The following is a 60948-nucleotide window of genomic DNA, read 5'->3' as shown; positions in this document are numbered from 1 at the left end:
GATCCAGCTCTCTGCTATGGCCTGGGAAAGCAGTGGAAGATGACTCAAGTCCTTGGGCTCCTGCACACCCACATGGGAGACCCAGAAGAAGCTCCTGGCTCCTGGCCTCGGATCGACACAGCTCCGGCCATTGCAGCCAATTGGGGAGTGAACCAGCAGATAAGACCTCCCCCCCCCCCCCGCCATCTCTCTCTCTGCCTCTCTGTAACTCTGCCTTTCAAATAAATATTTTTTTAAAAGGACACAAATACAAGTATTCATGAAGGGAAAATGGAAAAAAAAACATAAATAAAAAAGATTCAGAAGCAACTTTTTACATGGCTCCTAACAACAGTTTTGTATGTGGATCAGATGACTTTTTAAAAATAACGTCTTTGTTCTGTTTGGGATGGGGGCATAAATCCTAAATAGAGTGCATGTACAAATGAATCCCACTTTGTCCTGAGGTTGGGGAACAGTAATAATGATCACTTGTAGCTTCAGAAATGGGTATTCAAAGTATGGAAGCCCTAGGAGTCTCTGGGAAAGACTTTGAAGAAATATGTGAAATTGGAACTCCTTTCATAATAATATTAAGAATTTGCTTGCATTTAAAAATATAGGAGGAGGAGGTGGGATGGGAGGGCGGGTGTGGTGGGAAGCATCACTAAGTTGTACTTATGAAATCTGTACTTATGAAATAAAAGACTTCTTTGGAAATAAAATATATGTTCAAGTGGCAGAGAGTGAGAATCAGAGCCAGAGAAAAGCAGAGAGCGCCCATCTGCAGGTTCCCTCCCCAAACGCCTGCACTGGCTCAGTGTTGGGCAAGCCGAAGCCAGCAACCAGGAGCTCAATCCACGCGGGTGGCAGAGATCCAACTACTTGAACCATTTATCTGTTGCCTCCCATGGTTTGCATTAGCAGGCATCTGTTAAAAAAAGAGACAGAAACAGGACTGAAACCCAGGCACCCTGACACAGCACGTGGGTGTCCTAATTATCCTAAATGGTGGCTTATTGCGGTACAAACACCCTCTGCCATTTGTCTTTTTATTTATCTATTTGAAAATCAGAATTACACACACATACACACACACACACGGGGGGGGGATAAAGATATATATATATATATATATATATATAGAGAGAGAGAGAGAGAGAGAGAGAGAGAGTCTTCCATCTGCTGGTTCACTCCCCAGTTGGCTGCAATGGCCGGAGCTATGATGATCTGAAGCCAGGAGCCAGGAGCTTCTTCCTGGTCTTCCACATGGGTGCAGGGGCCCAAGGACTTGGGTCATCTTCTACTACTTTCCTAGGCCATAGCAGAGAGCTGGGTCAGAAGTGGAGCAGCTGGGACTCGAACTGGTGCCCATATGAATGCTAGCACTGCAGGTGGCAGCTTTACCCGCTACGCCACAGTGCCAGTCCTTGCCATTATGTCTTTTTGAACTCTTATTCTTTCACTCATGTCTGGTGGACTTTTGCAGAGATGACATGATGTGTTATATGGTAAAAGCAGATATGAGAGTAAAAGCAGATCTGAGAGTCCACTGTCCAGTGCATCGTCTATGAAGCCAGACATTAAAGAAATTTCCAGACAGAATAAGGCCACTTTCCTTAATGAGTCTGTTTTAAAGAACATAGCCATTTTTTTATAAAATGTATGATATCTATGTTTTTTTAAAAAAGATTTATGTTTATTTATTTGACATCCCATATGGAATGTTTCAGGCCAGAGCTTTAACCCACCTCACCACAGCACCGGCCCCAATATCTATGTTAACATGTAAGGAGTTTACAGTTGTTAGTTGAACTGGAAATAAATGCTTAAAAACCCCTTCTTATTTCTGATATAGTGATATTGACAGACTACTCTATGTAGACAAAAGCACCTTGGAATCCTCCATACTTTTTAAGAGTGTAAACAATGCACACACCACTGGCCTTCAGCCTGTCACAGGAGCCTTTGCTTTTTTTTTTTTTTTTTAAGATTTTATTTATTTGAGAGGCAGAGTTACAGACAGTGAGAGGGAGAGACAGAGAGAAAGGTCTTCCATCTGCTGGTTCACTCCCCAAATGGCCGTAATGGACAGAGCTATGCAGATCCGAAGCCAGGAACCAGCAGCCTCCTCCGGGTCTCCCACATGGGTGCAGGGGCCCAAGGACTTGGGCCATCTTCCACTGCTTTCCCAGGCCATAGCAGAGAGCTGGATCGAAAGTGGAGCAACCGGGACTTGAACCAGCACCCATATAGGATGCCAGCGCCGCAGGCAGAGGATTAACTTACTGTGCATGGCGCCAGCCCTGAGCCTTTGCTATTAACACAATGACTGCTCCAATGCATGCTTTTGTCTCACTGTGTCTAACACCACCAAGTCTACCTTGAACACTTAGTTGGCCAATGATGTGTGGAATGGTGATTATGATGTGGTACCTTAATTTTCATTCCAAGATCTTGTGCCTCACAGAGACCAGAATTCTAAACAGAAGCACACAAGTAGGGACAGGATTTATTTAACAGTGAGAGAGAAAAACGTACAATCACTGGGGCCGGCACTGTGGTGCAGTGGGTTAACGCCCTGGCCTGAAGCACTGGCATCCTATATGGGTGCTGGTTCGAGACCTAGCTGCTCCACTTCTGATCCAGCTCTCTGCTGTGGCCTGGGAAAGCAGTGGAAGATGGCTCAAGTCCTTGGGCCCCTGCACCCGCGTGAGAGACCCGGAAGAAGCTCCTAGCTCCTGGCTTCTGGTCGGCGCAGCTCCGGCAGTTGCAGCCAATTGGGGAGTGAACCATCGGATGGAAGACCTCTCTCTCTGTCTGCCTCTTCTCTCTCTGTGTAACTCTGACTTTCAAATAAATAAATAAATAAATCTTAAAAAAAAAGAAAAAGAAAATGTGCAATCAACACACATGAGGGTGAACCACGCCACATGGAGAAATACCCATCCCAAATGGATGAGCGGGTTGCTTTAAGAGATAGGGAGGAAAAGGAAAAACCCTGAACAGCACCCCCAACTATGGTCAGGGGACAAAATGAGGGCTCTCCCCAGTTGTGAGTTTTTTTTTTTTGTTTTTTTTTTGTTTTTTTTTTTTTTTTTTATGAGGCAGGGGGTTGTGCCTTAGCGTGGGTGAAGCCATCTGGGAATCTTAAGTCATCTCTAGGTGGAGTTTATTATCCATGTGGTCATCAGAGCATGTCCCCCTTCTTGGTCCCTATGAGACACACACAGATGCATCCTGGCCAAGTGGGCGTTTTCGATTGACAAGTAAAGAGGTAACATTATATTCAGGTCACTTGGGTCTATCTAGCTGCCTGTCATTCACAACCCCAGGAATGATACTTTACATTTCTTCCTAAATCACAGTGCCCTGGTGTGTGTGTGTGTGTGTGTGTGTCTGAGGTGTCTCCAGTGGCCAGGGTGACAAGTTCCTGTTGATACGGTGCTGTTGAGAAGTTTTAGGCGGGAACGTCTTAAGGCACAGGATTGGCAAGGAACCCTTGCTGTCTGCATTAGATGTTAAGGCGTGTGACGCAGGAGGCAGATTAAGAACATTCCACAGAAACCATCTGGGGTGGCTTCCACTTCCAGCAACTTCAGTATGGACCAAAGCAGGGCATGTTGCAACTTCTCACACGGGATCTGGCAAGAACGAACAATTCACTTACAGGGATAACGTGGAGCAGATTTAGGCACACATTCCTGGTGACGAAGAACTCATTGGCTGTCCCAGTATCAGGCCAAAAGACTTTCCGCCCACTTCCTACTGAGATGCCACCCTCCTTCCTACGGGGAAGGTCTGCGCCGCCCATGCTGGCCAGGAGGGACCCAGGCGTGGGGATGCCGGCCGCAGCCTCTGGTCCTCAGGGTTTTCCACTCCGCAGGTGAACCTGCGCGCTCCAATGCCGCGGGCAGACAGACATCAGCGCTGGGGAGTCCGCAGCTGAGCCCAGCGCGGCTGAGGTCCTGAAGGTAGGAAAGGCGTGGGAGATCGAGGTGACAGGAGATCGGGACCGGCTGGGCGACCTGGAGGCCGGCTGTGTCCCTGGGCGGAGGCGGCCAGCGCGCGTCTACCGTGCAGCCCCATAGTGCTCGATTTTCCTCCCTTCGGTCCTGAGGCTCTTTGCCCGGTGCAGGCGCACCCAAGCCGACCTCTGCAGGGGTGAGCTGAGTTTGGGGTTTCCGTTTTGTCTGCCAGGCACCGCCAGATCCCAGCCCAGGGAGGCTGCGCGCACCGAACTAGGCGGGACCCCGGGGCGCGCAGGGCTGGGGCCGCCACTGGGGCTCCTGGATCCTCCGTGCCGTGCCGCGCGGGACACCCAAGCCGCCTCGCTGCCAGTAGGCAGAGGGGATGCCACCGGGGCGCCACGAGCTACCCTCCGCCACCTGCGGACACCATCCGCAGGTGGGGCTGAGCTCCCCGTGTGCTAAAAGTAGGGCATGGAGAGTAAGCGTGGGAAGGAAACTGCTCAGACTTGAGAGGTTGGGAGGGGTGTGAGGCTGAAGGTGGAGGGCTCCCCAGGTCAGTGGCCTGGGTGGGGGGGGTCTCAGAATCCAAAGTGGGAGGAGCGGGCGCCCCGGGCCAGGGCCAGGGCGCGCCCAGCCCCGCTGTTCCCCTACCCCTCGCAGCCTCTTTTTTTTCTTCCTTGTAGCCCAGCATGGGGATGCGGTGCCTGCTGGTCTGCGGGGTGTCCATCGCGCTTCCACTTTTTGTCGGAGCAGGTACGTGGGAGGGAACTCCCTGGGCCCGGGCGGCTAGCCAGCCGGGCGTGCGTGCGCGCTCCTGACACCTCGCTCGCCATGCGGGCATGGCTGGTTCCTTGGGCACGGCTGGTTCCTTGGCCCCGGCTGGCAGGGCGGAATGGGCGCGGTGGGAAGGCAGCCGGTTTCGCTTCCTAATGCTCGGGCAGCCCTGAGATGACTTTGCCGGGAGAACCTAGGCGAATGTGCAAGTCAAGACTGACGTTAGAAGGCTCCCATGGGTCCGCCATTGTCTCTTGCATGTCACTGCGGCTTATTTTATCACCCAGGGTCGAAACAAACCACCCACAGCACACATCTCTTCTGAGAAAAACGAAGTAACTTGGTATAAGTCAACTTTAAAAGTGATTTTTTTTAACCTTCCATTCTGGGGTGAGATGCGTTGTATCCATGTAGAGTGGGTTAACTGCATGACAGCGTAGAAAGAAAACAGCCAGGATGTACAGAACGCAGGGGCCGAGAGGACCGGGAAAGGGGAGAAATCCTTCCAGACGGCACAGGTTGAGGAGGAAGCCAAGTGACTTTTGCCCTATGTGAAGACCTTGGAAATACGTTTTTTTTTTTTTTTAAGATTTATTTATTTATTTGAAAGTCAGAGTAACACAGAGAAGGAGAGGCAGAGAGAGAGAGAGAGAGAGATCCGAAGCCAGGAGCCAGGAGCTTCTTCCGGGTCTCCCACGTGGGTGCAGGGGCCCAAGGACTTGGGCCATCTTCTACTGCTTTCCCAGGCCATAGCTGAGAGCTGGATCGGAAATGGAGCAGCCGCTCCACTTGAACTGGCGCCCATATGGGATGCCAGCACTGAAGGTGGCGGCTTTTCCCGCTATGCCACAGCACCAGAATTATGTTTTGTAACCAGCAGGCTACTTTTAAGAAACTCTCAAATAACATTTCCAGTTGGCTGGAAAATTCGAGTCATTTGTTAAAACTAGCGATAAACATGACAGGAGTTTGCTTTTGTGGTTGCTTATTCTGTTTTTTTTTTTTTTTTCTTCCTGTCCCTAGATGTGTGCAAGGAGATTGGTATGCAGAACGAGACACCTTCTGTGGGCCAGCCTTTTGCTTTTAATTGCACTTTCCCTCCCATAACATTTGGGAAAGTAAATGTGCTGTGGTATAAAAATTCTAGGAAAATCCCTGTGTCCCAAAATGTACATTCTCGAATTCACCAGGACCACACCTGGATTCTGTTTCTCCCCTTGGCATGGGAGGACTCAGGCATCTACAAATGTGTCATAGAGTAAGTTCTTCAATTAAAATAAAGCAACTCACATATAGTGCAATATATAGCTCAAATGGGTAACTCGTGTGTATATATATATATATACACATAATATATATATACATACGTGTATGTATATATACACACACAATTCTTTTTATACATAGATTATTTTAGGAAAGTTCTTATTAAATATAGAGAACTCAAAGAAGAGAATGATATTATATAGTACATTAGTTCTGAGACAATGGCTAGTGAACACATTTTAAAACAGAACAGATCTGTTAATGGATTTCGAAACCGAAAGTGCATCATTTCCTATCGAAATGATGCCTCAGGCCAGAGCAGCTCACGGAGTGTGTGTATTCCAACATTACTGCTGCCATCTTTCTTGGGGTGGCAGACGTTTCTGTGACCAGTGGTGCATCCAGGTATTAGTGAGCGTCCTTCAAGTCCTTTTGCTAAGGTATACTTCTGGGGGCGGCAGGGGAGTCTGGAAATGTGTGTGTGTGTGTGTGTGTGAGAGAGAGAGAGAGAGAGGGAGAGAGAGGGAGGGAGAAGGAGGGAGAGAGAGAGAGTTTTCAATTTGTACGCTTGTGGGCCCTGAATAGGTAGGACCCATCTGTGGGCCAAATTTGGTATGAAGCCACACTTTCATGACTTTGTCCTACTATCTTGCAAGACCTTAGCAAATTATTTGATCTATCTAAGTCTTGGCTCCTTATCTGGAAAACAGAGATCATACTGGCGAGTAGGGTTCAGATGGAAATTAACTGAACCCCCGTGCAAAGTTAATACTGCCAGCCCCTTTCCAAGTGAAAGGCAACTCTGAAAAATTACCCACCGTGTGGGTCACTGGGGGAAGTGGCCGTTAACCTCTGTTTGCTGGTCTTAGCTCAAATAGATCAACTGTGGAGGGCGTGTGGAGCTCTGTTCTCCTGCTTCAGGTTAAGCTGTGGATTATGAACCGGGGTTGACAATCATTCATCATGTACTTTCATCTGAGTGTCAGAGCTGCGCTTAAAATATTTGAATCTGGGAGGGCCGGCGCCACGGCTCACTAGGCTAATCCTCCGCCTTGCGGCGCCGGCACACCGGGTTCTAGTCCCGGTTGGGGCGCCGGATTCTGTCCCGGTTGCCCCTCTTCCAGGCCAGCTCTCTGCTGTGGCCCGGGAGTGCAGTGGAGGATGGCCCAGGTGCTTGGGCCCTGCACACCATGGGAGACCAGGAAAAGCACCTGGCTCCTGGCTCCTGCCATCGGATCAGCGCAGTGCGCCGGCCGCAGCGCGCCGGCCGTGGTGGCCATTGGAGGGTGAACCAATGGCATAGGAAGACCTTTCTCTCTCTGTCTCTCTCTCTCACTGTCCACTCTGCCTGTCCAAAAAAAAAAAAAAAAAAAAAAAAAAAAAAAAAAAAAAAATTAAATCTGGGATCTGCAAAATGGAGAAAAATCATCTTTATTACCAATTAGATGAAGATATTGCCTGTTATAGAAGAAAGTAACCATGAATTTTCCTAGATTTTTGACATCCAGATGCATGATGTATTTAGCAAACTTTATATGTTTTTCTTTTATTTTGTAAAAGAACAGTATATAGAACTACTATGTGCCATTTATCTAGTTTCATTTTTATTTTATTTTAAAATTTACTTCGTTTATTTGAAAGGTAGAGTTACAGAGAGAGAGGGAGGGAGAGAGAGAGAGAGAGAGAGAGAAAGAAAGAGAATCTTCCATTCACTGGTTCACCTCCCAAATGGCCCTAATGGCCAGGGCTGGACCAGCCCTGGAACTCCATCTGGGTCTCACATGAGGGTAGCAGGGCCCAAGCACTTGGACCATCTTCTGCTTTCTGAGGTACATTAGTAGGAAGCTGATCAGAAGCAGAATAGCTGGGATCGGAAGTGGCACTCCAGCGTGGGACACCATCGTCCCAAATAGCAGCTTAACCCTCTGTGCCACAACGAAGGCCCCGACTTTTTCACAGTTAGTTTTAAGCTGTGCCTTTTGGGCTGGAATGCTAGCTAAGTGCTTTGTGTCCTCTTCAGAGTTCTCAAAGGCACCTGCTAGCCATTTGCCCCAAGTGTGTGATGCTCCTTCCTCTCACTTGTCAAGGTATTGTCGGGTTTCTCTCCTGGGTAAATTTCACTTGCCCTTTTATAATGAGTGATTTGTGGAATGCTTATTTTATGTTTTTTTGGTTTGTTTTTGTTTTTGTTTGTTTTGTTTTGTTTTTGCTGCGGCACATTGGCCATGGGTCTTGAAAATGATTTGGAGAGATTTTGAAAATATGCTAAATCATTTGATTTTATGATTGCTTGAGTTGACATGGTTTCAATCTGCTGTTTCCTTATAGGGAGACAGACCACTGTTACAGAATACACATAAACCTGACTGTTGCTAAAAGATCTTGGTGTGACAATTCCGGAACGAGTGTGTCTACTTTGTCAGACGAGTACAAACAAATATTACATGTTGGACAGGATGACAGTCTGATGTGTCACTTGCACTTTCCGAAGAGCTGTGTTTTGGATTCAATAAAGTGGTATAAGGTAAAAAAAAAATTCCTATTGACGTAGTTTTCTTATTTTTTCCAGGCTATTGCAGATCTTTTAAGGCAGCTTTGGTAAAGAGATTTGTGTCTAATGTAAGCCTGATTGGTAATGTTACCCTAATTGTTTGTTAAACTTACGGTTTTTATAACTTTGTGATATTTTATTACTTCAATCCTCCATTCCATCAATTATCCTTATTTTTCAGGCTGTCCTTGGGTATTCTTTTTCCTCTAACATTACTTAGTCTGCTTGAATGGTTTCTCTATACATGTGGTTCAATTATCACAAATGATATAATGACCCCTGGCAAACCTTTTCCTGACTCCTGTTTCCTATTTCTCTGGGTCCAACACACCTTCCCCAACTCCTGACTGCCATTATGAGTTCATTGTATAAGCATTATCTTGAACAATGCTACACAAGTCAATAAAATACCCATCCTACTCTTTTTATTTTTTCTAAGATTAATTTATTTATTTGGAAGTCAGAGTTACACAGAGAGAGAAGGAGAGGCAGAGAGAGAGAGAGAGGTCTTCCATTCACTGGTTCATTGGCCGCAATGTCCGGAGCTGTGCTGATCCAAAGCCAGGATCCAGGAGCTTCCTCTGGGTCTTCCCATAGGAGTGCAGGGGCCCGAGGACTTGCCATTTAAAAAAAAAATATTCTTGTTATATTCTTGCTGACTTATGGGAGATTTTACACCTTTATATATCCTTGGTACCAATGTTTGGCATGAACTTAAAAAATCTTTTCATTTAAATATAATATATGAGGTACTTACAAGATAAGATTATTTTGATGTCAAACATTTTGGAAGCTTAGGGCCAGCACTGAGATGCAGTGAGCTAAGCTGCTACCTGCAATACCAGCTTCCTATATTGGAGCACCAGAGTCCTGGCTATGCTGCTTCCAATCCAGCTCCCTGTTAATGTGCCTGGGAAGGAAGTGGAGGGTAGCCCAAGTTCGTGGGCCCCTGCCACTTATATAAGAGACCCGTGCGGAGCTCTGGTCACCTAGCTTTGGCCTGGCTAGCCCTGGCCATTGCTGACATTTGGGAAGTGAATTGGCAGAGGGAAGACCAATTTCTCTCTCTCTTTCTCTTTCTCTTACTCTTTCAGATAAATGCGTCTTTAAAATAAAAAGAATTTTGGAACCCATGCATACAAGAGGTCTTCAAAGGCATTAATGGAAATGTGTGTGATGGAAAACTATGTGTGGACTTCAAAATTTGAATTATTAAGAAATGCATGAATGATAAGTGGTTGAGCTTGCTGATTTATCAGAAAGTGAAGACACTTTTTTTTAAAGATTTATTTATTTATTTATTTGAAATACAGAGTTACACAGAGAGAGGAGAGGCAGAGAGAGAGAGAGAGAGGTCTTCCATCCACTGGTTCACCCCCCAATTGGCTGCAATGGCTGGAGCAGCACAGATCTGAAGCCAGGAGCCAGGAGCTTCTTCCACATCTCCCACGTGGGTGCAGGGGCCCAAGGACTTGGGCCATCTTCTACTGCTTTCCCAGGCCATAGCAGAGGGCTGGATTGGAAGTGGAGCAGCCAGGTCTTGAACTGGTGCCCATATGGGATGCCAGTGCTTCAGTCCAGGGTGTTAACCCACCACGCCACAGTGCTAGCCCAATGAAGACACTTTTTGCATTACTCTTTCTCACCAATACAATATTACTAGCACCTTGGAAGGCTCATCTCTGCCATTTTGCATAAAATTATGTCTCACTAGTCTCCAAGATTACTGCTCTCCTGGCTTTCAGTATCATTGGTTAGATTTGTCAGTTATTGAACTTTATTTGAAATATATTTCATATAGTGTTTTGTGTCTTACTTCTTTGGCTCAATAGTAAACCTGTAAGAATCGCCATGCTGTGGCTTGGAGTTCAAGTTCATCTGTTCCATTATTGTGTAGTATTGCATTCTTGATACCAGTCTTTTGAGTTGTTTGCAACTTTTGAATATGAGAAATAAAGCTGGTATGGACATTCTAGCACATATCTTTTAGTCACTTATGCATGAGACTTTGTGAGGCATTTTGTTTCTGACAACTGAGATGGCTATGGAGTGACTGGTGGGTGGGTCACACATAGAGTGGTTGTGGTAGACAAAGGGATGATTCATATCCTGGGCTGAACGGAGAAAGACAGCATGAGATGTCATCCAGCTATGAACAGCATATAATTGAAAACTTATGGATAGTTTATTTCTGGATTTTCCATTTAATATTTCAGACCATGGTTAACTGAAGCCATGGAAAGCAAAACTATGTGTAACGAGTAGATGAATGACCTCCAAGGTCCCTCTCTCACCCAATATGCTTTATTTTATTTTATTTTATTTTATTTTATTTTATTTTATTTTTATTTTTGACAGGCATAGTGGACAGTGAGAGAGAGAGAGGGAAAGGTCTTCCTTTGCCATTGGTTCACCCTCCAATGGCCGCTGTGGCCGGTGCGCTGCGGCCGGCGCACCGCGCTGATCCAATGGCAGGAGCCAGGTACTTATCCTGGTCTCCCATGGGGTGCAGGGCCCAAGCACTTGGACCATCCTCCACTGCACTCCCTGGCCACAGCAGAGAGCTGGCCTGGAAGAGGGGCACATTTTTTAAAAACATCAATTATTGAGCCAATGAAAAATATTACCCAGACAAGTATTCATGTAACACTGGCTGTGCATCAGGACGTGCGATAAACACTGCATGTCTTCTCATTTTCCTCTAATTAGCACTGACTCTGGAAATATTTCTGCTCCCGTTAGAGGGTCTTGAGTGCTGTGCCACAGTTTACACATTCGCAGTTGGCGTTGACTTTAGCATCAGCTGTTCTTCTAATCTGGCTTTGGAGTCTCAGCCTATGGTGTCACCTGTTCCTCTCTAAGGCTTCCAGCTTGCAGCCTTGGAAGCATCACCTCTTGGCACCAGCATTAAGACTCTTTTTAGAGATTTATTTATTTATTTATTTGAAGGAGTTACAGAGGGAAGGAGAGGGGAAAGGGGAGGAGGAGGGAGAAGTGGAGGGAGAGGGAGATCTTCCATCCACTGGTTCACTTCCTACATGTCCACAATGACCAGGGCTGGTCCAGGCTGAAGCCAGAAGCTTCTCCCATGTGGGTTGCAGAGGCCCAAGGACTTGGGCCATGCATGTTCCCCTGCTTTTCCAGGCCATTAACAGGGAGCTGGATCAGAAGTGGTGCATCTGGGATACAAACTGGCACCCATATGGGATGCAGGTATAACAGGTGGAGGTTTTACCTGCAATGCCACAACTGTCCCAAGACTCTTGGTGGTCGTGGCAGCAAGACATTTCCATCAGCTCTTTCCTCCTGATCTGGCCCTGTTGTGCTTAGGGGTATTGAAGCAGCACTTGACGTTTGTAGGAAGGGAGGTCTTCAGATCAACTCAGCTGCTAACTTGGTGTCAAATTGTTGCTGTGTTAAGTCTGTTTTTTCACTGGTAAAAGTCAAGGATAAGTTTACATGATTTCAGGAAGCTTGCTGGGCCTTCAGATTGCTGGTCTGAGGACAAAATCTATTCTATTCCAGTATGATCAGACTTGAAGAATCAGGTGCTCATTAGGAAGTATTTTATTCATTTATTATTTTCCAATATAAATTTGTATTTCTATAGAACCTGAAGATGTAGTGCTGTGAATAACAATCCCAAACGGGCATCAAGTGCTACATGTTTAAAAAGTAGATCCTTAGCGTCATCCTCCATGAAGTGAGCTGGGGCTCAGATACTTTTATTTTAAAATCAATCCCTGGGCTTGAGAAAGTAGAATGAGGCTAGGAGGTGAGCGGGATAAGAAGGAAAGATCATTCAGAAATGGTCCTGTGCGCTGTGACGCAGCTTGGGTCACTCTTTGGACTTCATTGCTTTAATCTGGAAAACGGGAGGGTTGGGCTGAATAATTCCAGCACTGGAGCATGTTTTCTGCCTGGTGCTATGCCAGACCCTGGGGAGACCGTGACAAAGGAAACTCCTTATTTGCAGACAACTGACAACTTACCAGAGGCAGACAAGTCAACCAGGAAGTTTTTTATTCTAGCACAACGTGAACATACAGAAGCCCAAATTAGATCAGGCTGTGGAAATGTCTAAGATGCTCCCCGCAGGAGGTGACTATTGAACTGTGGATGAATGACAACGAGTGACTGATTGGTGGGCAGTAAGTTGAGGAAAGCAGCAGGTGCAAAGGTGCTGGGTGAGAAAGAGAATGGTGTTTGGGGCCTTGGTTAGAGTTTAGGGTTCATGTAATAGTGGGGCAGGGTGATGCTGGGAAATGGGGACCTTGTATGCTAACCTAAACATTCCCATTTTTGCAGTTAAAGTAATTCAATGGCAAATAATACCACCAGGATAATTACAGGGTCGAATTTATCTTAGAAAAGTCCTTTGTAGTCACTGTAGTAAATCAATTGGAAGTTTGTACATGGTAATATGTTGGTCCATTTTGGAAATTCAGTGAGGGTGTGTGAAGTAAAACTGATACAATGAGAGAGCAGGAGAGGAAGTTGGGGGGAACTCATGCCCCTATTTTCTATGCTAATTGGAAGATGTGATTGGAAAACTGGAAGCCCTGTAGGTGAACAGGTAGGACAGAGTTGAGGGAGACACAAAGACTTTCTACAGTGAAGACCATGACTTTGGAGAGGGACCAAGACACTTACCTATGTCATTATCTCCCACAGGGCATGTAGGGGATGACAGGGTTGACTCAGGGCACTGTGCTGTCAGGACAGAGGGCTGTGGTTTCGAGACATTGGAATGATAGTGATTGGTTTTGGACAGAGGAGTTCGGGGTGCAGGAAATGATGGAAGGGAGCAAATGATGCCTGATGGATGTAAATTGTGATTAAGAAAAAATAGAGGAGGCTGGCCGGCGCTGCAGCTCACTAGGCTGACCTCCGCCTTGCAGCGCTGGCACACCAGGTTCTAGACCTGGTCGGGGCGCCGGATTCTGTCCCGGTTGCCCCTCTTCCAGGCCAGCTCTCTGCTGTGGCCCGGGAGTGCAGTGGAGGATGGCCTAAGTGCTTGGGCCCTGCACCCCATGGGAGACCAGGAGAAGCACCTGGCTCCTGCCTTCGGATCAGTGCAGTGTGCCAGTTGCAGTGCGCCAGCCGCGGCGGCCATTGTGGGGTGAACCAGTGGCAAAGGAACACCTTTCTCTCTGTCTCTCTCACTGTCCACTCTGCCCGTCAAAAAAAAAAAAAAAAAAATAGAGGAGCCAAGTGAGCTGATTCATGTTAAGATAGAAAAGTGGGATGACAGTTCAGATTGAAAAATATGATAGATGTAGTGGGTAGATATTTATTATCTATGAGGAGCCTCCTTACCCTATAGAGGTTATCAAGCTAAAAAAAAAAAAGATAAAAATCAAGCACAAACACCCCAAAGGATCCCGTGTTTTCTGGAGACACCAGCAGCCAAGTTCTGGATATGGTTGCATTTGTTCAGCTGGTGCTGCTGGAGGACAAAGGAGAGGTGTGGCTCCTCCTGCTTGATCTGCTGGAAAGCATGGCCCTGGTGACATGGGCATTTCTGCCGTGGTGTTCCAGGGTCCAGTCTGCAGCTTTATGGCTGGGCTTCCAATGTGTTTGTTGATGTGGCTCTTCCAGAAGTGGCAGTGCCTGGTCTCTGAGTCACAGGTGGTGTGTGTGTGTGTGTGGGTGTGTGTGTGTGTTGGTCTTCATTCCCCACTTTCCAGATTGTGGTAGGGGTGGCAGCTCTCACAGTAAGTTGGGTCTGCAGTGTGCTTGTGGTCTGGATGACATGTAATATCCTGTCTCAATTGCTTGTCTGCATAAAATGGCTGAAACATTTTTCATTTCCTGTAACTAAACCTAGACTGAGATATATGACTCCACAATATGGTTTTAATGATTATCTGATGTAATCTGTCTGCTAAGTATTTAGTTCAGCAGATTTATAATGGGTATTTAATAAATAAACGTTAGATGGTTAAGTGTTTGGTGCAGCAGTTGAGATGCCTGAATTCAATATTAAAAAGTCTGGGTTGGAGTTCCAGCTCCACTTCCAAATCCAGCTTCCTGCTAATGTGCATCCTGGGAGCAGCAGGTGATGAGTCACACACTTGGGTCCCTGCTAACCATGTAGGAAGCCCAGACCTCGCTTCACCTTGACCCAGCCCCAGCTTTTTTTCGGTATTTGGGACATGAACCAGTGGATAGAAATCTCTCTGTTTCTCTGCATTTTAAATAAGTAAAAAATTAATTGATTAAAAATAAATAGTAGATAATATTAGTAAGCTAAAATCAAAGAATGAAAGAGCTAGAACAATAGGAAATTATGATCAGAAAGTGTATTTGCTTTTAAGAACTTTGGGTTTGAGTAGCTCTGGGTAATGACAATACCAAGGCTAAGTCTGGGAGAATTGAAAACTTAGAGGAGTCAAGGTGGTCCTTGAAATGGAAGGGGTAACAGAGAGGGTTTGGGTACTGCATTCTCACAGGTATTGAAACATCTGCATTTGAAACAGCAGCAAGTCTCCAATTTGCTTTTTTTTTTTCAATCCCAAGTTATTCCTCAATCCTGTGGTTTTCTGCCCCCATCATGGTGCTGAATCCGTGCTGGCTGAAGTTACGTCAGGTCTTCTGAAGCCAAGCTAAGGTTCACTCTCAACCCCAGTCACGGTCTCCTGATGGCCTGTGACACCACAGTGCTTTCACCAGCCAGGAACCTCCTGCTTGCTTCCTTCAGAGACCTATTCATTCTTTGCCTCTGATCACTTTATCCCCCCCCCCACCTCCCCCAACCCGCTCTGGTGACCCTTCCCTAATCTTTATGATTAGATTCTCATCTTGTATACTGGGCCTTTGCATTTGGGGTTCCCCGTGATTTCAACCGTGGTCTTGTTTTTAAAAAAGATCTATTTTATTTATTTGAAAAGTAGAGTTACAAAGTGACAGAGAGAGAGAGAGAGAGAGAGAGAGAGAGAGAGAGTTTTCCATCCACTGATTCATTCTCCAAAGGGTTACAATGGCCAGAGCTGTGCCAGACTGAAACCAGAAGCCCGGGGCTTCTTCCTGGTCTCCCACTTAGGTGTGGGGACCCAGGCTCTTGGGCCATCTTCCACTACTTTTCCAGGTGCATTGGCAGGAAGTTGGATCAGAAGGGGACACCCATATGGGATGCCAGCCTGGCAGGTGGCAGCTGTACCCGTGCACCACAGCACCAGCCCCTCAACCATTGTCTTCTAGTCTCACTTTGCTCACATTCATATGGATGGTTTATGGAGCCATCCATATCCAGGTGGCTCCCAACTCTTCCACTGTGGCCTTTCATCCAACCTCAGCCTATGATGCCAGGTCCTTCAGAAAGTTTGTGGGACAATGGAATAAAAAGATAAAATGCATTTCCACAAACTCTCATCCGCACAACTCACCACGGACACCGTAGTTAGAACCACATGTTATGTGATAATTTTTCCGCATTTTCTTTGCAACCTCTCTCTTATCTGACACTACCTTTGCATGCCCAAGTTGGGAGAATATGAAATCTGCTCCCTCTTCACATTTCTAATTTGGCACTAAGGTCTATGGTTGGTGATGCTTAAAGTCACTGATTTCTGTTCCCTTCTTGCTATCTCCATTGTCTTGTCTTTATTCAGGCTTCATTAAGCCTTAGTGTATGGAAATAGTATTCTAAATTGTTTCCTGATCTTTAGGATTGTCTCATTTTAATTCTTCCTATGCATCAAGCAGAATGATCATTCACAAAAGTGTACTTAATCCTCTTACTCCCTTGGTTGCAAAGATCAGATGTTCATCTTCTTTTTGTGATTTTCTTTGATTGAGCTTCTGACTTCTTCACTAGTTTTTTTCCCATCACTCTTTCATGCCCACTGCACCTTACCCAGAATGTTCCAGGCTCTTTTGTGCCTATGAAAGATGGTACATATTGGACTAGGAGTGTACTTCTTGGTGGCTGAACATAAAAAAATTGAAATATTATCTATTATTAGTAGTAGTAGTAGTATTCACCTTTTACTTTTTTAGATTTTATTTTTATTTATTTGAAATGTAGAGAGAGAGGGAGAAAGAGATTTATTTTCCATCTGCTGATTCATGCTCCAAATGCTTGAAGCAGTCAAGGCTGGACCAGGCAAAAGCCAAGAAGAACCCAGAACTCCATTTGGGTCTCCCTCTTAGGTGGCAGGGACCTGACTGGTTGAGCCAGTTCCTGATGCCTCTCAGGGAGCACATGAACAGGAAACTGGAATCAAAGTGGAGCTGGAACTTGAATTCAAGCACTTCAATATGGGACGCAGGCATCCTAACTAGCATTTTAGCCACTGTGTCAAACACCCTTGAAAAGTGGCATAGTGGGTTAAACACTGCCTGTGGTGCTGGCATCCCACATGGGTGCTTGTTCGAGTCCTGGTTGCTTCACTTCTGATCCAGCTCCCTGCCAATGGCCTGGGAAAGGAGTGGAAGTTGGCCCAAATGCTTGGGCCCCTGTGCCCATGTGGGAGAGCTAGAGGAAGCTCCTGGCTCCTGGCTTCAGAACGTCCCACCTCTGCCGTTGTGGCCATTTGGGGAGTGAACCACTGGATGGAGGACCTCTTTCTCTTTCTGTCCCTCTCTCTGTAACTCTGCCTCTCAAATAAACAAATAAATCTTTAAAAATAAAAATCTTGTTAGAAACCCTGCTCCCAAATTTTAACATTTAAATTCAGGCTTGCTGAGACATTTTTCTCTGAAATGATGCTCTGGTGGCTCAGAGTAGGCACAATCTAAGGCATTGTAAGAGGACAGAATGTTATCAAGACTGAATGTATGCATATTTGTCATTTATGTAGTGGAGGGGAGAGAGAGAAAAAGAGAACACTTCTAACTGTTGGTTCACTCCCCAAACATCTGCAACAGACCAGGAGCTGGAGATTCCACCCAGGTCTCTGGTGTGGGTGACAGGAATCCAATTACTTGACCAGGGTTGTTTTTTTTTTTTTTTTTAAAGAGTTACAGAGAGAGGAGAGGCAGAGAGAGAGAGAGAGAGAGAGAGAGAGAGAGAGAGTCTTCCATCTGCTGGTTCACTCCCCAATTGGCTGTAATGGCCGGAGCTGCGCTGATCCAAAGCCAGGAGCCAGGAGCTTCTTCCAGGTCTCCCACGTGGGTGCAGGGGCCCATCTTCCACTGCTTTCCCAGGCCATAGCAGAGAGCTGGGTTGGAAGAGGAGCAGCTGGGACTCGAAATGGCACCCATATGGGATGCCGGTGCTTCAGGCCAGAGCTTTAACCAGTTGTGCCACAGTACCAGCCCCAACCAGGGTTTTCAATAGCGGACTCCTGTAGTCAGTAGCCAGAACTAGGAATCAAATTCAGGTACTCTGATGTGGAATGTGAACATCTTAACTATGCATAGCTTGAAAGAATGAGTCAGCCAGAAAGAGGACTGCTCAACAATGGAAGCATAGAAAAGAAATCCAGAGTTCGTGTCTACACAGGCACTATCCCGTGAACCCCACCCAAGGAAAAGGTTTCCAAAGTCCATGAACTCAAAATTTGCCTTTGTCTATACCCAAAAGAAGGCAACATGACATTTTCAGGGTCTGAGGACTTCATCCATTTGGTTTTTATTTGTAACTCCCATCCATTTGGCAAGCAATTATCTGATTATAATTTGATTTTTCATATAGTTGATAGAGAAATAATTTGAGACTTCTAGGAAGTTGTGCTTCACATTATAAGCAAATAAATGCTGGCCCAGATATTATTTGTTGAATTTCACCATGTATGATGGATCCATTCACATCATTCCAGGTGATGGAGAATGAGCTATGGCTGCCTTTAAGGAGAGAACTGAACCCATTTGCAGTCACATCTAAATTCACTCTGGTGTTTGTGTGCTTGCTTTCTCAGTTCGACTGTGAGCTACCTGTTCTGAGAGACTGCATCTTACTCCTGCATGCCCAGGCCCTCTCACAGGGCAAGAGTAGAAACTCAAAGGTGTGGAGGAATAAATGGACCCAGTTAGCAAAGCAGTCACTCTGTGGGGTGGACTTTCCTGAAGGAAAGGGGATAGATCTGAGACAGAGTTCAGAAGTGGACCCCAGGGATGCAGGAGTGGGGATTCATGAGAGTCGGAGAATGCGAGAGAACGCGAGATTCTGACAGGAGAGGTGAATGAGCTTTGTCCTCTGGGTAGTTGTTGAGGATGATGAAAGAAAGACATTCCTGAGACAAACCAGTCTCCAAGTTAGTTGAGGGTGAGGTAGTCTCCTGGTTGATGCAGTGGAGGCCTAGGTGCCATGAGAAATTATGTGACACCTGCCCTGCAGTAGTCTTTGACTACTGTTCAGGCCTCTAAGGAATATGTTGGTGAAGAGTTACTTTCGATTTCTACATAGAAAAACGCTTGATAAGTGGGGAAGTTACAACCCGATGAAAGCAGTTGTTATTCACCTGGCCCTGCCATCCTAGCAAAGCGGCTTGGCCCCAGTAGCTATAAATCTGTAGAGGGGGATGGGCCCTGTGGGTGGAGGATGCTTCTATCTGTTCATGCCCTCCTGCCCTCCGCTTTCCACTGAGCCCCAGTCCTCTTCCATGAGGTCTTCATTCCAGCCTACACAGGATTCTCTCTTATTAACTATTATCAGACTTTATATACTTCTCATTTTAGCCTGTAAAATATTCTTTGTCAAGTCTTCCAGAGATAGATGTAGATTCAGCAAGAATTCCTTGCCCAGTCTGTGTATAATGTGTGTATTTATAGATACAGATCTATCTATCTATCTATCGATCTATCTACCTATCCATCCATCACCTATCTACCTCCATCTGATTATCTATGTTATATCTGTATCTATCTATATCTATCTATCAATTAGCTATTCATAATAGTTAATAACAGACTATAAATTAGATGGGGCCCAGGGATCACCTAGATTTTTATCTCCTTAAATTTCTCAGGATGGTCCTCACTGGGAGTGTCAGTAGCACCCTCAAGTACTCACTGGATTGCATTTTTCCCCTTGTCTTTAGGACTGTAAAGAGATTGAAAGCGAGCGGTTTATTTCTTTGGGACTCAAGCTTTCTGTGAGCAATGTGTCGGCAGGGGACAGGGGGAACTATGCCTGCGTGGCCAGACTGACACACCTGGGGAAAGAGTACACAGTGTTAAACAGCATCACTGTGAACGTCAGTAAGTATGCTCATGTCTGTCACCTGACTTCCTCTTGCCTTTGTGCGAGCTGGCTGGCTGCAGGCTTTGGGCACAGAGATTGGATCCTGATTTTTCTGGAGGTTAGCAGGCCCCCAACCCTGTCACTTGATAAAAAAGAGTGAGGCAAAAGGGTGTGTGCAGTTTAGCTTCCCATCTGCAAACAAAGGATGCTCAAAACTCTTGGTTTTGAGTAGTGAAAATTAAATGAGATCCTGTACATAGGGTAGCTCATGGGGTGGCTGACAGAGCCCAAGTGTTCAGTAGTTAGTAGATGTTACCATTATTCTCTTTAAATTTCTATTTCTATATTTATTTACTTGAGAGACAGAGAGTACCCATCCACTGCTTCACTTCCTAAATATCCATATTGGTTCAGGCTGGGCGGGGGCTGAAGTCATAAACCAGGACCTTGAGCTGTGTCTCCCACATGGGTGGCAGGGACCCAACTGCTTGAGCCATCACCTGCTGCCTACTGGGATGAGCATTAGCAGGTAGCTGCAATTGAGGGTGAAGCTAGGACTTGAACTCAGATACCTTGATAGGGGGTGTGGGTGTCCCCGCAGGTGGCTTAACCACTTGGCTAAACACCTGTCTGAAGACAACTCTTAATTCTCTCAGCCCTCACTGCTGTATTCTGGTGGCCCATTCCAGTACTGACCTTCATACCTCAGGATCTGCAGAGCTTAAGGTTTCTGGATCTGGATCCAGGATAAACAACTGCTCATGGGGTTTCAGTCCTCCTGAGCATACACCCTGGATGCTTGAGAGCAGAACCTTAGGAACAGAGAAAAACCCAAGAATGATTTAGCTCAAGTCATTGATTTTCAGAGGCTCAGAGGGAGGAGCTTATCAAAGTTGAGGGAGAGAGAGAGAGAAAGAATCTTCCATACACTGACTCACTTGCCAAAACTCCATCCACACATGGGTGGTAGGGGCCCAACTACTTGAGTTATCATCCAATACTTTTCTAGGCACATTAGCAGGGAGCTGGATTAAAGTCAGAGCAGCTGGGACTCGAAATGGCCACATCAGCGGGGCAGACAGCAGTGGATTAATCTGCTGTGCCACAACCCTGGTCCCTAGAAAGGGTTGATTTCTATTTACTTATCTAGACAGAAAGAATTGAAAGGCGGCAGCCATTTCTTCAGTGTGAATCTCCATGTCTGCCCAGATGTTTGTCGGAGTTCAGAGTCCTGGGGTGCCTACCTCATTCTTGAAGGAGTGGATCCCTGGAGGGGTCTGTGCAGCTGCCTGCAGAGGCTCCAGGCCAATCCAGGATGGGTCCTTTATTCTAGAGGGTCCGTCCAGAGAGTTCCTGCATTCCAGCCTTATCTTTCCCTGTTTCAGTCTTTCTTGTTTTGTCCTCTGGTATATTTGCTGCAATTACGTACTTGATTGAAATGGGGGGTGATCTTTGGTTTCAACCTTTTTAGCTAAGGGCTCATTAATTAGGAATAATAATTGCACTAGATCTTATGATGGTTTCCTGATTCCTCATCTTGTTTGCTGTTGAATCCCAACAGCACTAAGCCCCAGTGTCCAACCTAGATTAGGCAACTATCTAGTTATTCACTGAAAGATGAAGTATTGTAACACTTTGGTTTTATATGGGTAGCAGAGGGAATTTTAAAAAATGATTTATTTTATCAAAAGGTAGAGTGACAGGGAGAGACAGGGAGAGCAGATGCATGTGCACTTGTGTGTGAGAGGGATAGGGATAGAGATCTTCCATCTCCTGGCTCACTCCCCAAATTGCTGCAGCAGCCAAAGCTGGGCCAGGCTGAAGCCAGGATCCCTGAACTCCATCTAGGTTTCCTACATGGGTGGTGTCCTTATTCTCTATAGGTAGGACCTAGGTGAGAACTTTGCTCATAGTCATGGCTAGAAAAGTGTATTTGGATTATTAGTTAATGAGATTTTACTATGCCACCTCATGACTTCATATTTATACTAAATATATAATCGTTCAAGCAAGCATTCTTGGTAGCTCAGTTCCATTTCTTTTCTAAGCAGTTCAATTAATTCTGGTTGAAAAATATGTATTGGTGGAAGGACTCTGGCTTTTGTTTTTTCTTAACCAATGTTATTGAGGGCCTGCTGTGCTGTGCTCTCTTCATGATTCCACTGAAGTGCTTGGGAATGTGTCGCATGTGATTCTAATGCAATTTCTTGTGGGTGTGATTTCTTAGCAGAAAGAGTTGGAAATGGAGGAAGAATTCCTAAAATCATTTATCCAAAAAACAATTCAATTGAAGTACAACTTGGTGAGTAAAGTCATTGCAGCCATTGAAATCCCCACGGGCAGAACTCATTAAGTACATACACTCCTGTGAATATTTGGAATTTCAAGATTAAACATAAATCCTATACACATCTAGTTTCTGGCTCACCAGGAGAGGCATCAAAACAGAAACCAAGCAAGCTGCAGCTTGGGGGGAAATTGTGGGTTTAGAGTTTAGACATTGTTCACTGTGGGTCTAAAGGATCATCGTAAATATTCTCATGCAAAAGCAAGGAAGATATAAAATAATTCCTGAAAAAGATAATGTTAGTACAAGCTACTACTACAAATACTATTGCCTCTTTTTTAAGATTTATTTTTTATTTACTTGAAAGGCAGAGTTATAGAGAGAGGAGAGAGAGAGAGAAAAGAGAGAGAGAGAGGTCTTCCATCTGTTGGTTTACTCTCGAAATAGCTGCAACGGCTGGGGCTCAGCCAGGCTGAAGCCAGATCCAGGAGCTTCTTCACGTCTCCCATGTGGGTAAAGGGGCCAAGCACTCGCACCATCTTCTGCTGCTTTCCCAGGCACATTACCAGGATGCTGGATCAGAGGTGGAGCAGCCAGGTCTCCAACCATCTGTGCACAGTGCAGGCCCATAACTGCATTTTAACATTTTTAGTCATTCTGAGCATTGTCTTTTAATACAAACTTTGTTTAATTTGCTTTATTTTCTTCCTTCAGAGGATGTGGTTACCTTGATTACCTTTACGTTTAAAAAAAAAAAAATGAGTCCTTTTCTTCTACTTAGATGGCAAACTGATGTAATATTTACTAATCTTTTCTATATAGATTAAGGAATATAACATGATAATTTTCCTACTCCTTGAATATGCTTTCCAGTGTGAGATAATAATACAGAGGCCAGCGTTGTGGCATAGCTATCTGAGATGTAGGCATGCCATATGGGCACCGGTTCAAGTCCTGGCTGCTCTGCTTCTGATCCAGCTCTCTGCTGTGGCCTGGGAAAGCAGTGGAAGATGGCTCAAGTCTTTGGGCCCCTGCACCCACGTGGGAGACCTGGATGAGGCTCCTGGCTCCTGGCTTCCTATCAGCGCAGCTCTGGCAATTGTGGTCATTTGGGGAGTGAACAAGCAGAATGGAAGATCTCTCTCTCTGGCTCTGCCTCTCTCTGGAACTCTTTCTTTCAAATAAATAAAATAAATCCTAAAAAATACAATTAAATTTCTTCAAAAGATATATATCTAAAAATGCATGACCAAGAAGATTAAAACTAAATGTATAATCAAGACATCACTACCAAAATTTAATGCAAAGAATCAGGTTGGCAACATTAAACTTTCAGTATGATAATATATCTTTCAAGGCCAGAAAGAACTAAATGACATGTTGGATCCCTTTATATGAATAAAAATTATAAAAAATTCTCACAATAGAAAATTTTATGTGCCAAACAGCAGTGTATTAAAATATGTTAAGCTAAAAGTCTCAAAAATACAAGGACAATACAATAAGACAATACAATTATTTCAGTTTGGCTTTTGATAGATTTACCATACAAATAAGAATCTAAAGGATTTGAATAATACAATCATAGATTGCTCTCATAAACAACTATGAGAGATATAGAGTTCCAAAGAGGGAATTATACAGACCAGATGGTACAGTAGCAATATTGTAAATCTAGAAATTTATAACAATGAAAAAAAATCACTTGTATATAAGTGAGGTAATGGGTTTGTTAATTATCTTGGTTCAATCATTCCAAAGTATAGACAGACATGAAAGCAGCACTTTGTACCCCATAAATGTATACAATTAAGCTCTGTAAGCTAAAAATAAAAAACCAAACATTTAAAAAGAAAACAAACAACAAACCCACCTTCTAATTATTTACTTTATTGGATAGAGATGAAATCAAAGCCATACTTATAGAATATTTAGAAGATAATGACAGTGAGAATACTTCATATCTAATTTTATGACATGTAATCAATGCTGTGTGCTACAGATAAATTTATATCTTTAAATCTCACCAAGATTATTAATAATCTTAGACATAAATAAAACCCATAGAATATGTCACTCTGCAAAAACAGAGCAACAAAACAACAAAGATTAGCTGTAGAAAAGAATGATTTTATTAAAAGAAAAGAAACCTAAATAGAATGAAAAGTTCCAGAATTGGTGCTGGGTAGGAGAGCTGAGGGGTGGGTAGAAGGTAGATGAACTCCCTCTGATTCTAACAGCCCAGGGCAGAGGATCCCAAATATAAAAGACTTGGAAACGTCAAAGCTTACAAAACAACTGGGAATGAGCTGAATCTATTTCAAGGCTCTAGGCCTCCCCTGTTTTAAGGAGAACTCTTTCAAACCTTCAAGAAAATTGTGGTTCCCCAAACAGAGGATTCTATACAACACCCATTGTGTAGAATTTCCTAACACCTGGAAAGACAGGTGTGCCTGCTGTATCTCTTCATTGGCTTTGTCTTTGGAAGTCCTACCTGATCCATTTAGACAATTAAAAGGCAAGAATCCTTAAGGAGGAAGATAAGTATATGATTATTATTAGTTTTTTAAGATTGTTTATTTGAAAGGCAGAGTCACAGAGAGATGGAGAAAGACAGATTTTCCGTCCACCGGTTCACTCCTCAAATGATTGCAATGGCTGGAGCTGGGCCAGGCTGAAACCAAGGGCCTGGAACTCCAGGCACATTAGCAGGGAGCTGGATTGGAAGTGGAACAGCCTGGACTAAAACCGGCACTGTGTGAGACGCTGGTATTGGAGGTGGTTGCTTAATTTGTTGCACTACAACTCAGGGTCCTATCCAGTTATTTTTATATGACCTGTGACTATCTACTTAGACATTTTAAGGAAATTAATACATCATAGTCACTAAAATTGTTCAGTAAAATTACTCTGTTATGAAAGAAACTTTCAAAACTAATAATGTTTTTAAATGCCTAAAGTAATCTTTTATCTTCTTGACTTTAACATGCTTTCTCTAGCACTGGTAATTATTCTCTGGGCTGCATACAGCTTGTTTTCATGTGGGGCACAATTACTATAGGTGACAGTGCAGGAGCAAATGTCTGCCCTGCCCCGGGTAGTCAAAGCAACAGCTGTCTGCAAAGCACTGAACAGTCATTTTCAGGAAGGACTCCGTATGTTATGAAGCAGTAATTAGCGCTCTTAGGGCTTCCCCCCACATACATTGACACATTTATTTAATGCAATTACTAAGTTAAAATGGATATACTATCCTCTAAATTAAGTTTTTTCAGTCGTAAGAATTCTGGAACTGTTAGATACCAGAATGTCAGCAAGGCCAGCCCTTGAAGATGCTGCCCTCCCACATGAAAGTACTTGGGTTAGATGCCCGGTGCTGGCTCCTGCCTCCAGCTTCCTGCTAAAGCAGACCCTGGGAAATGGTGGTGATGACTCAGGTGCATTCCTGACACCCGTGTAGGAGACCAGCATTGAGTTCCTGGCTCCCAGCTTCAACCTCTGCCGTTGTGAACATCTGGGAGAGTGAACTTGTACATGAGAACTCTTTCTGTTTGTCTCTCAAAAACAAAACAAACAAACAAACAAAAACCTCAAAATGTCTGATTTTTAAAGGATAAAATCAGTGGAAGAAATTACACAGGAAAACTTGAAAAACTTAGAATGAAAATCTGTATATAAAAAAATAGTGAAGTTAAAATGTAAAGGATAAACCAGGAGCCAATGTTTGGAATAGAAATGACTGAAAATTGCTAACATTATTTCATATGTAATATTATTTATAGACCCTAAAAATATCAACAAATCCGATAAAATGCATAATCCAAATGAGATAAAAAAGAAGTTAGTTAAAAAATTCATAGAAAATGCACATTAGCCTTTAATTCCATTTCCATGAACTTTTTGAAGTATTTTGTAAATATTTTACAAAGAAAAAACTCAACAAAATATGAAAAAACTCACATGCAATAAAATAAAGATGCATTGAAATGGTAATTATGAAACTGGTAAGTATTAACTATATGTCTATTGTTTATTGGCAAGAACAATGTAAAAGGTGTTAAGTCCTCACCACGCTGTGAGCTGCTATTGCACAGCCAGGACTGTGGGAGCTGTCTGACATCATTTATCCCTCACTCCCTTTCGTACTTTGTGCTTTCATTATACTGGTCTGCTGGCCATGCCTTGCACATCCTAAAATGCGTCTGCCTCAGAGTCTTTGCTGTTCCTCCCACTTGGAATGCTCTTTTTTAGCAGTCATAAGAAAGAATCCCCCTGAAGATAAAAAACGCGAGAAGGAAAAGACAAATATAGGGCAGAGGTGGCACACAGAAAAATATGTAAAATACCTGACGTAACCCATGTACATCATTCATCCTTCAATGAACTAAATACTCCAGTTAATCATTTTCATGCTGAATTAAGAAAGCAGCAGCAATACATTTCTAGAGAGACACATTCGTGATTTGGGGTTAAGCAAGTTTTTTTTTTTTTTTAATCAACACATACATGAACACTAGTCATGATGGAAGAAATGAATAAGACTACATTAAAAGTGTCTCTATTTATTAAGAGGCAGCATTAAAAGAATGAAGATATACCACCGAGTAGAAGATATTCACAGTAACTGATTGAAGGTATTCCAGACTCTAGTAGGAAACTTTGTCACATTTATAAAGAAAAGCCAACCTAGAAGAAAGAGTTCACAATGGTGGCTATCCAACAGCCAATGAAAATACAAAATAGTGCTTGCTCATGTGCAATCTAGGGTAATACAGACAAAATTCACATCATGATACCTTAACATACTCAATGGCTAAAATAAAATAGATAACATCAAGCATTGTAGAATATGTAAAGTAAGAAGATTGCTCATTTGATGCTGGTGGGACAGTGAATGGATACAACCCCTTTAGAAAGCAGATGGGCACTGTGTTTTGAAAATTATATGCATAATCTAGGATCCTCTGATATCACTGGAATAGAGGCACAGATGCCCCTATGTACCCAAGTTCATGTGTGCCACAGTCAACATGTATGTAAGAGTTCATTGGAGCCTTAGGCATAGTGGGACATACTGGAGACAATGCAACTGAGTATATAGCAACAATAGAAGAAGTTAATAAGTAGTGTATTCCATTGTCTGAATGAGCTGTAGCTACATGCAACAGCATGAATGAGTGTCATGAACAAGATGCTGAGCAATGAAACTTGAGTCCAGGGATGAATATATACAGATATACAGGTGATGAAATATAAGGTAGGGAGAGGGGTATGTGAGGGCCTTCTGGGGTTCTGACAACATATGATTTTCCTGAGGGTATGAAGGTGGTATGGAAATTGCTTTATAAGAACTCATTGGGCTGGCGCTGCAGCTCACTAGCCTAATCCTTCACCTTGTGGCGCCGGCACCCCGGGTTCTAGTCCCGCTCGGGGCGCCGGGTTCTGTCCTGGTTGCCCCTCTTCCAGGCCAGCTCTCTGCTGTGGCCCAGGAGTGCAGTGGAGGATGGCCCAAGTCCTTGGGCCTTGCACCCCATGGGAGACCAGGATAAGTACCTGGCTCCTGCCATCGGATCAGCACGGTGCACTGGCTGCAGTGTGCCGGCCATGGCGGCCATTGGAGGGTGAACCAACGGCAAAGGAAGACCTTTCTCTCTGTCTCTCTCTCTCTCACTGTCCACTCTGCCTGTCAAAAACAAACAAACAAACAAACAAAAAACAATAAAAAAATAAAGAACTCATTAACTTTACACTTCTTGTATTTTTTTTTTTACTGTATGGGTGTTATATTTCACAATGTATTAAAAAAACACCACCTAGATTAGAGAATACTTCTTGAAACTTGAAGTAGGATTTATTAAGCCTGTGGGTGAAGCGAAGTGAAAATGCAAATTTGTTAAATATTGGAGATGTATGTGGAGGGAGGATTAGGGGAAGAAGGGGCAAAGGATGGAGAGTCGCCTTTGAATAAGTCCAAGTATCTTGGATTTGGAATTAGAACGCTAGATTCATGTTTCTTTCCTTCCTCTAGCTCACGTGTGATTCTGGGAGATCTCCCAATCTGTCTGAGTCTAAATTTCTCAGAGGTAACACGGGGATAATAATACTGTCCTTCTTCTGCCTTGTTGGGTTGTCCTGAAGATATGCAGACCGAGGAAGAAACTGTGCCTGAAATGCTCTGTAAACTGTAAATTTCTTTGCCAATGTTACCAGAAATGGCAAATTGGTGTCCCCAGCGTTATCAAAAATGGTCATCAGAAGCTGTGATACTTGGCCTCGTATGTATATCTGTTTATAGTAGATACCCTGGAAGGTCTGCTATCCCTCATGGTCTCTAGGAGAGAGAATAAAGTAGATTAGCATTGACCAAGGGGGTAGTTCTGAATAATCAAAGTGTATTCAAGGCTACAAAGCAGCTTTGAAAAGTCAAAAACCCATCGGATTTTCATTGAATGCTGATGATTTTTGATTTTTGTAGGCTCCACCCTTATTGTGGACTGCAATATAACGGACACGAAGGAGAATACAAATCTGCGATGCTGGAGGGTCAATAACACATTGGTGGACGATTACTACAGTGAATCCAAGCGGGTCAGAGAAGGAATCGAGTAGGTGCTTTGTTCATCCGGTTTCTCTAAAAGCCAGCACAAAGTTCTTCATCTAACCTAATGCTGCGTTACCATTGCTGTGATAGACAGTTCTCACCGCCACCTCCTCACTGTTGGTGGAACTTTGCTTTCCAAGATCTCTGTGTGTGTAGATGGCTGAGAGCCTGGCTCAAAGAAGTGTGATAGTCATCTTGCCAATACTGCCTACAACTAGATAGAGAAATGCTGCAAAATACAAAACGTGTCTTGGCACGGTAATACCCGCTTCTGTGACCATTCAAAGCTGTTCCTACCTCCATTGAGTTATATCGTGAATCATAGGCCTTCAAGAACTAAATTGCCAAACCAGTACCAACACAGGGAGCCTTGGGGGAGACAGGATACAATCACTGAGGGGTGGGAGCCCTCGTACAGTGGTGTGCTTTTAGTGATGGGAAGCCGGAGCAATGAAGTCAGAGGGCAGAGAGCTGTGTTTTGCCCTACAGTGTAGATGAGTAATAGGGAGAGGAATAGGGGAAGGCCCTTTAGGAAGAAAATGCAAATTTGGATCCACACAATCTGCACATCTCATTGAGTCACTAGCTGAAGTATTCTTAGGGTAAAATGATGGTCCCAGGTGATTTCCAGGAAGAGAACTTTGCATCTCCAGAATAGAGATCATAAAATGGGGAAAGAACAAGGGCCAGTGCTGTGGTGTAGAAGGTTAAGCCTCCGCCTGCAGTGCCGGCATCCCATATGGGCGCCGGATTGAGTCTCGGCTGCTCCAGTTCTGATCCAGCTTTCTGCTTATGGACCTGGGAAAGCAGTGGGAAATGGCTGAAGTGCTTGGGGGCCTGCACCCATGTTGGAGGCCCAGAAGAAGCTCCTGGCTCCTGGCTTGGGCCTGGCCCAGTCCTGGCCATTGAAGCCATTTGGAGAATGAACCAGTGGATGGAAGATCTCTTTGTCTCTCTCGCTCTCCTTCTCTCTGTGTATCTCTGCCTTTGAAACAAACAAACAAACAAACAAATCTTTAAAAAATATGAGAGCACTTCAAAAAGTATATCGAAAAATAGAATTCAAACATGCATTTATTTTGGTACAAAATAAGTTTGAAATCCATGCATGGATTTCTAACACTCATTTTTCATGGACTTTTTTGAAGACTACTCAAATGTATGGATTTCATTTTTTTTTTTTACAAAAGTGAGCATATGCTTCAATTTCATTTTTCACAAACATTTTGAAGTGCCCTAATATGTTACGTGAACATGACTTCCCTATTAATGATTGGCTCTTTTCTTTCATAGAGTCCCTGTTTCTTTTCAGGATCATACGTTTTACACGGTGAACATTACTTTTTTGGAAGTGAAAATGGAAGACTACGGCCTTCCCTTTGTATGTCATGCTGGAGTATCCGCAGCATACATTATATTAACACTGCCAGGTAACATTCCAGTATGTTCCTCACTGTTCAGAGTGCCCAAAATGATAGCTGGACAATGCATACCAAGGAAATGCGATATTATAGAAGTGACATGCTGTTGCATTTAGCATTATTAATATTAATGGTGGTATTAAATAGAGAAAGCAGATTTGGGGGAATTTAGGGAAAAGCCAATGCAGTGAATGATGATGTTCTTGTAGTGAGGCTGTAATTTTTATTTTACTATCTTTGAAAATGCCATATTGGCTGGCGCCGCGGCTCACTAGGCTAATCCTCCGCCTTGTGGCGCTGGCACACCAGGTTCTAGTCCCGGTCGGGGCACCGGATTCTGTCCCGGTTGCCCCTCTTCCAGTCCTGCTCTTTGCTGTGGCCAGGGAGTGCAGTGGAGGATGGCCCAAGTGCTTGGGCCCTGCACCCCATGGGAGACCAGGATAAGTACCTGGCTTCTGCCATCGGATCAGCGCAGTGTGCCGCGGCGGCCATTGGAAGGTGAACCAACAGCAAAGGAAGACCTTTCTCTCTGTCTTTCTCACTGTCCACTTTGCCTGTCAAAAAAAAATGCCATATTAACAGACACCAGGATTTTATACAACAAAATTCCAGGAAGTTGAAGTTTTCTTTTATTCAGCTGCATTGTTCAACTTCTATTAGCCACTTGCTTGTGATTTTCAGTTTTTAAATAATTTATTATAAATGTTTTATTCAAATAAGAATATTTAGGTGGGTTTTCACCCCGTTACTTTGTCAGTTTGCCTATAGAGTCTGGACTGTGAATTTTGAGCAGGAGAGCTTCCAATTCCAAGCCTGCACACCCAACAGGGCACAGGGCTTAGGGATTATGTGTCAGAGGTTATAAAGCTGGAGAGTGGAGAGGGAAATCAGAGCCCTGAGAGCAGCTTTAAATTCATAACGCAGCGGGGGAAGTGAACGAAACAGCTTGAAAATGCTGTCTGATTTACCAAACCACTCTGTTCCCTTGATTTGATTAGTAACTCGTGTGTGTGTGTGTGTGTGTGTGTGTCCAGCTCAATGCAAGATGGGGGCTTGAATTTGCTGGTGTCCTTTAATTTCCCTTGACTTTGCTAATACCTTGCAATGTCAACGAAATTCTTGTGTGCATGCATCTAGCTACAGTGCTATCAGAAATGGTTTTCTAGACCTAAAAAGCCCCCATGTGTCCTGCCTGGCCAAAAGACCTCTTCTCTCTCTAAATAATCACACCCCAACTTTTAGAAAAGTCATTTCTTTGTTTTTCTATCTGTGTTACTGTCTCTAAAAATAGTTCAGTTTTTCCTGTTTTTGACCTTTATATAGAGAGAATTAGATAGTCTGTGTTCCTGCATGTGTTGTGTTTTCTTAGGTGTTTGGGGTTCGTGGGTGTGATGATGTAGCAAGTAGTTACAGTTCATTCATTTGCATAGCTGAATCCTGTACCATGGAACAACTAGGTCACAATTTACCCACTCTGCTTCAGTGTGCGGCCATCCTGCTGTGTGTGTCCAGTGCCCAGTGGGAGCATTCCTCTGTGGTGTGTCACTGGGAGGAGAATTGCCAAATGACAGACTGCTGGGAGCATTTCAGTAGAATGTCATCTTATTCCCCCATGTGATTTGCCGATAGGTACTGCTAGGGGTAGTAGTGTTTGAGAGAATCAAAAGATGTAATTTTGCAAAGTAAGCATACAGCTTCACATTTTGTGAGTTCTCAAAATTTATGTTTATTCCTGCCCTGGTTCTGGCCCTTATGAAGTGCTGTTTGGGTGAGTGTGTTCGTTTTCCGGTTTCCTTGCCTTCAGGTATTGCTTCTGGTCCAGTCTATTCTAGCGACAGCTGTGGAGTTACCACATCCCAGGTTGGCTGTAGCTTTGCCCCTCCACTCTCTGGACTTCAGTGCCCACACCTCCCCTTACCCCCTCCCCACTCCACAACCCCTCTGGGATGGAATAAAATCTCCTGGCTTGGCATTGAGAGCCTCCTCCATCTGACTGTTCCCACTTACTAGTTATAGCCTTCATCTTCCCCACAGAAAAGACGTGGGCAGATCATCTGGGGACCTCCTGTGGGGATGAAGGAATTGACCTTGAGGCTAGTGTTAGGCTGGTGAAGATGGGATCTTTTTTTATCTACTGAGCAGGACAGAAACTGCTGGCATTTTATCCCCTCCTGTTCCCCAAGAGCTCCTTCCAAAAGTCCAGACTAGCTTAGATCTGATGGAGAACTTGAAATCCCCGCAAGGGGAAAGAAGGGAAACTGGTTGTGGGAAGCCTTAGAGATTCTATGACACTAGGATGGCCACAGCTTAAATCTGCCTTAACCCACATTCTCTTTTTTTTTTTTTTTTTTTTGGAACCTCAACTGAAGCCAGCCAGTGATCCCAAGCCTCTTGTTGGGAAGAGCTAAGGTCACAGCTTCTGCATTTGACTTCCTTATTTTTGTTGAAGACACTTCCTCGTTTGAACCTTAGTAGACCCATCTGAAGCGGGATCACTAGAAAGTGCATGAGCTCGAATGCACCCTTCATGATTTTTCCTTAATCACGTCTTTGCACCTGACACCGTGGCTGAAGACTGGTGGTAGGCGTGTGAACCAAGCAGGTGCTCACGCGGCATCTGGGGAGCAGCACTGAGTTCCCACTTATTCTGTGTCAGTGCCCTGTTCCCTTGGAACGTACTCATTTTTTAAAATCTAAACTTAAAAAAAACTTCAACAAATATTGTAATGAAATACAATATACCAAGAAATTCACATACAGTGTACAGATAAATGAATTTTTCTGGCCATCCCAAATTCAGAACAAGACCCAAATTCAGAACAAAGCATTACTAGGACCCAGAGTCTGCACTGTTTCCCTCTTATCTGTTTCTTTCTTTCTGTTTTGACACATGAAAGAAGAGTACTTTGCCATTTACGTGGTATAATTCAGTGAAGCACTATTTAGAACCATATACCGGGCCGGCGCCGTGGCTCACTAGGCTAATCTTCCACCTGTGGTGCTGGCACACCGGGTTCTAGTCCCAGTCGGGGCGCCGGATTCTGTCCCAGTTGCCCCTCTTCCAGGCCAGCTCTCTGCTGTGGCCAGGGAGTGCAGTGGAGGATGGCCCAAGTCCTTGGGCCCTGCACCCCATGGGAGACCAGGAGAAGTACCTGGCTCCTGCCTTCGGATCAGCACGGTGCGTTGGCCGCAGTGTGCCGGCCGCGGCCACCATTGGAGGATGAACCAATGACAAAGGAAGACCTTTCTCTCTGTCTCTCTCTCACTGTCCACTCTGCCTGTCAAAAACAAAAAACAAAAAACAAAAAACAAACAAACCAAAAAAACCATATACCGAATGATATGACATCTAAACCATTTTTATACCCTCTTTCTCTGTGTTAACTACCACAAATGGAAGAAAACTTTTTTTTTTTTTTGGATCTATCGTCCTGCCCCCAATGGCATCATCCAACACTCCTGAATGCATTGTGTGCTGAACTCCAGAATCTCAGGTCATTGTACCTATCTGCTCTCCAGAGCTTTTTCAATCGCTTAAGTATCACAGGCATGGTCTTCTTATCAGATCTCTAAGATACACATTCTGTAACGCCCAATATGGCTTTTCCTGTGAGAGGGGGTATTGTTGCTCCAAAGGGGGATAGGCACAGAGATGACCAGCGTGGGAGAGAAGGGAGCCTCCGCCTCTTAGTGAGAAGCCGGAAGTTCTCAGCATAGGCTTGGGCCCCTGTGTTTGGAGCAGTTCCACCTGGCTGTACTGGGACGTAACCAACGGATCCCCCCCTCCCACCCTGCCTTTATTTGGCACCAAATGTGTTTTTAGCTATTGCATTGTATTTTGCCAGGTACTTAAAAATAAACAGGGACATCTTGGGCCCCAAGAGAGTTACAGCTTGGGGTAGGTTGTGATAAGCCCTTTAATGAGTACTTGAACAATGGAGGTGTTCTAGGGGTTCAGAAAGAAGAACCTCTTTTCCTCCCCTGTTCCCTTCCCCCACCGTCTAGTGAGGATGGAGGATGAGGAAGGGGTCGGTGAGGGAAGTGGGGCCGAGATGGGTTCTAGGCTCAGGGAAGGCTTCTCTTCCTCTTGCCCTCTTCCTCCTGTGGCTTCCTGCCTTCCTAGAGACTCCAGCTTTGGTGGCGCAGGTTGGGCTGTGGGCAGACAGAAAGCTGTGCTCTTCCTCTTCTCCAAGAAGAGAAGCAGAGGTTCTGTGGACGTGGATTTGGCCTCGCAGAGGAACTGGTTCTGCTTTTGGCTAGTGTCCTGCCCACACTTTGTGCTCGGGATTGCTCTTGAAGTGGCACGGGCAGAAAACACCCTTTTCAAGATGATGTGCCCAGCCTGACTCTGCAGCCTGGAGAGTTTCAGATGGAGATTTAGCTCTGGGCCAGGCTGGTGGGACCAGCGGAGACAAAGCATGGCTCATTATTTGTGACAGGAGTCCTGAAACTCTGTGTGTGTGTGTGTGTGTGTGTGTGTGTTTTCATCTAGTAGAAGGAAGGACGTCTTTTATTTGATTATATGGGAGGAGGCGGGGGAGGGGAGGGAAAGAGAGAGAGAGGGAAAAAGAGAGAGTGAGAGAGAGAGAGAGAAATCCCATTTTCTGGTTTACTTCCCAGATGTCTGAATTCAGCAGCCAGAAACTCAATCCTAGTTTTTAACATGGGTGGCAGCAACCCCATTACTTGAGCCATATCCACTGCCTCCAGGGTCTGCATTGGCAAGACACTAGGGCTGGGTATCAAACTCAGGTACTCTGGTATGAGATGAGGCTGTCCAAACACCTGCCCTCTCTGCTCAGTTTTGAATAGCTGGGGAAGGAGTTAGAACAGGGCTGAAATTAAGAAGGTGCAGTGAAACCACCCAGGGGATACTCTGAATGAGCATCTTGGAGCTCCAGCTCGAGGGTCCAGAGGTGACAGAGGGGAATTTGGCTGTGCGTGCTTTGACAGCCGGAACCACTCCACTGACCGCCACAAACTGACCTCTCCTAGGTTCCTCAAATTTCTTTCCTAAAATTTCTCATCCAGATCAGTTTAGCCTGCTCCTATACCTATGGGAAGACTTCCAAAAACCCCATGGAACTATGGATTTTTTTTTTAAAGAGATTTACTTTGGCGTGAGTTATTTGACATAGCAGTTAAGCCCCAGTTGGGATTCTTGCTTGTGTTCCATATGGGTGGGGTGCCTGGGTTTGAGTCTCTGCTTTGCCCTCTATTCTGGCTTCCTGCTAATGCTCACCTTGCTAGGCAGCAGGTAATGGCTCAAGTAATTAGGTCCCTGCCACTCACATCAGGAACCTGGATGTGGTTTTTGGCTCCCAGCTTCAGCCTGGCCAGACATTGGCTGTTGTAGGCATTTTAGGTAGTGAACCAGTGGATAGGAGTTTTGTCTGTCTGTCTCTCATTCTCTCTCTCTGCCTCTCAACTAAATAACAATTTTTTAAAAAAGATGTTTATTTTGTTGTAAAAAATTGAAACCCATGAATAATTTTCTTGTAATTTGCTTTATCATGAACTTTTTGAAAAGCCTCCATAGACATGGATTTCAATTTCTTTTTGCACCAAAATAAATTTATCTTTTAATTCCATTTTCCACAACCCCTTTGAAATACCCTTGTACTATTTAATTTAAAAGAAATATTTAAGTAGTGTCCTCATTGGCATCTACTACATTTTCATTTGCCATTTATAATGTCAGCTGACTTTGCATTCTTATTGTTGTTATTTTATTATTGTTTCTGCTTTCACTTCTAGCTCCAGATTTTCAGGCTTACTTGATAGGGGGGCTTACAGCCTTGACAGTGGTGATGTTGTCCCTCGTGGGCGTCTACAACGTTTTTAAGATTGACATTGTACTTTGGTACAGGAGTACCTTCCATCCTAATGAGACCACTGAAGGTAAGTGTGTGTGATCACTGGGAAGTGCCTCAAACTTGGTACTGCTTAGCTGTGTACCTATTTCTTGTTTATTTGTGAGATAGAAAGAGAGAGACTGAGAGAGAGAGAGCTCTCCCACTAGCTGGTTCGCTCCCCAAGCATCTACCATGTCCGCATATTTAGAGGAATGAATCCCTTGGCACCTCCTAGGCTTCAGATAAGTGATTTGTCCATGGTCATTGGCATCATTTGCCAAGTAGTGCTGCAGGCCAGGACTGCCAGAGTCAGTGTTACCCACGCAGCAGGTGCAGATCGTACTCTGGTCCCACTGCAACCAGGGGAGGAAGGCGCTCACACCCATCAGTGTTTGATAAAGAGGAAAATTCCTCCAGGAGCAAAGTGTTCTCTGTGCCTGAGGGAGTAGAGTGAGGTTCGCAGACCAAGGAGCTGCCTGCAGGTGCGGCTCTTTCTAGGCCCTGTACTTGGTCCAAGTACTGTGGAGACAGAACTGAGTTCAAATTTGAGTTCTACACTTACCCCCTGAGTGAACATAGGAAGATATTCGATTTTTTTCTATTTCTCAACTATGGAAAAGAACAAATCCCCTGCAAATCCAGAGACTCACAGTGCTGACAGGAGCAGGAAAGTGGGGGTGGCAGGGAGCCGGGCGCCCACGCAGATTTGAAAAGGAGCTAGTAAGAGGAGCCTCGTTTACATAAAGCATCTGCTTTGCATATTAAGAAAATGCAAGTGCAAGCCGTTGTCCCTAAGTTGGACACAAGATCTGAGTAGATATCTTTGGTTGAACATTTCCCTAAGTGAAATGTCAGAAGGCAAGTCAGCCCCAGCAGCAGGTCCCACAGCAGCTGAAGCACTGTGCAGGGATGAGACGTGGCGGTTCTCAGCAGGGGTGCTGTCTCCGCAGAGGCTGCCCTGTCTCAGCCCCCCCCTGTCTGTGCACCTGCCCGCTTCTGAGAATAGAAGTCAGCCTGCCACCATGGACGTTTTCTCTGAGCCACAAGTGAATGGTGCAACTGCTTTCTGAGCTGTGCCTGATGGGGCCAGTGTGGCTGTGTCTGGTCTTTCTGGAAGCTCTGTTTTCCCCCTTGCCGTGACTCACCAGGCAGGACTCCCTGGAGTGTGAGGTTGGTGGTGCGGTGCAGAGTGGGTGGAGAAGCTGCCCCTTCCTGAGGAAGAGAAAAAAGGAATAGTGATTCAGGCTGAATCAGGGGAGCCAGGCAGCTGAGCCCCACCCTCTGCAGCTCAGATATGCATCAGCTCCAGGGCTGAGGGTTCAGTGCTCAGAGCTCACCACAGGGAGCCAACTGACCACTTTTATCAGAATTGGGGAAAGTATGTGTGAGCCTTGTGATCCAGGACAGCTCAATCCACAAGAGCAGCCTTGACAACTCCCCCCTGAGATTAACCCCAGATGCTGGCTTCAGCTTTGTTCCCCTGGGGGCTGTCTTCTGAGTTATCTGGGAGCACACTAAGTCCTGGATGGGGAAGATGAATGAGCAAGAGAGAGGAAATGCGTCCTTCTTGGGATAGAACTCATTTACCCCAACTGGATTAGTCGGGCGTCATTGCATCATTAATAGTTAGTGGCATGTAACTCAGTTTTACTAAGAGACACTCCCAGGCCTGAGTAAAGTCAGCGAGAGTTGCACATTCTCTTCCAATCCATAGGGCCTTGTGGATTCCTCTGCTAGGGGTACAAGGGAATGAAAGGCTTTTTGCATACCTCTCCTGCAGAGATCTGCATATGCCTCTCCCCCTTCTAAAGAGATTTGGGGAGAATGCACAAGTCCAGCAGAACCACTGAAAACAAAACAAGGAGCTGGCATGGGGTGTAGCAGCTTTAGCTGCCACCTGTGATGCCAGAGTCCCCTGTGAGTGTCAGTTCAAATCCTGGTGCTCCACTTACCATCCAGCTCCCTACTAACATGTCTGGGAAAGCAGGGGAAGATGGCCCAAGTGCTTGGGCCCCCAGCACCCATGTGGGAGACCCAGATGAAGCTCCTGGTTCCTGGCTTCAGCTTGGTTCAGCCCTGGCCATTGTGGCCATTTAGGGAGTGAGTCAGCAGATCTCTCTCTTTGTTTCTCCCTGTCTGTAACTTTGACTCAAATAAGTAAATAAATAAATCTTAAATGATGATGATGATGATAATAATAATAATCTGAGAGTAGATGGCATAATAAGTCTTGGGCATTTTTTTAAGGTAATAGCACACGTCATGTAGTTTTGTTCCCTTGTGTGTTCCATGCAAGCTGGGACTTAAAACATGGAACCACAAGTCATTCAGTACAAGTATTTACATGAAGGCCAACCTGAGTCTGTTTCATTTTCTCACTGCTTTGGGTTTGCAATCCGAAAATGTCACAATATCATTGAGCGAGAGAATTGAATAATGTTGAGTCTTTCATAATTTATGCAAATAGACTTTTGCCTTTTTTTTTTTTTTTTTTTTGCCTGCAGCCAATCAGGGCATATGTAGATATGCTAACTTGGGAGTATGGATGACTGTCAGAAAAATCACAGGAGAGTGGTCAGGACCTGGATGAATGGTCCCCTCACCATAACAGCAAGGTGGGCTGTTTGGGTCTGCCAGTGGGGCCCAGCTTCCACAGGGTATGCACTGGTGGTCTGTGTTTCTGGAATTTTCTTGGTGAAAAGCAGCTTTGCTGCTGCTTGCTGTTGTCTCCTTAGTTGCTGTTCTAGTAGTCATGTTTGGGAAGCCAATCAGAGAACACCTGCTTATTTTGTTCACGGGTTCTGTGAAGCCAGGAGCTTCCTCTAGGTCTTCCCATGCGGGTGCAGGGGCCCAAGGACTTGGGTCATTTTCCACTGCTTTCCCAGGCCACAGCAGAGAGCTGGATAGGAAGTGGAGCAGCTGGGACTCGAATCAGTGTCCATATGGGATGCCTTGCCTTGTTGCTCTTAGAACCACCCCTTTCTGCAAGTCTGCTCCCCAAACTCTCACATAAAAGGAGTAGTACCCATTAAGTTGGCTTCCGAAGAGCCCAAAGCTCGTAATCCCATTGTGTAAGGAGATGCCCACAACTGGGCATCACTTCCTGTGCTCCCACTCCCACTCTGAGGCTCGTTGCTCATGCGTGGGGCTCCTGAGTAGGCATAACTCTTCTCCCTTCCATGTTCATCATGAGCTATTCTCCTTCCTGCCTCTTCACCCCCCACTCTTGGATTCCCATTTTCTGCTAAACCTTCCTCACCCTTTACAATCCAGGAGCTGCTCACGTCCTTTGTTTATGTATGGTTTTGATAATCTCCAGATGATGGAGAATTTTCCTTCCTCTCCGTCTCTTCTATTTCTTCAGTATTGTCATTGTGTAGTGCCTTGGGTTGCTTGATTTCTGTGTATATGAACTGTCTGCCCAGTTCAGTCATATGCCCTGTTCATCTTTGCACCAATGAGCACAGGGCCTCTTCTTGTGGGTGCTCCATAAGCACCAGCTCATCCTGATGATGAGGGCATGTGCTATTGGGCTTCTCAGATCCACACAGGGATACCAGATCCTCGGCTCTGGCCAGTCGGCAGAACTGCAGTGACAGCTCATGGGCAGATCTAAATTGGGATGCATTGGAATCCTTTTGCCTGGTGCAGTTAGGACAGGTCTGCATGGCCCAGGACTTGTTCAGTATTCCATTAATGAAGCCTTCTGCTCTTAATTCTTCTTTCTCAGCACCATCGCAGGGGAGGGGTGGGCTTAGAACAAAAGACTTTGGGGTGGAAAAAGGAATTGCAGATGATGTAGTGTTTTCAGGCTCAGCTTTATTCTGGTGTAGTAAGGATGAGACCATCTGAGACCATCTCCCTCATAGGGTAGTTGGTGAGAATGAGATGTCACATCATGGCAGTGCCTGGCCCCAAGTCAGCCTGCTGGGGGCTCCCAAGTCATTGACCCCCAAGCTCAAAGGACATCATGGGAGCAACTGGGCTTTCCACTTTGTCCGCGAGAGAGCATCTGATGGACATGACCCTCTGAGCCTGTCCCATTTCCATTTCAGATGGGAAGTTGTATGATGCCTACATCTTGTACCCCAAGCCACAGAGAGACAGCCAGAGCCATGACGTGGACACCTTGGTGTGGAAGATCCTGCCGGAAGTGCTGGAGAGACAGTGTGGATATAAGTTATTTATATTTGGCAGAGATGAATTCCCTGGACAAGGTATGTTTCAAGTGAGGTATAGAAACAGATGGGAAAAGGAAGGGTGTTCTTTCTCTCTTCACTTTATAAATGGCGACACCTCTGCTTGCCTTCCCTTGTGAAACCACAGAATATCTGGTCCCAGAGCCTCCTGGCATGGCCAGCCCCATCCTCAAAATATTTATTTATGTATTTATTTATTTATTTGAGAGGTAGAGTTATAGACAGAGAGAGAGAGAGAGAGAGAGAGAAAGAGAGAGAGAGAGCCAGAGAGAAAGGTCTTCCATCTGCTGGTTCACTCCCCAAATAGCCACAATGGCTGGAGCTGCACCAATCCGAAGCCAGGAGCCAGGAGCTTCTTCCGAGTCTCCCATGTGCGTGCAGGGGCCCAAGGACTTGGGCTATAATCCACTGCTTTCCCAGGCCATAGCAGAGAGCTGGATCAGAAGAGGAGCAGCTGGGACTAGAACAGGTGCCTGTATGGGACGCTGGTGCCACAGGCAGAGGATTAGCCCAGCACCAACCCCTTCCTTCTCCTATTTAATAGGAGTTCAGCTCTGAGCAACCCAGTGAACGTCTCTGAACCTCAGTTGTCTCACCCGTCAAACAGGGACAAGGATGCCTCCTTGACTCAGCACCAAATGAGAAAACTCAAGAAGGGCCTAGAATGGAGTACTTTCTGAGTACTTCTATGTGCTGGGTAGTATTCTGGGCACTAGAAATAGAAGAAGCAGCTTAACAGAAGCTGAGCCCCTTCCTGGGGAGTTAAAGTCCAGTTTTGCACCCCACGAGGCATAACTGCAGGTTGCAAGCATCTGCAGAGCCGGGTGTTTCAAGAATTTTCCCTGCCCTGCCCAAGGAGGCCTCTGTATATATTATGATTTCTAACTTAGTCATATAAATCCTAGATATTTAACAATCTGAATACTACAAGGAAAAGGCCAATAAATAGATCAACATAGCACTTGAGCTAGATGCATTTTCTGTTTTAAAATCTACTTCTTTTGAAAATGTGTTCATCATGGAATATGGAGGCCCTTCAGCAAGTTCATGGAAAATGAGTGTTATGAAAAATTATGGATTTTTAAAAGATTTATTTATTTATTTGAAAGTCAGAGTTACACAGAGAGGGAAGGAAAGGGAGAGAGAGAGAAGTCTTCCTTCTGATGGTTCACTCCCCAGTTGGCTGCAATGGCCGGAGCTGCTTCGATCCCAAGCCAGGAGCCAGGAGCGTCCTTCGGATCTTCCCATAAGGCTGTAGAGGCCCAAGGTCCTGGTCCATCTTCTACTGCTTTCCCAAGTCATAGCAGAGAGCTGTATTGGAAGTGGAGCAGCCAAGTCTTGAACTGGTGCCCATATGGGATGCTGGCACCACATGCTGAAGCTTTATCTGCTGCGCCACAGTGCCAACCCCAAAATTATGTATTTCAAAAGTCGTTTGCACTAAAATAAATCTACCTTTAAATTCCATGCTTCCATGTACCTCTTGAAATATGCTTGTATGTACCAGACCTTCAGTTCATCTGGGGATACAAAGTTACACAGGATGAGTTACTGTGGGCTGGGAAACTTTACCTACCAGGAAGACAAGTGATTTATGACCCTGGAGGAACAATTCTTCAAGGAAACTCAGGAAGGCTTCCTAGAAGAGGTGATACATGTTTAGAAACTTTTGTTAGTTCCTTTTTATTAAGTCATGTTTATTTTCACACCTGTTTTCACTTCTCAGTGCCAATTTCTAGTATTTTCGGTAGCATTACCACCTGGGCTGTTTCGACCTTGTGATTTCCTGGTCTTCCTTCTCTCTTTCCAGCCGTGGCCAGTGTCATTGATGAAAACATCAAACTGTGCAGGAGGCTGATGGTGATTGTGGTCCCTGAGTCTCCGAGCTTTAGCATGTTAAAGAACATGTCGGAAGAGCAGATCGCAGTCTACAATGCCCTGATCCAGGATGGGATGAAGGTCATTCTCATTGAGCTGGAGAAAATCGAGGACTACGCTGCCATGCCGGAGTCAATTCAGTACATCAAACAGAAGCATGGGGCCATCCAGTGGAGTGGGGGCTTCGCGGAGCAGTCACAGGCAGCCACGGCCAAGTTTTGGAAGAAAGTGAGGTATCATATGCCACCCAAAAGGTACCCCCATCTCCCCCTGTCCAGCCGCTGAAGTACACACCTTGCAACTGTGCACCAGGCAGGTGGGAGACCAGCATGGGGCTCATCACCCACTGATGGAGAGCTTGTCATCCAGGGACAGCTCCTAGCTGGGTCAGGATGCATTTCATTAGTGCTGGCTGACTTTGAACCTTGCAGTTGGTTCTGCACCTGGATGATGGCTTGTCTTTCCCGTTTGTTTTGATCGGAGCTGCCTCTTTAGAGAGAGATTTTGCCACTTCAGAACTCCCAGACGCTCGTGAACACTCTCTGAGCACAGGGTGTGGATGGCATTGCGGCTCCTGGGGTGCAGAGTAGGGTAGAGCTAGCATTCAGACAGCAAGAAGTTTAGCTTTTAATATGGCACCTGCAGGAACTTAGATGAGAGCCTGGGCAGCCTGGGGGTGACAGGAAGGCAGAAAGAGACTTTGTCCAGGCTTGCCCGGTGTCTGTTAGGGCTCCAGTCACACTGGGGAATATGAATCCCACTCACTCATCCAGTGCAGGTAGGCTGTAACCACTGTGGTGTCTTGGCCTTGGTCATGGCTGTAGTTTGGCTATGAGTTTGGATGTTCTGTGAAGGTCTTTATATTAGGCTTGCTCTGCAGAGTCTTAGGTTAATGGTACTAAGAGGGTAGAGACCCAAGCCAGTCATGAGGTTGGGGAGTGATTAGGTTGGGTAAGATTGTTAGGGTATAAATCAGGAGGTTGCTAAGGAGAGATCCATGTTCACCCCAGAGGCAGAACCAGTAAGCTAAACTAAACCTTCTTTTTTAACTAACTGTCTTAGCTATTTCATTGTCATGAGAAAAAGCTGATACAGTCGCCCTCCCAATGGACCCCAGACTTTGAAAGACTGTATCTGTCCAACCTAAATAAGTACACATTTTTCTCCTCTAGCTTTGAGACAGCTAAGAGCAGTCTGAGCAGCAGGTGAAAGTTCTGAGTTCTCACCGGGCGGATGTGACTCTGCTCCAAGGAAAGCAGTGCACACTTTCCACTGGCCTCCAAGCCCCTCCCCCCCCACCTCACTTATTTTTTTTCCTAGGAATTCTTTATTTAAGGAATACAAACTTAATGCATTTCATAAATACAACTTTAGGAACACAGTGATTCTTCTCACCATACCCTCTCCCACTCGCACTCCCACACTTGTTCCTCCTCCATTTCCTATTTCCATTCTTATTTTTTACTAAGTTCTATTTTCACTTAACTTTATATACATAAGATTAACTCTATACTAAGCAAAGAGTTTAACACATAGTATGAAAAAAACTGTTCCTTAACAGTAGAGACAAGGGCTGTTCAAAGTCATTGCACCTCAAAGTGTGACTTTCACTTCTATAGATTGCCTTTTAAGTGCCCTATTAGTTATCACAGATCAGAAGAACATATGGTATTTGTCCTTTTGGGACTGGCTTATTTCACTAAGTATCATGTTTTCCAGTTTCATCCATTTTGTTGCAAACAGCAGAATTCCATTTTTTTTTACCGCTGTCTAGTATTTCATAGTGTCCATATCCCATAATTTCTTTATCCAGACTTCAGTTGATGGGCATTTGGGTTGATTCCATGTCTTAGCTATTGTGAATTGAGCTGCAATAAACATGGGGTGCAGATAACTGTTTCATATGCTGATTTATTTTGGTTTGGGTAAATTCCCAGGAGTGGGACGACTGGGTCATAGGGTAGGTCTATACTCAGATTTCAGAGCTATCTCCATACTGTCTTCCACGGTGGCTGCACCAGTTTGCATTCCCACCAACAGTGGATTAGGGTGCCTTTTTCCCCACATCCTCACTGGCATTTGTTGTCTGTTGAGCCAATCTAACTAGGGTGAGGTGAACCCTCATTGTGGTTTTGATTTGTATTTCCATGATGTCACAGCTCATTTATGATGCAGTGATTCACAAGGCTTCTTTCAGACCGAAAATCCACTCCCATTGCAGGCTTCCTCCAACCCGTCAGGCTTCGTGTGATGACCCCACAGCTTATGGAGTCTCCCTTCCTAAAGAGACACCTTCAGGGGCTGGACAGGAGCCAGGCCACAGGCAGGAGGCAGGTCCTGGGGGAGTGGGAGCAGGGGTTGGGTTGGAAGAGCAGTGGTCACTGTATGCAGGGAGCAGCAGGGTGGGTGGGGGGAAACAGAAGCCAGTGTGCTGGGGTCCATCATTCACAGGTGGAGCTGAGTTTCGGGTGCACTCTGGGTTTGGGGAGCCCACTCTGTTATTTTTTAAGAATTTAGGTTCCAAGGAGACCTAGTCTTCCACATTTGTTTGTCATTGCCATGAGGCCCTGGCCCAATGCTGAACCACTCTTTTATTTCATTCTGGGTTTTCTTAACATTTTTCAGTTTTGGCTAGACTATATGAACGTGAATTCACCCTGGTCACCCTCGCTAGGCGTACAGTTCAGCGGCATCGTGTATGTTCACGTTGCTGCACAGCCATCACCGCTGTCCACCTCCAGAACTGAGCTTGTCAAATGGAGGTTCTAACCCCTGGCCACCGCCACTCTGTTTTCTGTCTGTATGAATCTGATGGGCCCCTCTTACGTGGAATATGCAGCACTTGTCACTTCATGTCTGGTTTATTTCAAGTAGCATAATGTCCTCAAGGTTCATCCATAATATTTGCATTTTGTTTCATTGTTCTAACTATATCTATCTATCTATCTATCTATCTATCTTTCATCTTTCTATTTATCTATTATCTATCCTCTATTATCTCTCTCTCTTGCTCTCTCTCTCCCTCTTTCTCGCCCTCTCCTCTCTCTTTCTCTGTCAAAGATACAGTGAGAGAAGAGCACACACAAAGTAATAAACTCACTCCAGGACCTTCCATCCAGATGCTCCTGGTGGCTTTGCTTCTTGGCTTCTCTTGTCAGTGTGGGGATCACAGTTCCTCGTGGAGTATTTGCTAGCGTAAGTAAAACGAGCTATTTCTCCTGCTGCACCCAAGAGGAGCACAGCGGTCATGGATGTGTGGTCCTTGCTCTCCTAGCCTGTTCTAATCTGGATTAGTTCCTGGAGATAGGCTGCAATGCTACGAAGGCTGGGGGTTGGGCTAGCTGGTGGCACTTTTTTTTTTACCCGGTGCCCTTATTAGGCTGCTGGGCGCACAGGACCCTGCCATGCCAGACAGCTGCTGGACAGCAGGTGGCGCTGTCTCCACCCAACTGATCCCTGGGCTGCAGAATCTGGACTGCAGTGGGTGAGTGGCCACTGACTCTTGGTTTGATGAGGTTTGGGGGCAGCAGCCCCTGTGTCCTTCCCAGTCATCATTCAGCCTCTGAAGAGGTGGAAGGAAAGGCTGTGTCAGGACAGCAGGGAGAGGCTGGGATGGGGGCCTCTGAAAGGGATTCTGGAATTCTTGAGTCCTTTCTCATGAATGCCAGCATGCACAGGACTTAAACGGAATCCCAGCTCTTCGCAAGCCTCCTTCTGTTCAGAAACAAAGAAACCCAGCCCTAATAAGGAGAAGTATTTTCTGGAAATCTGTGGCTCATGGGAGGCCGGCACTGTTGAATTGATTTTTGTTTTAAGTCAGAAGACCTCCTGTCTCTCTCCACGATTTGTCTTAATTTCCTTTTGGTTCATACCTGTTAACCATGTGTGACTAATGAATTGTAATGGCATGTTCATTCCATTTTTATTAAAATGTGCTTTTTTGCGGAGCTTCTTTTCTCAAGGAGATGGCCAGCCCACACACTCCAGTGCTGGGCCAGGGTTCTAAGGGCTGGGATGATTCCTTTGCTTGGATTTGGGATTGGTAATCTACAGTCATGGGTTACAAAGGATGAGTAAAGCTCATCCCGGCAGTAGCTCCTGCCTCCCTAACCAAGGCGCCTCCTCTTCAAGGTGGTGAAAGCCCTGGGTATCATCAGCCCAGGGCAATGCACATACATGCATGAATCCTGGCTGTGGGTTCAAGGGTAGACAGACTTTGTCAGACTCAACAAGGGATCCTTACAACAGGGCCTAGGAGGACCTGCTCAGGAGAAGGGCTTGCGGGGAAACTGAGTCACATCCAACAGTCTAGGGAGGTTCATATTTTTCCCAGAAAGTAACTGAGATGAAAATACATCTGTGAAAGTGTTTGGCAGTCCTACGACAACAAGAGGCACTGTCCCGCCGACCAGCCCAGGGAGTGGGAGTGGGAGTAGGAGTGGAAGTGGGAGTGAAGGGGCTGTGGCCATGGTGCCTTCTTCTGAAGGAAACACAAGGACCCAGCGGCCTTCCGCTGACCACTGCCCTTGATCTTGCTTCATGCCTGTGAACTTCCAACTCATGCATATTGGGTTCATGGGTCAGAGGAAAAAATAAGAAACTGTCAAATTCCTTCTTGGAACAGAGGATCCTCTGAAGAGACCCCCGCTCTCGGGGTCTGCTGAGGCCTCGTGCTGCCAATGGGCTTACCCTGGGGCTCTTGAGGGAGGGGAGCTCTGTGTGCCATTGCTGCCAGATAGTTAAACCCAGTCTCCAAGGCAGTCCATGGACAGAGATCCTCCACTGGGGGAGGACCTGGGAGCCCTGGCTCACTCACTTGCCTTCTCTCTCTCTCTCTCTCTCTCTCTCTCTCTCTCTTAGATTTATTTATTTATTTGAGAGGCAGAATTGCAGACAGGGAGAGACAGAGAGAAAGTCTTCCATCCGTTAGTTCATTCCCCAAATGGCTGCAACAGCCTGAGCTGGGAGGATCCAAAGTCAGGAGCCAGGAGCTTCTTCCAGGTCTTCCCACGTGGGTGCAGGGGCCCAAGGACTTGGGCCATCTTCTACTGCTTTCCCAGGCCATTAGTAGGGAGCTGGATGGGAAGTGCAGCAGCCAGGACTCTAACCAGCACCCACAGAGGCTTAGCCCCAGGAGCCCTGGTTCTTATCATCCAAATCCACCTTTCCTCTGAGCTCTGTTAGTAAACAAGGAAGTTGCCACTCACCTTAAACGCATTGGGCTAACCACCCTTGAAAGGACAGAGAGACAGACCCCCCAGGATGCCGTCAGAGGAGCTGGACTAAGCCCTGAGCTCACCAAAGGAATTCCTGCCCTGCCCCCCCGCCCCTCACCCCTCACCCCTCACCCCGGAGAGCGCACATCTGTCCTCAATGCTGGCTGAGAGTCCTGGGCTCAAGAACGCAGAAGGCCATTCCCAACCCAGGCTCAGAGCTGCAGCCCAGAAGCGCCTGGTGGGAACACATTGGTCTGGCTCTGTTGTCTATCTTCCCAACGCACCACCTATTTCTAGCTGTAAAGTGAGGATGGGAGTGGGAGTCTTAGACACCCAGGGAGCTCAGTCTTAGGGGACAGCTGGGTGGGGGGCAAGGGAGGAGGTGAAGGGCATTGCTGTGGCAGCTGAGAAGCATGAATTACTGCGTTCCTGCAGGGTGAGTGCCCTGGAAGGCGTCAGGGGTCATAGTGAGCCGTTGAGGGCGGGGTGGGGGGAGGGGAGGGCGAGGGGCACATCCCCACGGCCACGGAGGACTGTGCCCTACAGGAAACCTGAGCCTGCACGGCTGATGCCCTTTTCTCCATCTTCCTACATGAAGAAAGCTCAGCCTGCGCGTGTTGGAAACATGAGAAGTTGGTGAAATCAATTTCCTGTCTACTCAAGAAGAAATCCCACTTTAACTTGTTCAGCACCCGCGTCAAAAATCACAAAAGCTCTTAGCAGTCTTGAAAATGAAACTCTGTGTTTCCTACCAGCAAGGAATCAGCTTATCCCTGTTTATGTGGTGCTTCATCTTCATTCTGCTACCCTGCTGCTGCTGTCGCCTGAGAAGTTGGGTTGCAGGGATATAGAATGTGAGGACGAGCTGCCCTGGCTTTCCGCTTGCCCAGTGTGCACGCTGCTCCTTGCTAGGAGCTGTTCACAGAACTGCGTGTTGGCTTTTCTTGCGTGCCCCTTACTCTTAGTCTGGGGAATCTTGGAGACCAAACCTTATGAGGGAATTTAAAGAATTCTTAGAAAATGCAGTGAACAGCAAACTTATTTTGCTGTGAATAAATTTGAAATCCATGTGTATGAGGAATCTTCAAAAATTCATGGGAGATGCACATTATAAAATTGCCGCTCGTGCCACGGCTCAGTAGGCTAATCCTCAGCCTGCAGTGTGGGCACACTGGGGTCTAGTCCTGGTCGGGGTGCCGGATTCTGTCCCGGTTGCTCCTCTTCCAGGCCAGCTCTCTGCTGTGGCCCGGGAGTGCAGTGGAGGATGGCCCAAGTGCTTGGGCCCTGCACCCCATGGGAGACTAGGAGAAGCACCTGGCTCCTGCCTTCGGATCAGCGCTGTGCGCCGGCCGCGGCGGCCATTGGAAGGTGAACCAACAGCAAAAGAAGACCTTTCTCTCTGTCTCTCTCTCACTGTCCACTCTCCCTGTCAAAAAAAAAAAAATTGCATGGATTTAAAAAATGCACCAAGTAAACATCTTTTTAAAAAGGATTTATTATTTATTTTTTTGACAGGCACAGTGACACACAGGGGCAGAAAGGGAGAGAAGGACAGAGGGAGCGAGAGATTGATTTTCCATCTGCTGGTTCACTCCCTCAGTGGCTGCAATGGCTGGACCGATCCAAAGCCAGGAGCTAGGAATTGCATCTGAGTCTTCCACTCAGGTGGCAGGAACTCAAATGCCAGCACCTTCTGCTGCTTTCCCAGATGCATTAGCAGGGAGCTGGATTGGAAGTGGAGTAGCTAGAACATGAACCAGCACTCTGATATGGGATGCTGGCATCGCAAGCGGTGGCTTAACCTGCTGCTTCGCCACCCTGCCCCCAAACCATGTCTTTTCATTCTACTTTTCCATTAGCTTTGTCAAGCACCCTAGGTGTGGTGCTTCCTACACCCCTTCTGACCCCTTCATTTGTCGCTATTTCTCTCCCTTCCTTATTGTTGTCATGGAGATTTACACCCCCACCCCACTACTCCATTTACCATCTTCCTGAAAAATACTGTCATTTGTAAGGATGGAGACACAGGCTGGAGCTGGGTGATTTCTGAATTCACTAGGCAATGTTGTCAGGCCACAGGACACATTTTCATTCTGTTCCCATTCTAAACCAAGCTATGTGCAGGATAGAGTAAGGAACGCAGAACTTACACTCCAGGTTCTAGCTGAACTGCTGGCATCCACTACTAACGGCTTCCATATTATTTTCAACTGCGAAGTACAGAAAGAAAGAAAGAAATTTCATTTTGCAACTCAGTACACACACACACACACACACACACAGGAGTATATCCATGCATACATAGAGAACTTTTAAAAAATATGTTTGATGCTATTTCTTCTATTCCATTTTGTTCTATTCAAAATGCTGCTCACAGTCCACCAACTAAATTTTATTTGAAGATTTATTTATTTGCAAGTTGGAGTTACACAGAGAGGAGAGACACAGAGAAAGAGAGGTCTTCCATCTGTTGGTTCACTTCCCAGATGGCTGCAATGGCCAGAGCTGCACTGACCTGAAGCCAGGAGCCAGGAGCTTCTTCTAGATCTCCCATGCAGGCGCAGGGGCCCAAGGACATGGGCCCTCTTCTACTGCTTTCTCAGGCCATCACAGAGAGCCAGATCGGAAGTGGAGCGGCCAGAACTCGAACTGGTGCCCATATGGGATGTCAGCACTGCAGGTGGCAGCTTTACATGCTACCCCACAGTGTTGGCCCACCACCAACTTATTTTAATAACCAAATTGTGGATTTCCAATGCAATCCTAAAAAACAAAACCCTACAGCTTCCCAAGCTGCAGGTCACCAGGTCGATCATGATGTTTTTCTTCTTTTATCCTTTAGCTGAGGGCTTTATCCAGAAGTTAGGGGATTTTCTTTTAATGATCCAACTTCTGAATCAGCTTTGTTTGCTGAAGGGACCACAGGGTAGTTGAAGTCTTCCCAGCAGTAGAGTTTTAAGTGAACATAATTTCCTGCCTGTATGAAGGGATGCCATGAAGAGGAAAAGTGAGCAGTCCTATGGATGAAGAATCTTGAGAAAGAGAAAAGCATTCTCTCTCATGAGTCATAGAAGAAACTCAAGCTTACTGCCAAGTTTATTGGGCAAAAAGTAATAGACTCCTTTGCCTCCCTATGATGCCAAGGCGCCCTCTGGTGGCGACTGAAAAGAGGGACTCGTTTCCTCTCCCTCCTCTCCTTCAGCCCCTTTGTCCCACTGCCTGGCAGGAGGTTGGATCACATAATTCATCATTATGCAGTTTTAGGGATGGCGAGCACACAGGCTACACACATCACCTCTCATGGGCGTTCTCCACTTAAAACCAGCAGTACTTTCTTAAGAGGCTGTGGAGAAGGTTGAGAGAGTGCCATTTGATAAGTTTGACACAGGTTCCTAACTCTGGGCCATCGGAGTGTGCAGCTGTCTGGCCGAGAGTGGTGAATGGGGACCAGCAAGTGTTCCGTTACTACGTACCCCCAAGACAGGACTCAGTCAGGGACTACAGAACCCTGGCCCTGGAGTCGCCCACTTGGACGCCTGTTGGAACACCACCACTTGCTTGTTGAGTAAACAAACTCAACTGCTGCTTTCTTAAGCCTCCAGGAGGTCACAAACCCTCTTCCTCAGTTTCTCCAGCTGTGGAAAGGGGGTCACAAAACTTCCTGCGTTGCGGGCTAACTTGTCAATAACGTGTGTATCGGACACTGTAGGACCTCAATCAACATCGGCTTATTACTGTTAAGTTGTCATAATAATAATTATTTTTTTAACTATGGTTTTCATTTATTATTTTGCACTTATTGTTATTACTGTCTTGATGATGATGGTGGTGACGGCTAACATTAACTGGACATTCTGGGAAAACATTTTTATGTTATCTATGTTAACATTTCTATGTTGATCTATGGATTTCTGCTTTGTACCAGCGGCAGCTTTGCAGTTCGTGAACCTGCGTTCAAGGTGTCTTTGGGCCCCCAGCCTCCATTGGTTTCCAGAACTCAGGTGAAAGAATGCTTCCTAGATAAGAAGGCTGTAGGGACTAAACGTAATCCAGGAAAAGCATGTTAAGCCCTGGACAGGAACTGGTTATTGATATTATTGTGAATATGATTAATCCTAGGCTGCCTTATGTAGCTGAGTTAATTTGTAGAGCAGTCCCACCTGAAGAAAAATCTGATTCTATAAAATTCGTGAAGTTAGTGAACATAAATAAATAAATAGGGAACAAGTTTGTGAATTTAGGGAATCAATTTAGGGACTATTTGAGTTTAGGGGATGACTTTTTTTTTTTTTTTTTTGAGAGAGAGAAACAGCTCAAATGCCTGCCATGGCCCAAGCCATGAGTCAGTAACTCAATCCCAATCTCCCCTGAGAGTGGCTACTTGAACCATCACCTGCTGCCTTCCAGAGTCTACCTTGGTAGGAAGCTGGAATCAGGAGTCAGAGCTTGGACTTGAACCCAGGACTCCCATATGGGATATCAGCATCTTAACCGGTATCTTAACAAACCAAATGTTCTTCCCTATTTTTTTTCTAGTGCATGAATAGATTATAGGACTCATTTAAAGACTAGCTTTCAAAGTTTATATGAACTAAAGAATATATATAAAACAGTAGAAAATATAGATGGATATAATTGGATCAGAACAAAGAGAAGGGAAGAGTAACACATCTTACTAGGTAATTATAAGGAGCCGGCACTGTGGCTCAGCAAGTTAAGCTGCTGCTTATGACAACAGCATCCCATGTGAGTGCTGATCTGAGTCCCGGCTGCTCCACTTCTGATTCAGCTCCCTGCTAATGGGCTTGTAAAAGCAGTCAAGGATGACCCAAATACTTGGTGCCCTGCCACCCATGTGGGAGACCCAGGTGGAATTCTAGGTTCTAGGCTTTGGTCTGCCCCAGCCCCAGCTACTGGGGCTCTTAGGGGAGTGAACTAGATACATTTTTAGGCAGCAGGTGCACAGGCTGTAGCAAAACATTTATTCCCAGCCTCTGCCCTTGGAAAGCCATTTCTGGGGGGAGTAGGACACTGTGGTTCCTGCTACTCTGTTTCCAATCAAGCTCTCTGCTAGTTGCCAGGGAAGGTAGCAGATACAAAAGGAACAAAATAGTCTCTGTCTTGATGTCCTGCACCATTTAATGAATGGAAGAGAGAGCACCAAGGAAGAGGAGGAGAGAGGGCTTAGGTTGGATGGGGAGACTCAGAGCAAAGAGATAGGGAGAAAGAAAATCAAGGAAGAAAAAAAATAATCTGATTGCAGATCATCTATCTACGTCTTCGAGGAATGCAACAGCACTCACAAAGGGATGTAGCTGATCTGTGACCTCCCCTTCCTAAAGAAGTCACAGCACCAAAGGTAGTTTGAGGAAGGGGCTGAGTGCTGGCCTGGCTTCCACCCCATCAGGTGAGCCTGGGAAGGAGCGGGGGTCATGGTCGTCCAGGGGCTTGGAAGAGAGTTGTGCTTCTGCCCAGCTGGCTCAATCCTCCTATGGCAGCTTTCCATCTTGGAGGTCGTTCTGGAGCACAGTACAGAGAATAAGCATGCAGAGGGGGCTTTCCCTCACTTCTGGGGGCACGGGCACCCAGGTGAAGCCAGCCTAAAATGAACAGTGAGCATGCTTGGGGGTCCCGAGTCAGCTGCCAGCTGTTGTGGAGGAAGGTAAGGTTCCTGCTTGACCCAGGATGGGACTAAATGGAGAAGAATGGCTTGTGCTTCCCCCCATCAGCCCCCAAAGGTCTGCCAGACACGCAGGGAGCCCTGCTGAGAGTCTTGAGATTTAGCCACTAGTCTAATAACAGAGACAGGGGGCCGGCGCCGCGGCTCAATAGGCTAATCCTCCGCCTTGCGGCGCCGGCACAGAGGGTTCCAGTCCCGGTCGGGGCGCTGGATTCTGTCCCGGTTGCCCCTCTTCCAGTCCAGCTCTCTGCTGTGGCCAGGGAGTGCAGTGGAGGATGGCCCAAGTACTTGGGCCCTGCACCCCATGGGAGACCAGGAGAAGCACCTGGCTCCTGGCTTCAGATCAGCGCAGTGCACTGGCCGCAGCGCGCCGGCCACAGCGGCCATTGGAGGGTGAACCAACGGTAAAGGAAGACCTTTCTCTCTGTCTCTCTCTCTCACTGTCCAATCTGCTGTCCAAAATAAATAAATAAAAAAAAAGCAGAGACAGGGACTTGGAAATCCTGCAAGGGATATTTGGCAATTACATCCCATATCCTACAGGGGGCACTCTGGTCTTTTCTCTTCTGATTCTAAAAGGATTATGAAAATAGTATGTAAATTTGATTCAACAACAATAAAAATGCATGCTTCAATTGATTTTGCATTCCTTCTGCCTGCGTCAGACATACACGCACACACACATGCACACACACACAGATTTCCTTAAAGGCACACAGCCTTATGCTTGTATGATTTGATTGATGAGTGTTTTGCTGTATGTAGACTTTTCTGGAGACATGCCAAATCTCACTTTATCATCACAACAACTCCACACGACTGCTGCAACAGGTAGAAGTCAGGTGAAGCCAGGTAATGAGTGATATCCTCCCTCTCCCCATGCTAAACGCCCCTTCTCACCGGATAGAAGCCCCTTAAATGCTATTTCCATTAGATTTCATAGTTTTGCAGTTACTTTACCAACTTTAAAGAGTCATTTGGGGCTTACAGGATACAGCCTAGACCATAGTAATGTTTTTATCATTTGATCCAAGCCTTATTGTTCCTCTCTGTTCTTGGGGAGATGGGCACTGAAGTCCAGCTGTTGGAAGGAAGACAGGGACTGGGTGCTGCTCCCTGCACCTGCCCTCTTCCTCCCCCAGTTGGAACAGTGAGAGATGGGAAAGTAGCAGATACACCCTTGATTGTGTTAATGACAGCCCTCTCCCTGGGTTACCACAACTGCTGTCCCTGCCCACCATGCAAGGACTTCAGGTGGATGGATGGTAACGCCTTCATGTACTACAAGGAACTCAGAGCTGAGCAGAGCCCCTGACAAAGGTGGTTCCTGGAGAGTCACTGCTGCACTCTCAGGTGGCTGAACAATGGGTGTCCTCATATCACTCACCTGTGATGTCCGTGCACCTGGAGCTCCGGGCTCAGCCTGGTGTACTCTTAGGTCTTCTTTCTTCCTTATTAGAAGTGCAGCCTCAGCTAGTGTGTGCCCAGGACTGAGGGGCAACACGCACCCACACCCCAGCCCACCAGTCGGTGCCCATGAGCCACCTCTTCTCTCATCTTCTTGTCCCTACCCAGGGTACAGGGGCAGCTCAGCAAATCTACCAGCAGAGCAAATACAAGCACATTCCAAATCTGTTCCCTTTTTGTTGCTGGCACGCCAAGTTTTAGGTATACCTCTCTTGGGGATCTCCCTGCTCCCCAGTAGGGTGAGGAAGAAGTAGCTTTTATCATGAACCAGACACTCATACCAAAGGCCCCAAGGCAACCCTGGATACCGCTCTGGTTGTAGAGGGGCTGTTGGTTGGGTTGATGAGGGGGCAGGAGGTTCCTCTGGAATGTCTATCTCAGTAAGCCTTTGGCAGGATCTAAGCTGGATCTCTCTTCCACCACTGCCTCAGCTGCATACATGGGACAAGAAGAAAAATCCTGGGTGCGTTCGACACTTTCCTTTTCTCAAATCTTCACATGAGGATGAACATAATGGTTGAGCACTTCAAGATGCTAAGGCATTCAGAGCTAGGTCCCAGATCCAGGGTTCTCTCGGGACCCCCAAAGGAGGGATAGGGCTAGAAAGAGCAGCCTCCCTTACCTACACTTTGTCTAATTCTGACTCCACACGCTTAGAAATCTCTGCCGAGGAAGAAAAGGATGTGGGAGCAGTGGAGATTAGGGCGCTAAGAAGTTGAAGATGATGAGGGAACATGGATTGGAGTGAGCTTTACTAGGAGGGTTGAAGAGAGAGAGTGGGAAAGCTGTGAACAAGCAGGACCCAGACCTCAAGTTACAGAGACACAGAGACTCCATGTAGGTGCCTGGCCACTTCTTCCCAGCTTGGAGACCTTGGGCCAATCCTGGAGCCCAGTCAGGTACTGCTTTCCTCATTTGCAACAGGGGAGCAAGTTACCTACTTTAGGTGTTACTATGAAGATTAGATTTCACATACATATATCTTTTTTTTTATCTAGAAAATGACCAGGAGTAAATTTTTGAAATCAGACCTCTTAATAAATTTATCCCAAGATTTAAAACTCTTTCAGGTTAAAAGATAATAGAAAAACTGAAAAAGCCAAGCCACAGACCAAAAGAAGATACTTGTACCTAACAGAGGAAATGTATCTAAAATACGAAAAAAATTCTGAATATCAGTGAACAGAGAGAAGAAATAAAGATGTGGACAAATGATTAGAACAGGCATTGGGAAGAATAAGAAGCTCAAAGATCAAGATCCTTCTGGAAGGTCAGCCCCACTGGCGATCAGGGAAACGCCATCAGACAGCAATGCTTTGTTTCATGTCTGTATATCATGCGAGTTTAGGGTCGGACTGTGCTGGTGAGGTCTTGGAGTTCTGGGTGTTCTCCTCCACTGCTTTTCAGGCTGCAAGTTGCTAAACTCATATGGCAGCTGTTTGGCATTAGCTGGCAAAGAGAGCAATGTTCCCAGGTGTCCTAGGCTATGCCCACCACCAAAAGGAAGTCTCAATGCGTATGAACAAAGACGCATGCACAAACATATGTACTGCTACATTGGTGTCTTAGTGAAAATTTGGAAGCAGGCTAACCATATCCATGGGTAGGAGAATGTCATATAAGCTGGGACATGTGCCCCAAATGAACTACTGTCCGTAGTTTAACAAGAATGAATTGGGACTACGTACGTGAACATGGGTGAACTTCAAGCCCATGTTGATAGTTTCAGGATAATATACATAATGTTTACACTCGTCAAATACAGTAGAAATAAATAAGACACAAAACAGTATTTATACTGTTCATGGATATGTATGAATGTTACTAAGTTGCAGAGACAGTGGCTAGACTACCAAAGGGGAAGAAGCTAATTCTGCATGTGCCTGGGTAGGAGTGTTCCTTGTCTATGGAAGCATTTTATTTCTTCAAAAACAAATGAAGAAGGAGGAGGAGGTGGAGATCTAAAGGAAATGCTAAAAATGTAATTTTGGGAAGCTGCATTGTAGTTGCACGTGTGTTCATTACACTTCATTTTTTGTATTCCTTTTTTTTAACATGCATGAAACATTTAACACAAACTTAAATTCATGGAACTGTGTGTTGTTTAAATTCCTTTTTTGTTTTTTAAACAATTTAATTATTTAGGTATGTGAAAGGCAACAAGATAGAGAGAGCGAGCCTTCCATCTTTTTTTTTTCAGATTTATTTATTTATTTGAGTGGCTGAGTTTCAGAAAGAGAGAGGTAAAGACAACGTGGTCTTCCATCCACACCCAAGGTGTCCACAATGGCTGGGGCTTGGACAGATCTGAAACCAGGAGCCAGGAACTTCTTCTGGGTCTCCTACACAGGGAAGACCCAAGTGCTTGGGCCATCCTCCACTGCTTTCCCAGGTCATAGCGGAGAGCTGGATCAAAAGTGGAGCAGCCAGGACTAGAACCAGTGCCCATATGGAATGCTGGTGCTGCAGGTGGAGGCTTAACCTATTGCACCACAGCATTGAACCCAAAACTTCCATCTTTCAATTTGTAGGTTCATTCCCCAAATGCTCACATGGAGGCTGTTGTGAGGATCCAAGTACTCAATCCAGGTTTCCCAAGTGGTAGTGGGGACTTGTCGCTCCCCCTCTTCGTGGAGGAACGACACAGGACCCTGCGCTGTTCTTTCGTCTGCTCGGCCCTCCCCGGGTTTGCTGCTGGTTCTTCCCGGGTTGGCTACCGTCCCTTCCACCTCCGTGGAAGGGCGGTCCCCCCTGCCACATTCCCCACTTCCACGGGGGAGCGGCACACCGCCGGCCGGCTCTCTCGGGGGCTGCACAGGTGTTCCTTCAGATAGATGTTCCCCTTAGATGTTCCTGGTGCATGTTGTCTCTCTCCTCCTTTATAGTCCTCTTCCACCAATCCCAACTCTGCTACCCACATGCCGAGTACGCTGCTCTCCTACAATCAGGAGCAGGTCCTGCTGTTTATTGGTTGAACTGGAGGCAGCTGTGTAGAAGTTGTTTCCCTTCTCGGCGCCATATTGTGGGAAAGCAGATGCATAGAATAAGTCTTAATTCCAGTAACTTAGTCTAGTCCGAGATGCTCCCCACAGATCCCCCTTTCTTTTTATTTTTGGCGTTGATACGCGCCTGTCTTCGGTGCCCCGCGGCACACACTCTGCTCTGCTTGCTAGAGTTGCCCACAGGTGCTTACAAGTCCTATCAATCAGGCAAACCGAATCCGGGTCCTCTCTTCGCCATGTTGTGAGGAGGTTTTTAGGCGCTGATGCGTGCCTGTGTTCGGTGCCCTGCAGCGCATGCTCTGCTCTGCCTGCAGGTGCTTACAAGCCCTATCAGGCAAACCGAATCCAAGCCTTCTCATTGCCATATTGTGGGGAGGCTTATTGGTGTTGATTCGTGCCTATCATCGGTGACCTGCAGCTCATACTCTGGTCGAGCTGCCTGCTGGTGCTTATCGCCCTAATCAGGCAGACCGAATCCAAGCTCTCTCATTGCCATGTTGTGGGGTGACTTATTGGTGTTGATAACGTGCCTATCTTCGGTGACCTGCGGCGCATAAGCTGCTAGCCACCCGCAGGTGCTCATCGCCTCACTAATCAGGCAGACCGAATCCAAGCTCTCTCATTGCCATGTTGTGGGGAGGCCTTTCTATTTCTCTATTTCTCTATCTCCGGGCATTCCTATTTCTCCCATTTTGCTTCTATCTTCCAGCATTCCTATTTCTCTCATTTTACTTCTAAACTTCTGTTTCTCTTATCCCTGCGGCTTCCCGGCGCCCGCCCCGAGGCTGCTTCTCGGCGGCTTCCCGGCTCTGAGCCGCTTCAGCCCGCTCCTCTCTCATCTGCGCGGCTTCGCGGCTCTGCGCGGCTTGGCTTCGCGCGCTCCGCGGTCTCCACGCCCTTCGCGTCCGTACCACTGCCTCGCGCCAGCCCCGCGTTCCCTATCTATTCACGCCCCGTGCTCTCTCTGCACGCGGCGGCTTCCGCGAATGTTTCCGCCACCACTGGCATTCAGTCCAAGTTCCCCGGACTAACCTGGCAAATTCCAACCTGGCGGCCCACGTCTCTGCTTCTGGTTCCAGATCTTCACCTCTTGCTCCCCGGGCTGACTTGAAGAATTCCAAGATGGCTTATGTCTCCGCCTTGGCCTGCACTCGCGGCTTCATCCTCCCTAACATTTTTCTCTACCCGGTATGTTTCCCTAAGTTTTCTTCCAACAATATTCCTCCCTCATTTCTCCTGGCCTCTCCCCACAGTCCGTATCCAAGTCTAAGTTTCTTATAGGTTTCACTTTCACTTTCAACCTGCAGTCCGTATCTGAGTCTAAGTTTCTTCTTGCTTTCACTTTAAATCCTAACTTCTTTCCCACAGTCCATATCCGAGTCTATGCCTAGGCTTTCGATAGCTTCTTCCGGCACCTTTTCTGTCCGGCTTTTCCCTAGGCTCTTTGCTAGTCTCTCTCTCCGGTATTTTCCACTTCTTCCTGTTTCTTCCCTCCTAAGTTTCCTATCTGAGTCACGGCACCATTATGTCGCTCCCCGTCTTCGTGGGGGAACGACACAGAACCCTGCCTAGGCTTCATATCCGAGTCACGGCACCATTATGTCGCTCCACCTCTTTGTGGAGGAACGACACAGTACCCTGTGCTGTTCTTTCGTCTGCTCGGCCCTCCCCGGGTTTGCTGCTGGTTCTTCCCGGGTTGGCTACCGTCCCTTCCACCTCCGTGGAAGGGCGGTCCCCCCTGCCACATTCCCCACTTCCACGGGGGAGCGGCACACCGCCGGCCGGCTCTCTCGGGGGCTGCACAGGTGTTCCTTCAGATAGATGTTCCCCTTAGATGTTCCTGGTGCATGTTGTCTCTCTCCTCCTTTATAGTCCTCTTCCACCAATCCCAACTCTGCTACCCACACGCCGAGTACGCTGCTCTCCTACAATCAGGAGCAGGTCCTGCTGTTTATTGGTTGAACTGGAGGCAGCTGTGTAGAAGTTGTTTCCCTTCTCGGCGCCATATTGTGGGAAAGCAGATGCATAGAATAAGTCTTAATTCCAGTAACTTAGTCTAGTCCGAGATGCTCCCCACAGGGACTCAGTTACTTGAGCCACCACTACTGTCTCCCAGGGTCAGTATTATCAGGAAGCAGGAGTCAGGAGCCGAAGCTAGGTATCCAAGGTACTCCACTGTGGGATACAAGTCTCTTAGCTGGCATCTTAATTGCTAGACTAAAAGTCTGCTTGCCTTTGATTTATGATTTATGATTTATATTAATGAAACAAGACAGAGATAATCTTGGCTGTGAGTTTACTAACATCCTACTCATCTCCAGCTCTATTCTGGGATTTCTGCCACATGTCATTCTAGGCTCAAGCTTCTGGGGATGGCTTGCCACCAAATCAGTAAATATATTTAATTCTATGCCCTAAATAAAAGCCTTTTATTGGCTTAAATGGCGTGTGATCCCCTGTCTCAGATCTGGCTTTCTATAGACGTGGATTCCCTATCCAGTTAGATATTAAGGTTGATAGAAAGCTGCATTGCTCCAAAACACCTCCACTGATCTAAGAATACATGCAGGGGACTTCAAAAACTTCATGGAGAAAAGGAATTAAAAGATAAGTTGGAGAGGTTCCAAGATGGTGGGATAGGGAGGAAGCTTACTGATAGTTCAGGAGAAGATAGTTTAATAAATGTGGAGATAGAGGTGGAGATAGTGCAGTCTTAGGGAAGAGTTAGAAAAAAACAGCAGAGGAAACTCTTCTGTAATTAGAGGGACATGGTGGATCTATGTGGAAGGCACAGGCACCTATGGCTTGGGACACCAGCTGCTGAGAGCCTCCACACCAGTGCTGGAAAGAGAGGTGAGGTGAAACCACAGTGGCCCGAGATGCTGGTGGAAAAGCAGCAGGAACATCCTGGAGGGAACGAGGCTTGAAGCCCTGTGGGGGAAAGTACACCAGCCTAACTAGAGGAGGAAAAAAATAAAAGGGAAGGTATGGACACGATTCTCTCTCTCCAACACCTTACAAAGGTGTACCAGCCGACAGAGCAGGCACCGTTTTGGACATATGTAACAGCTGTGCCAGCTTGGAGCTGTACCTGGCAATCTGCTGAGCAGAAAAACCTGACTCTGGTGGGGAGTAATAACAGGAGACTGAGACCTAGTGAATGTGTGGCGCTTATGAACTGGGACCGTGAAAAAAAAAAATGAGGGTGTGTGGGAGAACTCATGGTGTGGCTGAGATGTGAGTAGTCTTGGTGGGAGACACCACAAGCTCAGGCGGCCCTGGCTACCCGGTGAGAGACATTGCAGGGCATCTGATCTTACACTGAGGACTGCACAGAACCCTGTGGTCCTTGGCACAGAGCAGACGAATATTATGCTTGTTAGGGCTAGCACTCAGGCACTGATCGCCATCAAGGAGAAGAGCTCAGCTGAGCGGAATTACTTCCCTTCTGATTAAAAACAAAGAGAAAGAGAAGATTTACCATGCCAAACCTGGGTGTGTCACCTTAGGCACACCCTTAACCCTGAAGAACTGAACAGAGCTCTCTGGACACACCCACCACAAACCTCTAGAGATTCACTGAAAGTAGACAGTCCACTTATATACAGAGTCACAGTTATATACAGAGCCACAGTGGTGGGGGGGAATAAAAAATAGAAACCAACAAGTGTCT

General features: G+C 46.1%; 1 protein-coding gene across 4 annotated transcripts; it reads left to right on the top strand.

Moving 5' to 3' along the window:
- Positions 1-3801: 3801 nt before the first annotated feature.
- Positions 3802-43804, top strand: IL36R (interleukin 36 receptor). Of its 4 annotated transcripts, XM_089327446.1 has the most exons (11): positions 3814-3953; positions 4634-4703; positions 5748-5982; positions 8319-8514; positions 19527-19686; positions 21897-21971; positions 28432-28561; positions 29851-29987; positions 35736-35879; positions 39889-40050; positions 41843-43804. In XM_089327446.1, the coding sequence occupies exons 2-11, from the start codon at positions 4640-4642 to the stop codon at positions 42193-42195; spliced, it is 1656 nt and encodes a 551-aa protein (XP_089183572.1). In that variant the 5' UTR covers positions 3814-3953; positions 4634-4639; the 3' UTR covers positions 42196-43804. The 4 variants fall into 4 exon arrangements, 1 of the variants encoding a protein (XP_089183572.1); XR_016230186.1 differs by lacking the exon at positions 29851-29987 and having other exon boundaries at positions 3802-3953; positions 21900-21971; XR_016230185.1 differs by lacking the exons at positions 29851-29987; positions 41843-43804 and having other exon boundaries at positions 39889-40019.
- The last annotated feature ends 17144 nt before the right edge of the window (positions 43805-60948 follow it).

The sequence above is a fragment of the Oryctolagus cuniculus genome, chromosome 2 (assembly GCF_051225735.1).
Source record: "Oryctolagus cuniculus isolate XC-2025 breed Fujian yellow rabbit chromosome 2, ASM5122573v1, whole genome shotgun sequence".
In the NCBI taxonomy this organism is placed as follows: Eukaryota; Metazoa; Chordata; class Mammalia; order Lagomorpha; family Leporidae; genus Oryctolagus; species Oryctolagus cuniculus.
This window is presented reverse-complemented; position numbering and strand designations above follow the sequence as displayed.

Excerpts from the sequence above, each read along its gene's own strand:
- IL36R (XM_089327446.1), top strand. The coding sequence starts at position 4,640 with ATGGGGATGCGGTGCCTGCTGGTCTGCGGGGTGTCCATCGCGCTTCCA. Across the intron at positions 19,687-21,896 it reads CAGCATCACTGTGAACGTCA|CAGAAAGAGTTGGAAATGGA; the intron begins GTAAGTATGCTC and ends GTGATTTCTTAG. Across the intron at positions 28,562-29,850 it reads CGGGTCAGAGAAGGAATCGA|AGTCCCTGTTTCTTTTCAGG; the intron begins GTAGGTGCTTTG and ends TTTCTTTCATAG.